Here is a 69,985-nt window from a genome sequence, read left to right as displayed (position 1 = left end):
TTTCATATTAATTAAAATGTATTTCAAGTTTACGAAAAATTTGAAATTCATTCTACGTGGGTATGTATTTGAAGCAACACTTCATATAAAAAATAAATTAATTCACTACAAGAAAAATGAGTTTCCGCAGCACGTCATCAACGACATGCATTAAAAGCACGCTGCGAATACTACTTTTAACGGCGTGCATCCAAATGTGCGTTGTTAATATTATTGCACTTGATAGAAATAACATGTTGCAGATAGTAATATCCGCAGCGTGCATTTATGTGTGCGCTGTTAATAACATATGTATTATTAACAGCGCAAAATAAAGACACGTCGTTAATAGTATTATTAACAGCGTGCATGTTTATGTGCGCTGTTAATAGTAAAATAATTTTTTAAAAAAACCGTGTCTAGACTAATAACGGCGTACATGAATTGCACGTTGGGGAAATTATTAGAAATTAATTAACGACGGTTTACACAAAAACCGTCGCTAACTAAACAGTCGGAACTTTTAAGTCGGCCACGGTTAACAAACAGTCGCTAGAAAAACAGTCGCTAAGAGCGGCGGTTTAAAATACCATCGGAAATATTAAATCAGCGACGGTTCAAAAACCGTCGCTCATTTTAGCGACGGTATAATTAGCGACGGCTTCTCAAAACCAATTAGCGACGGCTTTGTCTTTCTAATTTTGGATTTTGCATATGAATATTAACGTCGTACATGTGCACGCTACGGATAATTGTATTAACAGCGTACATATATGCATGCCGCAGATAATAACATTAACAACGTGCATATGTATGCCGCGGATAATCTTGAACTTTCAACAGCTTGCAACTTTGCAGCGTGCAATGTGCGCCGCGGAAAGTGATATGTTTTGTTTAAGGCCCTGATGCGGTGGGATATAATAACCGTTCTTTTGGCCTCGCCCCTTAGAGGAGTAACATATAGGAGACTGATCAGTAAACCATGAAAATGAGATGATTTTCAGTACTATATTTGTATCTTGTTCGTATTCTATTCAACATGCATATGATTGAGATTATGATAATGTATTCGTATAATTATAACTTTGATATTTGTTACGCCCGATCGACCCTCATTTACTGAGTATTTCCCAAATATTCACCCCTTACATTCTCACCCTAGATAAGAACGAGAAACAAATCGAAGATAAAGAACAAAAATACATTTGGGGATGGTGATGAAGTCAATCCAATTCAAGACCAGTCTTATCATTGTCTCTTAGTTATATTATTGTAGTAATTACGCTTCAACATTTCGTTTTATATCGGATTGTAAAGACGATTATTGATTTATGTAATAGACTGGCTTTTGGCTATTTGATGTACTACGTGGCTTGTTGTTACACGATGTTAAATTGTTAAACAACGCCGATGGCATGTCTCGATTTCGGGGCGTGACAGAACGACTATAAATTCTTGTGTTCTCTTACTTTACGTATATATATCTTCTCTGTTGCATTCTTGCTGATTCAAGGTTGATCATTCTTGGGTGCCTTCGCCTTCGAGAATTCTTGTGGTTGTGAAAGGATTAATATACATAACAGTTCTGTTCCTAAAAAATTTGGTGAACTAACCCACCTAGCTAAAATTTCTGTGTTTCTTTAAGTAAGAGTGAAACTCCCCGTACAATATTAAAATAGCTGCGAATATGTGGAAGTCTTCTTTTCGGAACTTTTATTATGATGTATTTTTTTTTTTTGGATCATTATTAGGGATATTATAGTTACAAGTATGAAATATTAATGTAACGTCCTGAAAAATTGAAGGTCCACGTGAACCACATGCATAAAAGTTATTAAATTTCTTTGGTATTTTATTAAATTGTTTTAAAGCATTAAATGCATGTTTATTTTATTAATTATGAGTTTAATTATTTTTATTTTTATGCATAATTCATGCATGTTAGTAATTATTTCATGAAATTTTAAAAGTTCATGCATTAGAGTTTCTAGATGCATTTCACGTTCGATCGAGAAACGAAGACCGAAGAATTTTCAGGAAAATTATTTTAATTACACGATTTATTTTTATAAATTAAGTTAAAGCATTTTTAAGTGTATTTTTCAAAAAAATGAGAATTTTTGGGTATTTTTACCACATGATTTTTAATTTTTACGGTACTCAAATTTTATCAAATCGGGGGACTTTTTAAGGGTTCGGCTAATAATTTCAAAATCTTTTCAACACAAAATATTTTTCGGGAGTGCGTTTGGATTTAATAGGCCTACTTTTAAGCTTGGTGGACTTAAAACCCTTTTCAAGCCCTTAATTAGTATATATTAAGACCCATTAACCATTGAATTAACCAACTAATTATTATGAATTAAATTGTCGACATCCAGTAACCCCCACCACGTCCCTCACGTTTCCCCTCCTTCCATAATGCCACGGTTTCAACGGGAACAGTCGGCTGAAGACCATTAGCTTGTTATTAAATACCTAATTATCTTCCTGAGTTTCCCTTAAACCAAAATTAAGGTAATCAGCCGCCCACCCTCCTCCACTCACAATCACCCTCGTGAAACTGCTTAAGGTTTTCGGTGACATCAATTCTTCCTTCAAGCAAGAGCATCTCCTTCGGCCATTTGTCCCTTGATTGTTTGTCCAAGTTTAACCATCAGGCACGTTTTGTAGCATTATTTCTGCATCCCTCACGTGTATATTACTAATGTATGTGTATCCATGCATGAAAACTCTCAATCCAATCATGAGCATGAAGGGTGACCGATTTTACATGGGTTTTGTTTGCATCCTTTATTTGTTGTTCATGAATTTCTGAGTTACGTGCAAGGGGCCGCTGTTCGTGATTGTTCAGGGGCTGCTTGTGGTGTCCAGGTACTGTCATGGGGTTAGGCGAGTTGCTGCCCTTTAAGCAAGAGTTGCGATCTGCTTGGTGGGGTGGGGAGCCGAAGGTTTATGGTTAGAGTTGGGGTGAGTTCTGTTAAGCAGAGACTGGACCACTCCAAGGTTAGATCCAAGAGAGTCCAACCGAGCTAGGTGAGGTTCACCACCTGCTGTTTTAACCCTTAGAACCACCTGGAGTCACGTGTGAGAGTTTGGGGGTGTTCCTTGGTTGTTAATCTCTTGTAGTGTGCATGGGGTTGTAGGCTCGGTTTCAGGGAGTCTAGAGGAGTCCTAGGATAGTCTAAGGTGGGAGAGTTAATGTCTAGTGCGTCGGCTGTAGAGTAGAGGCGTGAGTTTTGAAAAAGGTAATGCATGAGGTTGTTTAATGGGAAGGACAAAAAACTTTGTTCTTATTCTGAAATTTTGGACGAGAGTTTTTGATCTAATATTATAATATTAGGAGCTTCATAGTGTTTTTAAAGATATGATAATAAGTTGAGAAAAATTCGGTTAAGTTTCGAGTCGATTCGGGTTAAATCCGAGACCCCGACCCAAGTTTTAAAATTAATCGGTTAAGTTTGGTTTTAGGCTCGAATTTACGTTTAAGAATGTTTTTAAAAATATTTTGGGATATTTTAAAGAGTTTGGTAAGTTTCGGGTCAATTTTAGAGGTCCAGGGTTGAAACGATAATAGTTGGGCTTGTAGGGGTAAAATGATCATTTTGCACCGGGGGTGAGAGTTTTGTCACGGCAGCACCCTGAGCACAAATATATGATATTTTAAATATTTATGCATCATTTTTAAGATTTTACGTAATTATGATAAATACGGTGCATGCTTGGTTCAAAAGAAAAGTTACGCATATGCATGTTTTTATTAAGTGATGAAAGTGATAATATTTTTGAAGGATGTGATTTGGTTGTGACTGACGATGTATATGTATACGATGACATGAGATATGATGAGCTAAGGCCCGGGCTCAGTGGGCGAGTAATATTGTCGCTGATGTCCCCCGCCGCCGGGTACCACGGTTTTTATAGATGGATCCATCGATAGAGCTGATACGATAGAGCTGATACGAAAGTCACAACTAATGAACTGAATTCAATTAAAAGAAATGTTTAAGTTTATGATGACACGATGAGCTGTTTTGACACGTATATGATGATATGAGATTACATGGTTTGACATGATATGATTTTACTCGACACGTTTGTGTTCATGTTTTTTTAAGTTCATGAAAGTTATGTTGAATACGATATTTTTCACTACTGTGTGCCTGTATATGTACTTGTTACTCCTGGTACAGGCGTGTTGAGTCTTTAGACTCACTAGGTGTGTGTGATGCAGGTGAGCTTCATGATGAGGAGACTGGAGGTACCGAACTCTGAGTAGGCAGGCCTGGTGCGGAGACATGACCCGAGGACCGTATGTTTTCCGCATTGTGATTTATGAAATTGAAAGGAGATGAATGTTTTCATACGTTGATGATTTTAAAATTTTTTTTCGTTTACGTTTACGTTTGATTTTGGAGGAGTTTGGAAATTTTAAAACTGCGCTATTTTTATTATCAAATATTTAAGATCATTTTTAAATGTTATTTATAAAATGCGAAGCTTTTATTTAAAAAAAATGTCCAGTAGAATTTTAAAAATGAGCGAGATGTTTCAATTAATAAAATAAAATAAATAAAAATGAAATGAGTCTTAGAAAAATGACAAATCAAGATTAAGCAAGGGAAAAACGAAAAAAGAGAATGAGAGAGGAATGAAGAAAAAGAAAAAAAAAGTGCAAATGAGTTTTTTATATATATATATACAAAAGGCACATGTCAATTTATGAGATGGGGGAGTAAAGCTCCAGGAGGAGCATATATAGACTCCCCCGAATATTTTGCATTTCCGGAATATATGCATTTTCGATTTAAAAGGCAACATTTTCGGAGTGAATAAAAACACATGGTATAATTTAATATTTTTTTAAAAAAAACCTCGGCACTTTTGATGGAACCATTCTCCCTGGAAATTATGCTCGGAAATTATCGCTTCTCACTGTTAGTTTTGCTTTTAGAAATTTTGATTCTAATCTCGTTGTGCTATGACGAATGATAGGATAAATTATGGATATTTTGTCGATTTTCAATCTGTTAAATCGATGGAGAATGTTGGTTATATTACTAAGTTATCGTTTGTTGAAGCTGCAGGATTGAGACCTCTGTTGACAGCTGGAAAACATGTATACTTGGACTCGTTATCCGAGTTCTTCACAAATGCGAGAATTGAAGGTAATTCTATTGTATCATCGGTGAAAGGTTCGTCAATTTCTATAAGTGAAATTACATTTCAAGAAAATTTTAATCTGAATTCTAGTGGGTTAAGTAATATAATGGATGTATCAGACGAAACAAAAGAGAATGCTTGGAATATTCTTGCAGGGAATTTTTCTTATGTATCTGGTTCTTTTGAGAAGATGGTTCTTAAAAAAGAATTTCAAGTACTATGTGACATTATGGCAAAACACATAGAAAACAAATCTGGTGATTTTGGTCAAGTTACAAAAACCAAATATTGCTTTCTTGCAGCTATTGTAACTAATACAGTTGTGAATTGGAGTTCTATTTTATATCATAAACCGGAAGAAATGGTCACAAAGCGCAACTCTAATTGGGGATTTGGTTTAGTTCTATCTCGAATTTTAGATAAGTTTGGTCTGCAGTTAGAGAAACCAACTTTAATCCATGCATTTCGGATTTTAGATTCGCGAACTTTGATCAAACAACGTGGTGAAGGACAAGGACGGAGAAAAGGAAAAAGAATAGAGGATGGTGATACAATAGTAGTTGAAAAGATTGAAAGTAAATGTCAAAAAAGAAAGACTTCAGTAAATGTTGGAGAAAAGGTTTCTTATCGGACTGAAATTTGTGTTTCTTTTGATGCTGATCTAAGTGACCTAAAATTTGTTGATTTTAATGAAATTAAATCTGACAATGAACCATTGATATCACGTGTCCATAAGAAACATAAACCACAAGTGGATAGTCAGAAAGCAGGTCATGAATTAACAATGGACTCTTTTAGTTATCAATCATTATTGGAAAATAAAGAACAACAAGGTGATTTGAACATGGATGTAGACAAAACAATGATGTTATCTCCATCAATTTCAGCAAAATTAGATGTTAATCGGGAGGTAGAGAATTGTATGGAGGCTGTTAAAAAGCAAGAAATGTTGATTATGAGGAATGGAAGATAATGTAGAACTCACTCAATTACCATTATCAAGCATAATGAAAGATTTGATTTAGATTGAAGAATCATTGTTCTCAGTTTCTGGTAGTCAATCAATATCTACTCCTTTAGAAGAAGAAACGTACCACCACATGATCTGTAAAAACCGGAGCAACTTGGTAAGTGAACTTATTGAAAGTCAGCTAATGAACTCCATAGATCGCCATTCAGAAATTCTCGTTGTTGAGAAGTCACGAGAAATTTTAAGTGAAATGTCATTCAAAAAAATTGTGGATATTGCAATGAAGAAAACTAATGAGGACCAAGTTGAGAGATTTGTTGATATGAGAAGATTAAATACCTCTTTGTTGTTACAGATGGTATGATAATCGAAGCGAAGATTTCCTCAAAATCAAGAAATATCAGTAAAAGCACTTAATCGAAGCGAAGATTTCCTCAAAATCAAGAAATATCAGTAAAGCAGTTCCAAAATCTTAACAAAATAGAAACAATTTAATTTAACATCTTACCACCATTAAAATCAATTTAACAAAATCAAGAAGTATCAGTAAAAACAGTTCCAAAATCCTACCACCAATAAATTCAATTTAACTGTGATGACGTGTACCTGATTACCATTTAATTACCAAATAACCATGATTTATTAGCATCAGCAACGAAAACAAATTAAAAATTTTCCGTTTGGGCCTAAGAAATTTCGACATAATCTCCCCATAAATAAAACATCCCAAATGGTTGCATTCGCATCCCTTTATGTGGTTATATAGTTAAAAATGAGTGAACCCTTTTCTTCCTAGATTATAGTATTTTACGTGTCACGATGTCTATTTGAAACAATGTCATTCTTAATATTACAAATTTAGCATACATAGTTCTCCCAAACAGAAGGCCAATTTAATAGAGTAAGTAGCCAAAAATTAAAACAAAAAAAAAAGTTTATATGTTGGTTAAAAAGAACGAGCAATTATAATATTTTGATGCCAAAATAGTAAATGGGGACATGCAATCTAGGATGGATTCTCAGAGAAGACCCTGCTATATAACTTTTTATGTGGCATGTTACTGTCGAAGTGTACTGAGGAAGGATCCTTTTTCGAGTAAAAAGAACTAAATCAATATCAAATCTAAGTTCCATGCGGCTTTGTAAACAATTAAGAACCATGCAATTACCCCAATCCCATACACCCAGCTGACTCACACTCATGCTCAGAATGAAATCATTCTTCACTGAAATGAAATATGTTGGTCTGAAAGTAATATGCAAGTCTCAACACAATCATGTCATCGTTAGGTTGATCGTTTCCAGAACTTCGATAGAAATTAATGTGACAATGATATCTAGAATATTTTTGAAACTAAAAATGTGAAATTACAAAGGCCATTGAAATTAGTCCAGACAGGAGATAACAACATGTACTTAAAAATACATAAATGGATCATTTGACACACATCATAATCATCTACTGGAATACGGCACAGTGCAAGGAATGTGCTAAGGACACATTACCAACCAACTTCGCTCATTTGATTAAAAACGTTGTTTTTCAACTGATGTGTATGAAAAAATTTCTTGTAGTGAAAGCTCAACACAAACCTAAGTAAGAAATCATAACAAAACATTAATTAACATCTTCATTGTTCATTAATTAACATACAAGATAACAGAGGACACAATCACACAACAAGCTCGACGTTAATATAAAAGTTAGTGCATGGAGTTAGGAACAATTCTCAACCGGGTCACCACTTTCCGGGAAAAAAGCTCACCAACGCCGACACCAAACATGCAGTGTATTGTAAGATTATTTCATTTGCAGTTTCTCTCAACCAGGACATCACCCCAGGGAAAGAAATCCACATAGTGCATGGAATTAGGGTCAATTTTCAATTGGGTCATCACTCTCCAGGAAAAAAGTTCACCAACTCCAACACTATAATGAAAAAAACTTCAATTACCACTATGTATCACATCATGTCAATATACATCAATTACCATAGTACCAAAATAACATCAAAAATCCAGAAAGACATTCCCTGAACCATTTGCCTCATGCAAAGATGTGTCCACCGCAGGATGATTGCACTCTCACTGATGAACGTGTAGCTACAAGAGGAAAATGTCAGCTGATATTCTCTATTGTAATAAATGAAAAAGAAGAAAATACAGTTCAAGTGACAATAAATCTTGATTGTCCATAATGGATTTATTGAGAGTGCACAGTGCAAGGTATGTGCTAAGAACACATTATCAACCAACTTCGCTCTTTGATTAAAAACATTGTCTTTCAACTGATGTGCATGAAAAAATTTCTTGTAGTGAAAGCTCAACACAAACGCAAGTAAGAAATCATAACAAAACAGAAACAATTTAATTAACATCTTCATTGTTCATTAGTTAACAGACAAGATAACAGAGGACACAATCACACAACAAGCTCGACGTTAATATATAAGTTAGTGCATGGAGTTAGGAACATGTCGTGATCGTCTAATTACGGCTAATATCCTCGGAAAGGTGTATGATCCAGGCACGATTAAATCTTGGGGCATCAGTAGGGATTACATTTTCATAAAAAGAACCGTTCTTGCGCCTCAAGAGTGAAAACTTACTTGAAAAATACTACTTTTACTGTGAGGGAGAATAATGGGTCTGTCTATGATTTGGTTATGGAGGCTTACAATGGGTTGGCTTATTTTCCATCAAATTTCACTAGAGCAGCTAGAAAAGGCGTCACTTAAACTCAACAACCAACCACGATAACTAGGAGAAAATAGAACCAAAACTCACCTAAATCGATCAAGAAATCGAGCAAGAAACATCCCCGAACGGCAGCTTCAAGCAGCTGAAAACTCGGCTGGAAACTTCGATTCAGAGCTTAACCAAGGTCGTGAAGTTGATGGCTAGATCGCACAGTGGTCGGCCGGTCTTCCTTGGCGGTGAGAAGCAGCGGCATCGGCTGGAGACTTTGGAGGGAAGAGGGCGACGTACAGGGCTAGGGATTGGATTGGGTTTTCTTTCTTTTCTTTTCTCTTTTTTTATAAAAGTGTGTAATATGTATGTGTGTGTATATGACCTCCAAAATTTAATATTAACTACAAATTTTTTAAAAAAAAAAATCAAAGACAACAGTTTTACATCTTTTACCATATAAAACAATAAAATGAAAAAAACCGTTGTCGTAGTCCTAAAAATTAAAAAACCAGCTCAAACCGTTGTTTTTTACCCTTGACAAAAACACATATAGACAATGGTTTACGAAAATCGTTGTAGTCCAAAAAAACCTACTCATAGACAACAATTTTTAAAAAATCTTTGTCTATGAGCAGGGTTTTTTAGGCTACGACAACGGTTTTTGTTGAAACCGTTGTTAAAAGAAAAAACACAACAGTTTTAATAAAAAATCATTGTCTTTTGAGTGTTGTTGAATTCATATTTTCTTGTAGTGTGGAACAAAATTGTTTGGAATAATATTTGATTCTGATGATATCTTTCACGAAAGAGATTATTTGTTGATGTTAAATATTGATAAAGGTGCTGGGATTTGGACATTTGAATGCCTAATGTTCTCTTTCATAGAGTACAAATGGAAGAGGCTTAGGGATGTGTATTTCAGAGGAAGAAATATATATTCGTCTTGAATATTCAATCAAAGTAAAGGGTAATGTTTATTTCATTTCTGATAATGGGATGTATTTTGCACGAAATAGTTTATTCCTATTGGCTTTACATTGTTGTTTTTTTACATAAAAGAGAATATGTCAAAGTTTATTCAATTTCCGAAGAATTCTAGGAAAGGCATGTGTTACTCTAAATTTGTCATGTATTCAAATGAGAAGAAGAAGAAATGAATATTGAAAGAATTTGTTTAGTGAGATTCCAAGTACATAAGTTTTCCATTTGGGCAGGTGTGTAGATGGGAAGACAAAAACATATATTTGGAAGCGTATATTACATACATAAAAGGATTAAAGCAATGAGTGTCAACAATAGCGAGAAGAAAACCGTAACAGAATTTTCAGTTTTAAAAAGTAAAATTTTATTGTTCACTACCGGAAGATTTATCTACGAATACAATCTATATATCAAATGGAGGGATGGGAAAAGCATTAAAAACATGACTTTGGGCATGCAAACATACGATTCTTCCCAGCAAAAATTCACCTTCCGAGCCATCGATTAAAAGACATGTTTTTTTTTTTATGTATCATTGTTTATGATGTTTTTCGTTGTTGTATTGAATATTGTATGTTACTTTTGGTATGACAAAAGAACACATACATATGATTATTATTTATCATGCTACCCAAATTCTTTCCATAGTTTATCAATATTACAGAAAAAATCATCATATATCTTTCCTTATATAAAAAATTATATATCTAACTTCCAATTAAATTAAAGGAAATAATTTAATGTTTTTATTATTCACTGTTAGAATGAAGCATATGAATCACTGATCAGACTGGGCTTTGGTTAATTTATGTATAGTACGTTCATATTCTAAAATATAAATTTTACTCCTAATTTTTTTTTTAAATTTTTGGTTTCAGAAAATTGAAATTTTTAGTATTAGTTTTTAATTATATAAATTTTATAGGCAATGAGAAAAAATCGAATGTATCTATGTGAAGTTATAAACTAAGCATAAATACTTATTTATTTCTTTTGAATCTGGGAGAAAGTATTATACTGGTAACATTAATTTGATATTTTTAATGTTTTTTTTATCATAAATAAAAGAGAAAAATTTGATCACGTTATATATTCGTATGAATTTATGTAAGGGAATTTAAAATATTATATGATATATAATTTTTTTTAACTCTGTTGAATAAATTCTGAATTATGTAAATTTGTTATATTCAAATCATATTATTGAATATGATTCGTATATATCGAATTCATTGAAATATTATATATTTGTTTTTGAACCGATGTATATGTCAATCCATTTGAATATTTTGCATTTTCGGAATAGAGTAGGTCTCATGTGAGACCGTCTCACGGATCTTAATCTGTGAGACGGGTCAACTCTACTCATATTCACAATAAAAATTAATACTCTTAGCATAAAAAGTAATAATTTTTCATGGATGACCCAAATAAAAGATTCGTCTCACAAATATGACCCGTGAGACCGTCTCACACAAGTTTTTGTCTCTGGAATATATGCATTTCCGATTTAAAAGGCAACATTTTCGGAGTGAATAAAAACACCTGGTACAATTTAATATTTTTTTAAAAAAAAATACCTCGGTACTTTTGATGAAACCATTATCTCTGAAAGTTATGCTACGAAATTATCGATTATAATGACCTTTTAATGAACACATATACACTATAGAGGCTATTCATATGGTCAATGTGATAAATTTAATTATCCTTAATTTAATAGTTATTTTTTAAAAAAAATTAAAAAAATTCACTGTCATATCTCCCGTGATAATTATTTTTTATTTAACTTTCCACTTATCTAGAAAATTGTTTTATTTCAATACAATGCGATATATTCCAAACTTTATAATACTTCATATAATATTTAAAATCTATCACCAGATACGTAGTAAATTTTATTTATTCTAAAAACATAATCTAAAATTTATTCCAAGCTCCTTCAAATCTTTTTTTTTTAAATCACGATCCATCAAATATTTTAAATGCTATTTTGAAAAAAAAATTTCCACACCCGGAAAAGCTATTGAGTTAGCTTATGTTTTTTTTTTATTATTATTATTTTAATTAATTTGTAATTGAATATATATTGAGAAATATATAAATTTAATAAATAATGCAAAGGTTAGACGCAACTTTCCGAATATATATTGACAAAATATTATTAATTCTCTCGGGCTTGTGCTTTGATATTATTATTTTAATCTTTTCTGTTATGATACATGATTTGTTATCTTTGACTGAAGCTACCGTGACTTTATTTATCGACAAAAACTTGTGTGAGACGGTTTCACCGGTCGTATTTGTGAGACGGATCTCTTATTTGGGTCACCTATGAAAAAGTATTACTTTTTATGCTAAGAGTATTAATTTTATTGTGAATATATTTTTATTTTTTAATTTAATCATTTTTTTATGTGGTGTTAAAGTGGTGCCAACATGATGCTAAAAAATGATTAAAATTATCGAAAAAAATGAAAGATACAAGAATAAACAAATAAAAAAAAACATATGATCAAAATTTTAATTTTCCCAAAAATTTTATAGCATGAAATTCCCATAGAGGTAGTTGGAGGTACATTTTCAAATGCAATATAGTAAATTAAGTATGCATACATGCATGTGCTTGTGTATTGATTAATTGGACCTAACATAACATGTGTTGAGAACCCTTTTTTGCCTAGACTTGGCATCAACGCATTATCAACTCTTTATTTGTCTTCCAAACATCACATCATACAAGTAAAAATTTTGCATCAGTAGTCACCCAAAAAGTTGATCGATGCTGGACTTTATATAATCAGCAACCAAAATTTCAAGAAAGTTGATGAGAAATCTCAGTGATCTTGGATGAATTGAAAACGAGATCTTAAGCTATACAAATTTGTATAAAAGCTCTGAAGCATGTGATCGAGATATGAATATATATCTTAAAACGTTATGCTACATTGGCCTCTTCTTCATATTATTAACAGGCCTGAGCCATTTTTTCAGATGTATGATCCCGTTACACGCAAGGGTTCCCTCAAGATCACCAATGATCCGAGATATCTGTACCTCGAGTCCTCTTTCAACTTCTCGGAAAAGGGTTCGAATACTATAAGCGAACCTTTTCATGTCGAATGTTGCAGGCTTTTCGATATCTTCTGTATCTCATACGAAACCTGACGCGATCTTGGCTTGAACTTCCATTAGTTTTTGACCTGTTGCAACGATATATCTCTGTAGTTGAAAGGTTTCTTCAAGAAACTGCTCCAGTATTTTGGTTTCATTCTCTGTTTTAGCAATGTTGGAACCTCTAGTGTTCAAATTCAGGTTCTTCTCATGCTGCAATTTATACGGATAGAGGATAAGATTAGATGACTGACTCGTAAAGTCTAATGAAAATTAAAGTAGGTAAAATTAAGATAAACTTCTTATATGTTAAGAATTAGAGCTTACCATATTTCTCTTACAAAGATCATCATTTTTGGCCTGAAACGACTGATATCGATCAACCTGTTTGTTCAAGAGTGATATAAGAGGATAGAATCCCTTCAGTCCACAAACCCCATTTTTGTTTCCACCATTTTCATTACCCCCATTTTTGTTTCCACCATTTTCATTACTTTCTTTCTTTCCTGTCAGCCTCTCAAGCATGAGTAATTGCTGCTTAAGTCTCTTAATCTTGTACGTATGATACACCATGAGCGTGAATATCCATTTTCCAGTTACTTCTGTTGCTTAATGTTTCCGAACTTGCAACATCCTCAGACTCGATACTCTGTTGCTGGAAAATATTGGTCCCTGATTGAAGTGTCAATATTATATCATTGAATGGTTCGCTAGATGGGATTTGATCAGCCTTATCATTTTCCATTTCCTGAGAAATTTGATCTTCAGCTATTGCCTTCCTTTCTGGCTTTCTCTGTCTTGGTTTTCTTTTAATAACCTTTACATTCGACCAAACGGGGTCACGAGCTACGACTGCACTGTGTAGAGAGGGGTTTGACATTTATTTTATGGAGATTTGAAGGGTTGAACTGCAATTGCAATTGCTCTTTAAGTTTATTTAATTCAGCTTCCCGGTCCAATAGTGTGGCTTTCAACTTCATCTCTTCTTGCTTCAGTTGAGCAAGGTCATGATCTAGCCCTTCAATATGAGACTGTGACCTCTTTGATTCGAGTTCCATGCTTAGCATACGGCAACGAAAAGCTTCTAACTTTTCATCTTTGAGTCTCAGTTGTTCTGCAAAAGCTTCTAATTCAAGATAGTGCCTTTGTTCAATAGCAGGCTTATACTTTTCTGCCACAGAGTTGACCCAATTCTTTAAGGGCTCTACATCAGATGTTGTGATATGAATCATCGGTACGAGCGTGAAACGTCCGCTTATTCGTTTTCTTAAAAAGTACTAGAAATTTTTTTTAAAACCTCACATATCATCGGCCGAATTGCATACACAAGCATAAAATATTTTTCACATCATTTTAAAATAAATCAATCAACTAACATTTGAAAAGTATAGCACATACTATAATCTCTCAAAAACCACTCATAACATAAATAAAAGTCGTAAAAATATCTTTAACAACACTTAAAATCATGAATCGTAAACTAGTGCGGAAAACTAGCGTCGGTCCTCGGGTTATGTGCACCTTCAGTCCAGCAAAGTCAACCATCAAGACCTCCATTAACATTTTTATCATAATAACCTTCATCAATCACACCTAGTGATTCTAAAGACTCAACACACCATAATCTTGACAACAAGTAATACGTATACAGATCGCATACAACAGTGAAAAATACTTGTACTTAAAATATCGTTTTCATGAAGATGCATAAACTTAAAACATAACCATTTTCGTAAACATTTTCATGATGCATAAACCTTAAAAACATTTTCATGATCCTTTTTCATAAACATTTTCATAAACATATTCATATTCATATTCGTATTCATATTCGTATCAACATATTCATATTCATGTTCGTGTTTGTTGAATTCAGATCGTGATTGTGACTCGTATTCTTAAACGTATTGGGCCATGGATCCATCTAAAAAAACCACTGTACTGGGCGGCGGGGACACCAGCGACACTCTAACCCGTCAACTGGGCCTTGGCCAACGTATTAACATATTCGTATTCGTATCATATATTCGTATTCGTATTCGTATCCGTGTCCAAGGAAACACGATCGTCGGGCTCCCACTGGGACCATAACCCTCACGATATTTCCAACATGTAGTATTCACAATCCCTTCACGTCCTTCAACATGTTATCATCACTTAATAAAAATATGCATAATATCATTTTTATTTTGAAACCAAGCATGCAACATATCTTTTAAATATCTAATTTAACCCTTAATAATCCATGACATTTAAAAATCATATTTCAACATGTAAAAATTCATAAACATGTTATATAAACATATTAGCATATAAAATAGCAAATATGGCACTGCCATGATGTTTACTAATTTTTAGGTGTAAAAAGACCGTTCTACCCCTGGACGCAAAATTTCACGTTTTTGACATTTTCTTAATTTCATTGACTCTAACATGTCCCAAATAATTATTTAAGCCTACACGAATTTTCTCACATTTTTATTTAGCCTAAATCGAGGACTTTTAATTTAATATTTAAATGTGACGTATTACTGCGTTTTAGTCCCGAATTAAACCAAACCTTAATATAAAATTCTCAAATTGAAAACTTAGACTTTTAATAATTATTTAAGCTTAAATCTAATTTTTCATAATTTTATAAAGCTTAAAACTAGGCTTTTCGTTAAATTCATCGATTCGTTTTTAAACTTAGACGTACACCCTAGTTTTGACTCGTATGGACTCGAAACTTAACCAAAACTTACCAAACTTGGACCAAAGCTTAATAACACCTAACTAACCCATATACAACCAAATTCCAGCCCATTAAGTCCCTTGAACATGCCTAGGAAGCTACTGAATTTTTCTGCACAAGAGTCCTACTCCTAATATGATTCGAACCTAGGCTAGATTTGCCTCTAGCCCTTAACCACCATGTCCAGCCTCTACCCATCCCTCCTATGCAGCCCACTTAAGTATATTGGATCCTCCCTAACCGCAGCTAGCAGCCGTGACCCTCGAAGACTCCTAGTCGAAGAGTCCTTTCCCTTAAGGAGTCTATTTTCGTTTTTATTGCTTCCCTATTTTTTTCAGCCCTTAAACATACACCTAGGGACCCTTAAAAATGTGAAAAAACATCCATTCAAGTATCCCTACCATGGCAGCCCCTTTGTGCATCATTATGAGGAGTTTTACAAGATGAAAACACTAGTTTTGTGCATGTATAGCCATAAAAACGAAAATATAAAAGTTGTATCATGTTTTTTATGCAATCATGTATCAAACTAATAATATGGTGTGAAAGATGAGAAAAAGGAGATTAAGGCGTGCCTTTGCGTTTTAAACGCACGATTTCTCGTTGACGATTGCGAAGAACGACGACGACAACCTTGGCTTGAAGTCCTCTTTGAAACTCACGAAATTTTCTACCAAATTGTGGAGTGTGTGTGCCGTGTTTTTGGAGAGATTTTGGAGTGCAAAATTCTGAAAAGTGGCGTGTGAAAAGTGTAGGGTTATGGGGTCTAATTTACATATTAAATAGTTAATTAAGTACTAACCAAGCTTAGGCCCATTAAGCATACAAGTTAGGCCCATTAGTGCTTAATTAAATATTAAAAATATTTTGTTTAATAAAGTTTGTGAATTTATTAGGCGGATTGCCAAAATGTTCGCATTTTTGTTGAAAAATCAACACTAATAAAATTTACGTCCCGACGTATAAAACCACCTCAAAACCCCGTATTTTTTTAAAATAAGAAAAAACATCACCCTTAATTTAAATAATTAAAAACAATTGTTTAATAAAAACATTTTCTATTTTTCAGCCATCGGTCTCCGTTCCTCGATCGCAACTCGAATAACCTTTTAAAAATACATTTTAATGCAACAATGTAGAAAATATAATTTTAAATATGTCAACATGCACAACATAATTAATTTATGCAATTAAAACAATTAATTAAAATACACAAGGAATTTAATAATTGCATGCATGTGGTTCGCGTGGACCTTCGAATTCTCGGAGCGTTACAGAGCGTACATTTTTTTGCCACATAATTTATTGTTAAAAATGATTGTATTTTTTATTTGAGTCAGTAGGCTACATTATTGCAGAGCTCTGCGTTGTATATTTGCATGCACGTACTTACTTTCCTGAGTTTCTATGTGTCCTCATATCACACATGTAGTCGGGGATGTATGGCTTCGTCCACCGATGTGGGATAGGATTCTCCAGATTAGTGTGAAGAAGAAGAGGAGCTGCTCGGAGAATGGGAGGACGAGAGGGCCGAGCGTGGTGATGTTGATAATATTTGTTTGTTAAGAGACCAGTATATTTAAGATAAATGCTTATAGTCGCTCCATTTCTCTTTAAGTTGTGTAATATGCCTTGGCAAAATATAAGAAGACAAATGCATGAGAATAAGGACTAACAAAAGCGTCAAAAAGTTTATCGCACAATGAAGAATAGAAATGATCCATTGGAACAGTTGCACATTTTGATGCTGAGATCTGGGCAAGCCAAAAATAGTTTACACTATATCCAATATCCCTTCCTCCCCTATAAGCAGGTATTATATTCATCCTTGATTCAGCAATAGCAGCTCACTTGTGTATTTTTCAACATCTTTTCATGCTAAAGCACAAGTCGTCTTCAATCAGGATTAACATTCGGAAGCAGAGTTCAAAACAAGTGCATGACTTAGAGCAACTTCTTAGCACTTAACATATCCCCACCATACTCTTTAATAGATGATCAAAACGGCAAAAGATATAAAATCATATGCCACTCATTAAACTCCACGGACATGCATTTTCACCGAGCCAGCAATTTTCTACATAATGAGCACTGACGAGGTGTTGGATTTGATTCTTTCTTTAGAATGGCCTTTCTTTGCTGCTAGCTGATTGGCTATATTTAATTGATATTAAAATGTAATGACACGCTAAAAACACTCCATTCTTCCACAATCAATTCAGGCACGAAATTTTTATTAACCTAATCAGATGACAAAATCATAATAGATCGAATCAATAAATTCTAAATGAAAGTAAACTCCCTCTGCCACCACCTTCATTTAGATTGAGCAATCAAATTTCAACCAATAAACATGAAACATATTCTCTCCATCAGGTTCAACAGTTGTATATATGTGCTTTCCTTTCTCTTCAAAAGAGTAAATACAGAAAATTAAGTAATGTATTGTTCAAAACATGTCATGTGTGTGCGTGTAAAATTGGCATAAGGTGGAATTGTGTAAAACACATACACAAGAACTTCCACCGCAGAAATTCAATTTCTCACACAAACAGTTAGCAAGACACAATCAGGGACCTATTTTGCTCTTCATAACCAGAACTTGTTCTTTGAAGAGCTGGTTCTCCATCCTAACTTGCCAGAACTTGTTCTTTGAAGAGCTGGTTCTCCATCCTAACTTGCTGCTGCTGCCGGTGGTGGATGAACGCCGTTTCTACAATGAATGAAGAAATTAAACACAAAATACAATCATTACTATTGAATGTGTGTCTTCCAATTGCAAGGCTCCTGGATGCAACAACCAAGAAGCTGAAGAAGCGAGTGGCGGTTGCAACCGGTTAAACCAGCTAGTGGCAGTTAGGAAAGGAAGGCACGACGGAATAAGGAGGCGGAGATATATATCTTCTTATTGGCATTGTGGAACACAACAAGATACACACAAGAACAACAAGGGATACACCAAAAGAGTGTGAAAAGAAAGAACAGAGAGATCAAGGGATATAGGCTTGATTGTAGTTATTTTCTTTATTGCACTGATAGACTTGAAAGTCTTGTATGCTGTAATTCGAGAGGATACAGATATTGATCAATAAAGGTATTTGACTGTTCTCCCGTGGACGTAGGCTGCATTATAGCCGAACCACGTAAATGCTTCTTGTGTTCTTCATTCCTTTTGGTTTTCTGTCTTCTGTGATTCTTTAGAAAACAGAGTGTGATCGTGAATCAAATAACATACTCAACAAGTGGCGCCGTCTGTGAGAAACAAAACCACGAAACAAACCCACGGATCGAACAAACAATCAAGAAGATGGGATCTATGAAATTCGACATTGAAAAGTTCAATGGGAAGAATGAATTTGGTCTGTGGAGAATTAAAATGCGAGCTATACTGATACAACAAGTTTTGGTAGAAGCCTTGAAAGGAGAAGAAGCCATGGCAGGTGATCCGAAAGAAAAGATTCAGAATCTTGCAAAGGCACAAAGCGCAATTATATTGTGCCTTGGAGATAAACCTCTTCGCGAGGTTTCAAGTGAGGTATCAGCTGCTGCAATGTTGATCAAGCTGGAGTCACTTTACATGACCAAATCTCTGGCTAACAGGTTATATATGAAGCAGAAGTTATACTCATTCAAAATAATTCATGAAAAGAACATCTCTGAACAAATTGATGAGTTCATCAAAATCTTGGATGACTTGGAGAATATTGAAGTTAAATTGGAAGGAGAGGACAAGGCATTGATCTTATTAAACTCCCTCCCATGTTCATACGAAAACTTCAGAGATGCACTCCTCTACGGGAGAGAACAATCAATCTCACTAGATGAAGTGCAATGCGCAATAAGGGCAAAGGAGTTACAAAAGGGTATGAACTCACAAGGACAGATACAAGCTGAAAGCCTCTATACCAGAGGGAGACTTGCTCACCGACAGCAGAAAACCACCAAGTTCCGATCAAGATCCAAGAGTCAAACGAAATACAAATGCTTCTTATGTGCACAGAAGGGCATTTTAAAAGAAGTTGTCCAGAAAGAAGGAAGAAACATCAAGAAAGAACTAAGGATGATAGAGAAGCCTAGGTGGCATTAGATGGTTATGACATAGCATAGGCACTGACCATCACAGACCAAGGGATAGAAAATGAGTGGATCTTATACTCGGCTTGCACATTTCATATGTGCCCCACAAGGTCCGGGTTTGTAACCCTTCAAGACTCAGACCAAGGACTGGTAATCTTAGGTAATGACAAATCATGCAAAGTGAGAGGAATAGGCTCCATAAGACTAAAGATGGATGATGGATCTTACAAAGTCCTTCAACAGATTAGATCTGTGCCCGACCTTAAGAGAAATCTGATCTCTCTTGGCACTCTAGAGTCAAATGGCTACTCCTTCAATTCTGAGAATGGAAAATTAAAAGCACTAAAAGGAACATTGGTCATAATGAAGGCCGTGAGAAATAACTCCATGTATATACTACTCGCAAACACAGTGGTAGGAGGAGCTGCAATGGCAGAAAACAAAGCCAACAGGACATGGCTTTGGCATTTACGACTTGCCCATCTAAGTGAAAGGGGATTGATGGAGTTAGCCAAACAGAACTTACTTTTTGGTGATAGAATACAAACTTTGGACACTTACGAGTACTGCATATTGGCAAAATCAAAGAGAGTAAAATTTGGACTTAGTAAACACAACATTTCTAGGGTGTTTGAGTATGCTCACTCTGATATATGGGGTCCCTCAAGGACAACAACACATGGAGGTGGAAGGTATTTCATTACAATCATAGATGAATACTCGAGGAGACTTTGGGTTTATGTATTGAAAACAAAGGATGAAGACTCCAAGTTCAAGGAATGGCTGGTATTGTATGAAAACCAACTGGACTTAAAGCTCAAGCAGCTCCGCATAGATAATGGATTAGAATACTGCTCTGAAGAGTTCAAACAACTCTGTGCACAGAAGGGCATCACAAGGCATAGGACTGTTGCTGGAACTCCCCAACAAAATGGGGTAACAGAACGAATGAATCGAACATTGTTGGAAAGAATCACATCCATGTTGCTGAATGCGGAACTACAAAAAGTTTTTTGGGGGGAGGCAGTGGAAACAACATGCTATTTCATTAACAGAAGCCCCTCAAGTGCCATAAACTTCAAGACTCCAATGGAGCTGTGGAAGGGAACTCTAGTAGATTACTCAAACTTGAAAGCATTTGGCCGCTTGGCTTATGCTCACATCAAACAAGACAAATTAGAACCTCGAGCCTTGAGATGCATCTTCATAGGATACCCTACCGGAGTGAAAGGATATAAAGTGTGGAACCTTGAAAATAGAGGACCAAAGTGCTTCATATCCAGGGACATCATCTTTGAAGAAGACAAGCTGGGATATACTCAAAACAAGGTTACATCACATCAATCGAGACATATGGGTATACAAATTGAGGTGGGGAACCGTGAGGATAATCACCAGGGCAGTCAAGAGCCCACTGATACTGATAATGACATCAGAAAGGATGAGCATGAAACAACAAGTGAGAATGATGTTGGCTCCTATATGCTAACTCGAGACAGAGAAAGGAGGGAAATCAAACCACCTCAACGATATGGAAAAGCAGATATGGTCTCATATGCTCTAAACATAGCAGAACATATAGAGTCCTCATAACCAACCTTCTACAAAGAAGCCAGGAAGTGTGAACAGAAAAGGAAATGGCTTGAAGCCATGAATGAGGAAATGAGCTCTTTAAACAAGAACAATACATGGGAACTTGTTCCAAGACCAAAAGGGCAGAGAGTGGTGGGATGCAAGTCGGTATATAAATTAAAAGAATCAGGAACAACAGATAGAGATGTGAAATACAAAGCGAGACTAGTCGCTAAAGGATACTGAAAGGATCGGTTAAGCTAATAAAGAGTGTTTAGAAGGGGGGGTTGAATAAACACTTCTCGAATTTAAGTATTTTTTCGACAATATGAGTTCAGTTATGTTACAAACTGATACTAAATATCCCGTCGGTCAATGACAATCAGTTAAACTGAACAAAACAGTTGCGGAAAATGAACTGACTGAAAGATAGAGTATCTAACTGAAAAGTAACGACTAAAGTAAAGATAACACAATATGTTTCTGGATGTTCGGAGACTTGAATAACTCCTACGTCACCCCTTCTATCACAAAGATAGGATATCCACTAAAAGATTTTGATCAAATACACGATACTGTACTGACCCACTTCAGTTTGGACTTATCACTTAGCCACAACTGAAACTCTTAGTATATAACACTTTTACAGATGGTAACTGATCTTAGCACAACTTAGAAAAACTATCAAAGATTACAAAGTGCTATTTAAGCTCGAGAATGTAGCCTTGAATGCTACTGATAAAACTAGTAAACGAGAGCTTTTGGCTTCTGAGTATGAGTAGATATTTTAGCACCGTAACAGCAAGTAGAATGAGATAGCTAAGATCAGTTCTTGTGCTCCGGCTGCTTCCTTCGATTATTTATAGGATTCTCTCTTAACGGTAACATTAATAGATTTTGAATATTCTAACCGTTGATTGCCACGTAGATATACTCTGACAGTCGTACACTGCTTTTCTGAAACACGGCGATCCACTCCCAGTTGCAGGTAGTTGTACTATTTGTTGGTTGTCGCTTTCAACTGATGACATGTACAGCTGAGAGATCAGCTGGTAAAGAATCAGTTGACGAGAATGAACTTCAGTTGTATCGATCAGTTAACTGAATTCAGCTGATGACGTGTTCAGTTGACGATCAGTTCAGTTGCTTAGTTCAGCTGGTTCATCTTTTGTCAAAACACCGGAATTAAGTTTCCAACAATTTCCCCCTTTATGGTGTTTGACAAAACTAGAGTAAAATATAACTGAATAACTGAACTCATAGTAGATAAAATAAGAAGTAGATTCAACTGAACTCATATTCTTCACAAATACAAGAATTTAAGATTTCTTCTGCTGTTCTAAAATTTCTTTAAGCTCTTCCCCCTTTTTGTCAAACAGCTCCATCTTGACAGATAATTTCCGAACGTCAGTAGCTAGAAGCCGGACAGAGGTGGAAATGTTTTCAATAGCAGAGGTCATTGTGACTTGCAGCAAATCTATCTTCCTGGAGACGAGTGTCTCGACACTGTCAACTCGTTTGTTAATAGAATTTTGAGTTGTAGTGAGACTCAAGGCTATCCCCTTATTCTTCTGTATTTCTTCAACTGCAAATGAGAGAGAGGTAACAGCAGTTTGGATAGCTTTCAGCTTTTCGGAATTGAACTGTTGAGAGTCTTCCAATTTTAGAGTGTGAGACAGTTGCGTATTCAGAATCTTTAAGATGGCTGAGAGCATCTGATTCATACTATCCTGCATATTCTGAATTTCTTCGAGAACAAGATAAAAATCTGATGAGGATGGAGGAGGAGACTGATGAGAGGTTTCCGGTCCTCTTGTAGTTTGATAAAAAACAATCAACTCTTGATCAGTTGCTATTGTTTTAGCAACATTCTGAACTGACGTGACTACAACAACTTCTTCTGGAATTGGAGGTGGAGAAGGTGGATTCTGATCAGCAGATGAGCTTTCTAGATGAATAATAGAGTCTGATGAAGTCAAAACTGGTGCCTCTAACGGATGATTTGAGAATCAATCGGCACATCAGTTGAAAGGGTTTGATCAGCAGATGAAACTTGCTGAACTAGTGCTTCTGAAGAAATAAGAGCCTCTGGATTGTTTTGATCAACGGGATGATCAACTTTATTAGAAGTAGGTTCGCTCAATTGGGATTCTTGTACCACTGCTTGAATAATTTCCTCAATGTTTGCGAGATATAATTCGGCTTCAGTGTACATTTGATGCTCACCCATAGATGATTGAGGAAAATCCTGAACTGGCTCTTCAGTTGGAACAAGAACCTGTTCTGAGGATGGTTTATGCTGCTCAGAAGACGTTTCTTCAACTATTTCCTCTTCATCATCGTCTGAATCTCCTTGATGAAGAACTAACTCTTGATCTATTTCCCAAAATTTTATCTGAGATTGTAATCCAAACAGATCAGTGTCTAGCTGAGTAATTACTGCTTGATCAGCATAAGCAGTAGGATTTGTGGGTATGTAGTTGGTCTTCAATTTGCCAATAATTTGAGCCAACTTCTTGGCTCTCACCTGATCAAACAAATAATTTTTTCTTTCCATAGCCTGAGCAACTGTGGCAGCTTTCACCGTTCTTAGAACAAAAGCTTCCAGTTTGATAAAAGTGTTCAGCTGTGATTTCTTCTTCAGTTGCTTGGCAAAAATTTGAGTGCGGTAAGCTGTCCAAGCATCATAGGACTGAATTTTTGAAGCTGCAAAACTATTAACCTTTGCCCAAACAAGGTCAATATGGGTCTGAATGGCATTGGAAGGCCTAGGCTCTTCAATCAATTTGCCCTTGCCTTTATCAGAATTGAGAATGTGTGGAATTTCCAGTCCAGTGCGAGTATGGTCCACTAGTTCGATGATTTTTATACCTTTGGGTCGAGCAGGTGCCACACCAGTAGGAAGATTGATATGAATTAGCGGAGCTTTGGTTCTAACTGATTTCTTCTTTGCACCAGCTGAGACATCTGGTGGAATGACTGACAGAGGAAGTGCTTCAATAGGCTGCTGAGCAGCTGAGGACGTTATCTTCTCAGAGGTGATGGATTCCTCGGCAGACGTTGGTTTAACCCGTTGGGTTCTTGGTTTCTTGGCGATCTTTGGGGATGGAGTTGTCTCTGTATCGGACGCACCCAAAATGAGTTTCCTCTTTGCTACCTTCAGTTGAGCCAATGTCTTGGCCTTTTTCACTGATTTTGGGGCCGCTTGATGAGTCCCAATCTCCTGTTTGATCTTGACAAACTGAGCAGGAGAAATGTCCAATTTGGTCTTGAGTGGCAGAGTATTCTTCGCATTGAAGACTTTGAATTTTGATGATCTTTCTGAATCATCAGCCACTAACCCCTTTATTTTCAGCAGATAGCTCAGTTGCACTTCGAAGCCTTTGGACTGTTTGGAAGACAGAAACATATTCTTCAAAATATTGAATGTAAGATGCTTCCAGTTAAGTTTACGCTCAGCCATAATGATTGAAATGTCTTGAAATTTCTCCAACGTGAGTGCAGCAAAAGATCCAGCCTTCGCCAAAATCCCTTTGGCGACTACATCAGCAAGTAACTGAACCTCGTGCTTCAGCTCTTTCTTTGGATCAGAAACTTTGATTTTCCATCCATCAGCAGAAAGTGAGGTTTGCATTTCTTCAATATCAGAAGCTTTAACATCCAAGAGGTGTGCCAATCCATCAGAAGATAAAGAAAATATTTCTCCAAAGGAATCTTCAATGATGGTCAGCAATTGACCATTGATAGTAGAAGTGATGTTTCCATCAGAATCGATCATACCGCTAGAGTAGAATTCTTGAAGCTCTTTGGAGTAGATCTCTTGTGATGATTTTCCCAAGAATGTCCTTAATCCAGCAGTTTCAAGTTTCTTGACATCAGCATCACCGAAGGATAGAATTGATCCGAAATTGATAGCCATTGCATTCAGTATATAAGCGGGAGTTTGATTCGCCATTTGGAACTGAATGATTTCCTGGAAAAAGGATAGAAGGATGAAATTTGTTTTTGCGCTCAGGAGTTTGTAGATGAAAAGAAAACTGAAATGGAACGGGGAATGGTACATATGTACGTAAAGATTCAAATTCTGGACACGTGTTAGTCCATAGAAATTTTGAATGACAATGTGTGTACGTGTGCTCTATAAGCGTGTGAAAAATTTAAATGGTTAATATGTGTCCACGTTTTAAAATGAGATTCATCATGAGATATTAGTCAGTCACGTCACTAAATTTGGAATATAATATGATTAATTAGTTAACTTATATGAGAAGATAGTGAAATATTCAACTGAACGATCAGTTTGTAAAACTGTGTCCTTTCAGGTGAGAATTTACTAACAATTGTCTTCTCAGTTAACCTCTTAAAACCATTATTCCCCCTTAATTGGTGCATAAAATAATTAAAGCGAATAAATAAATATCAGAGATATTATTTGTTGCTGAAACGTTGACTACCCTTCAGCTTCCTTGATAGTCTGCTATAAATAGAAATAACATTGTTAGTTTTAGTCATATTGGTGAAAGAAAGAGAAAATATACAAGACAAAAAAAATGGCAGATGCGAGTTGCTCGAGTGTTTCGCCATTTTCTCTGGAAGCTAGGAAGGCTGCTATCGAAGATGAAGTCTTCTACACTAGTCTTCCCTACTGGGAAAAGTTACAGGAGCTTGCGTTCCTGTATAATTCTGGAGAGGCTACCACTCCCAGACTGGTGGCACAGTTGACAGAAGTGCGGGAGCACTTGAATATAGCTGTGTGGGTGGACGTCTTTAAAGATGGTCATATCTATCAGCTGATGCTTCAAAAGGAACTGGAGATTCTTAATCGCATAGCTTCTTCTCACAGCTTTTGCAAGACATCTTCCTCAGCTCTATCAGTTTGGTTGAGAATGTGGATAGACGATGTAGAGGAAAAATATGAAAATGTAATCCAAGCATATATTTATTGTTGAATGAAATATTTATTTTGATGTAACTTTGTTTTTCTTTCATCAGTTTAGAGTCATATGAATAAACAACTAACTGAAGAATCAGTAAATGACAGTAAAGCTGAAAGATGAATTAAGAACCAAGACAACAATAATAACTGATTAGGATAAATCAATTAATCCAAGTATATTGTGAAAATGAGAAAACTTAGTCTCAGCCAGTGGTTTGATGAAGATATCAGCTGCTTGCTGCTCAGTTGAGACATATTCCAGTCTGATGTCCTTCTTCAGGGCATAATCTCTGATGAAGTGATGTCTGACATCTATGTGCTTGGTTCTGGAGTGAAGAACTGGATTATAAGTGATAGCAATTGTACTTGTATTATCACAAAATATTGGCGATTCTTTAGCATCAATTCCATAATCTCTCAGTTGTTGCTGAATCCAGAGCAGTTGAGCACAGCAGCTTCCAGCAGCAAGATATTTCACTTCAGTTGTGGAAGTTGCTATGGATGTTTGCTTCTTGCTGAACCATGAGATCAGTCTGTCCCCTAGAAACTGACATGATCCACTAGTACTTTTACGATCAAACTTACATCCTGCATAATCTGCATCTGAATATCCAACTAAATTGAAAGATGAGTCTTTAGAATACCATAACCCAACACTTTGTGTGCCCTTAAGATATTTCAAAATACACTTGGCAGCTGTAAAATGTGATTGCATAGGATTTGCTTGAAATCTAGCACACATGCATACAGCAAATACAATATCAGGACGGCTAGCAGTTAGGTACAATAATGAACCTATTAAACCTCTGTAAAGTGTCGTCTCAACTGATATTCCCCCTTGATCAGTGTCCGGTTTTACTGATGAGCTCATGGGAGTACTTGCAGCTGAACATGATTCCATTCCAAACTTCTTCAGTAGTTCCTTCGTGTATTTAGTTTGACTAATGAAGGTACCCGACTCCAGTTGCTTTACTTGTAATCCAAGAAAGAATATCAGTTCACCCATCATGCTCATTTCAAATTTCTCCTGCATTAGCTTAGCAAATTTCTCGCATAATTTGGGGTTAGTTGACCCAAAAATAATGTCATCAACATAAATTTGAACGAGTAGAATATGATCATTCTTGGAGAATTTGAACAATGTCTTATCAACTGATCCAACAGAAGAATCGTGATCAGTTAGAAATTTCAAAAGGGTTTCATACCAAGCTCTTGGAGCTTGCTTAAGACCATATAAGGCTTTGTTCAAATGGTAGACATGATTAGGAAGGTGATGATTGATAAAACCTGGAGGTTGTTCAACGTAGACTTCTTCCTGCAACTGGCCATTCAGAAATGCACTCTTGACATCCATTTCATAGACTTTGAAGTTTTTGAATGAAGCATAGGCAAGGAATATCCTGATTGCCTCCAGTCTTGCAACTGGTGCATATGTTTCATCGTAATCAATTCCTTCTTCCTGCCTATATCCTTGTGCTACTAGCCTTGCTTTGTTACGCACAACTGAACCATCTTCGTTCAGTTTGTTCCTGTACACCCATTTTGTACCTATAACAGTTTTTGAAATTGGTCTTGGAACTAAGTTCCAGACATTGTTATGGATAAACTGATTTAGCTCCTCTTGCATTGCATTTATCCAGTTTGGATCAGCAAGAGCTTCATCAGTCTTCTTGGGTTCTAGTTGTGATACGAAAGCTGAATGAATGAATAGATTGAGCATTTGATTTCTTGTTCTTACTGGATCAGATGGATTACCTATTACCAACTCTGGAGGGTGTGATTTCTTCCATCTGAGTTCAGCATTTGTTGTTTCTATATCAGCAATTTCTTCAGTAGGTAACTGAGTGTCTTCAGTTTCTGTTGACGCTAATTCAGTTGGCAACTGATTCTCATTTGGTTGGTCTATTAACTGATCATTAGGAACAGCTTATGGTTCTTCTGGTTGATCTAATACTTCTGGTTCAGGTGTTTGGAGGTTGCGTTGATTGATATGGATGTCTTCATCATCATCATCATCCAAGCTTATATCTGTAAATCTATCAGCTAGCTCAACTTGATCAGTTGGCTTATCAGTTAGTACAGTTTCATCAAAAACAACATGGATAGATTCCTCAACATTTAAAGTATTTTTGTTGAAGACTCTATAAGCTTTACTCACTGAAGAATAACCAAGAAATATTCCTTCTGCAGATTTAGCATCAAAGGCTTTTAAATGAGTTTTACCATTGACAAGTATAAAACATCTGCAGCCGAATATTTTGAAGTAGGAAACCACACTTTTTCTTCCATGCATCTCATAAGGTGTTTTCATATGATTCTTATTAATCATTGATCTGTTTTGAGTGTAACATGCAGTGTTCACTGCCTCTGCCCAAAACCTTTGAGAGATACTAGAATCAGCAAGCATTGTTCTAGCAGCCTCTTTGAGGGTCCGATTTCTCCTTTCAGCTACACCATTTTGCTGAGGAGTTCTAGCTGCTGAAAGCTCATGCTTGATTCCGGTATTCTATAAATAATTTGAAAGAGTTTGATTGATGAATTCAGTTCCTTGATCGGATCTGATTCTGTCAATTCCAACTGATTTTTCATTTAATAATATTTTGAAAAGCTTAATCAGTTGAGCAGCAGTTTGGTCTTTGGACTTGAGAAATATAACCCAAGTGAATCTTGAAAAGTCATCTACAACCACCAAGGTGTATTTCATTTCCCCTAAGCTCATGACTGGTATTGGACCAAATAGATCCATATGTAACAGCTCTAAGCATCGGGAATAAGATTTACGACCCTTGTTCTTAAAAGAAGATTTGATTTGTTTACCAAACTGACATGCTGAGCAAATTTTGTCTTTAATAAAATCCATTTTTGGCAATCCAGTAACAAGATCGTGGTTACTCAAATATGCAATAGACTTGAAATTCAGGTGGTTTAATCTCTTATTCCAAAACCAGTTTTTAGAGAATTTTGAAACATTAAAACATACTGGTGCATAAAGTTGATCATTCCAGCTGACTTTATAAGTGTTTCCACACCTTTTTCCATTTAGGATGATCTCTTCAGTTGAGCTTTTGACTGAACAAGAATGTTTGTCAAACTGAACTGAGAATCCATTATCGCATAATTGACTGATGCTGATCAGATTATACTTGAGATTCTCAACTAATAATACGTCATTAATGGTGAAGTTACCATGGATAAGCTTACCCTTACCCACAGTTTTACCTTTAGAATTATCTCCAAAACTGATGTTTGGTCCAGTGTACTTAACCAGTTGAGATAATAATTTTGAATCTCCTGTCATGTGGCGTGAACATCCACTATCCAAGTACCATATAGATTCAATGCTTGTACCTGTTACCTGCAATCACACACAAGATAAGATTCTGGTACCCTTTTTCTATTTGGGTCCAAAGTTGATTAGTCCTTTAGGAATCCAGACTTGGACCAGTCTAACTGACCGTCCAGTTGTGTATTCCAGATGGTCTTTCCCGGTCTGTGTGTGCTTGGTGTATGGTGTGCAGGAGATACAACATGTGATTTGCCCTTTTTCAACTGATTGTTCAGCCAGTATCTTGTCTGAACTGGCTTACTGTTATAGTAATTTGAGTAGCCATTTGAGTAATTTTTGCTGAAAATTTTTGGTGGCTGACTTCATGAGTCAGTCACAACTTTTGGGCTATAACCAATACCACATCTTTTGCCCTTGTTCATACTTTGAGTTGACTGTTCAATCAGTTTACTTGGCTCAGCTTGTTCTTGTACCATAACTGATTTGAGAAGGTGAATGTATTTCCCTTTATCCATATTCAGTTTTGGTCGAGTATCTTTGAGAGACATTTCATCTTGGTTACTGAACCCTAAACCAGTTTTATCAGTAACTGATTTTTGTGAGTTCTATATATCAGTCAATGCAACAGATGATTTGTTCCAAGCCTGAATAAGCTCAGTTTGCTTTGAATTTTCAAGCATCAACTTTTGAATCATTAACTGATCCTTGCTTCTTTCAGTATTGAGTTCAGCAATTTCCTTTCTCAAACTCAACATGTCAACTGATTCATCAGTTGTAGTCTTATTTTCTATAGGATCAGTTTTCTTTGCTCTGACCTTTTCAAATGATAAGGCAAGCTTTTGATACTCACTAACCATATCATGCAATGTTGAAATAAGTTCTTCTCTGGTAAAATCAGTTGAGCTAAAGTCAAATACCTGTTGACTGCTGGACTCCAGTTCTGTATCACCAGCCATCAGACATTTCACTTCTTCTTCATTGTCACTAGAACTGCATGAAGTTTCTGGCTCTGACTCCTCGCTGTCAGTGTTTGCCCATTTTGATTTACTTTCTTCAGCCAAGAGCACTTCATGCTTCTTCCTGGAGAACTTCTTATCATCTTTGAATCTCTGTTTGTGCTCATATGGTTTCTTTCTTCTTTCAGTTGAGCCTTGACTGTCTTTTTTTGGTTTGGTACAGTCAGCAATGAAGTGACCTGGTTTGCCACAGTTGTAGCAAGCGTTTGATTCTTCCTTGGAATTGCTTCTTTGATATCTATTTTGAAAGTTTCCTTGATTTTTCCTCATAAATCTTCCAAACTTTTTGATGAACAATGACATGGCATCATTGTTTAGTTGATCAGCAGCTTTTTCAACTGAACCAGTTGGTTCTGTTCTAACAGCAGCTAAGGCAGTCGTGGCTGTTGGAGTAGACGATTCTCCTTCTCGAGTTTGCAGCTCAAACTCGTAGGCTTTCAAATCAGCAAATAGGTCATGAAGCTCAACTTTGTTCAGATCCTTGGATTCCCTCATTGCCATGGTCTTCACGTCCTACTCCTTGGGAAGACCTCTGATTATCTTCAATGCAACTTCTTTTTTTGAGTACACTTTTCCAAGTGCATTTAGTTCATTGATGATGCAGCTGGTTCTTTCATCATAATCATGCATCGTTTCACCAACTCTCATTTTGATATTGTCAAACTTCTGAACAGCAACAGAAAGTTTGTTTTCTTTGGTTTGTTCGTTCCCTTCGCAGAGCTGGATCAGCTTCTCCCAAATCTCTTTGGCTGTCTTGCACATTTTGATTTTGCTGAAAGTTACTTTATCCAGCGTCTTGTATAGTATATCATTTGCCACATTATCCAAGTTGACTTTTCTTTTATCCTCTGTGGTCCATTCTTCTCTGGGCTTTTTTATACGATGAGGTGCCCCATCAGTAATGGCAACAGCTGTGTTGGCTTTCAAAATTTTCATGGGTCCATCAGTTATAACGTACCACATATCATCATCTTGTGCAGCTAGGTGAGCCTGCATCCTGATCTTCCAATCATCGAAGTCTTCTCTAGAGAACATAGGAATCTTGTTGAATGAAGACATAATGAACAATTTGAGTATAGATATTCTGAGACGAGATATAACCGCTCTGATACCACTTGAAAGGATCGGTTAAGCTAATAAAGAGTGTTTAGAAGGGGGGGTTGAATAAACACTTCTCGAATTTAAGTATTTTTTCGACAATATGAGTTCAGTTATGTTACAAACTGATACTAAATATCCCGTCGGTCAATGACAATCAGTTAAACTGAACAAAACAGTTGCGGAAAATGAACTGATTGAAAGATAAAGTATCTAACTGAAAAGTAACGACTAAAGTAAAGATAACACAATATGTTTCTGGATGTTCGGAGACTTGAATAACTCCTACGTCACCCCTTCTATCACGAAGATAGGATATCCACTAAAAGACTTTGATCAAATACACGATATTGTACTGACCCACTTCAGTTTGGATTTATCACTTAGCCACAACTGAAACTCTTAGTATATAACACTTTTACAGATGGTAACTGATCTTAGCACAACTTAGAAAAACTATCAAAGATTACAAAGTGCTATTTAAGCTCGAGAATGTAGCCTTGAATGCTACTGATAAAACTAGTAAACGAGAGCTTTTGGCTTCTGAGTATGAGTAGATATTTTAGCACCGTAACAGCAAGTAGAATGAGATAGCTAAGATCAGTTCTTGTGCTTCGGCTGCTTCCTTCGATTATTTATAGGCTTCTCTCTTAACGGTAACATTAAAAGATATTTGAATATTCTAACCGTTGATTGCCACGTAGATATACTCTGACAGTCGTACACTACTTTTCTGAAATGCGGCGATCCACTACCTGTTGCAGGTAGTTGTACTATTTTTCGGTTGTCGCTTTCAACTGATGACGTGTACAGCTGAGAGATCAGCTGGTAAAGAATCAGTTGACGAGAATGAACTTCAGTTGTATCGATCAGTTAACTGAATTCAGCTGATGACGTGTTCAGTTGACGATCGGTTCAGTTGCTTAGTTCAGTTGGTTCATCTTTTGTCAAAACACCGGAATTAAGTTTCCAACAGATACACACAAGTAGAAGGTGTTGATTACAATGAAATATATTCTCCTGTTGTGAAATATGCATCAATCCGAATTCTACTTGCCTTAGTCACTCAATTGGACCTGGAATTGGAACAACTAGATGTTAAGACAGCATTCCTCCGTGGAAATTTGGAAGAAACTATATTCATGGATCAACCCGAGGGGTTCATAACCTCTGGAAACCAAAATAAAGTGTGCTCGTTGAAGAAATCACTATATGGCCTCAAGCAAAGTCCTAGAGAGTGGTACAAGAGGTTCGATGAGTTTGTGACCAACATCCACTTGTCGAGAAGAAATTTTGACAGATGTGTATACCTGAGGAATGGTAGCAATCAACCTAAGATCTTCTTACTTTTCTATGTTGATGATATGCTAGTTGCAAGTAAGAGCAAAACTGACCTGGAAGCTCTCAAAGGAAAACTAAGCTCTGAGTTTGAAATGAAGGAACTGGGAGAAGCAAGAAAGAAACTTGGGATGGATATCAAGAGGGACAGGAGGAAGGGACCTTGTTCCTTACTCAAGGCCAATACATCAGGAAGGTGCTTCAAAGAGCCAGAATGTATGACTCAAAACAAGTCAATACTCCAATAGGACAGCATTTTAAGCTATCAAATAAGCACTCCCCAACCAGTGACCTGGGAAAAGAAATTATGAAGAACCAACCATATGCAAATGGGGTGGGTAGCATCATGTATAACATGGTGTGCAGCAGACCAGACCTTGCATATGCCATGAGCGTGGAATCAAGGTTCATGGCAAATCCGGGAGAACTTCACTGGGAGGCACTAAAGTGGACAGTGAGATACTTAAAAGGGGCCTCAAACCTGGGACTAAAGTTCAGCAAACAGGAAGATGGGAATCAACCTTTGGTTGGCTTTGTAGATTCGGACTATGCTGGAAATGTAGACACAAGGAAATCCCTTACTGGCTTTAGCAATTCCAGCAGCAACTTAGATTTCAGAAGATGGTACTTTCCAACAAACAAAATCCACCATACAGAATCCAGCAACAGAAGAGTTCAGTAGCGAGATGCCAACAGATAGCTACTGGTTCTGCTCAAGACTTGTAACTGAAGCATTTAACATGGAATGAAGGCTGTTAATGGCATATTATGGTCATTAATTGGAAGGCTAACAGTCAGATTTTGGCCTATAAATAGCCCCCTCAATTCCTGAAATTGATGTTACCAAAATCTTGAGTTATCACTTGAAATTAGAGCTAAGAAAGTGCATTTTTCGAAGCTGTAAAATCCAGTAGCGAGGCAAGCAAATTTCCAGACTTCAACCGAAATTCTTTAAGCAAACTACTGTAAGTGGGCTTATGTATAAGTATCTTGAAATCAGTTTGTTAAATTTTGTTTTAAAGCACAGTTCTGAATGTGTAATTTCTGTTATATGATTTGAAGCACTGAAACTCTCTAGTGAACTAATAGTAGGAATATATATTCTGAACATTTCTGAATTTTGATTCTGATTTTGGCCTCACCCCTTAGAGGAGAGAACATATAGGGGACTGATATCGGTTTAGCCATGAAATTCACTAACATGCTCAGTGCTTATTAATTCTGATTTCTGTTCTGAAACCTGTGAATTCTGAATTCTGATTTCTGTTCTGAAAATAAGAAGTGTTCTATATATTCTTGTATTACTGTTTCTGTTGAAAACGATTTCGAAAACTGGGAGTTATTCCCGCCCCTGCTTACTGAGTGACAATCATATCACTCACCCACCAAACTCATCTCAGATAAGAACGAGGAAGAAATATTAGAAGAAGAAGAGCAGATCCAGTTTTGGGGCTGGTGAAGAAGATTTTTGTTCTCAGTTTACGTTTATGTTAATTCCGCTGTATCTGTTAAGACACTGTTATGTCTGGTTTTACATTTCCGCTGTAAAACATCAGTATTCGAGTTGTAACAGACAATTGATTTATTTCGTATTATGAATAAAAAGACTGGTTTCTGAATTTTGTACTTCTGAGGCTGGTTGTTTTCGAATGTAAATTGGAGAGCAACGCCGGTGTCAACCAACCCCCGTCCCGGGACGTGACATTGAAGTGGTATCAGAGCGAACCAGGTTTCATAATCTGGGGAGGAGGAACTAGAAATAATAAGTTCTGAATAGACTTCAAAAAATAAGATCTGATAAACTACTGTAATAAACTACTGTAATAGACTACTGAAATGATAGACTAACTACGTACAATTAGGAAAATCAGTAGGGAAACAAATCAGAATACAGTAGAGCTCCGAGTGTTTCAGCAGCATGTCTAAAAAAAATATTAGACCCAAAACCAGTAGCCTGAATCCAGAACCAGTAGATGGGAACCAGTAGATCTGAATGCAGAAGACTGGGTCAGTAGACTCGAAATGCAGCAAACTGGTTTCAACAGTGCTGGAAAGCAGCAAAAAGTGCTGGAAAAGAAGCAGACTGATTGCAGTAGACTGCGAATTTCAGTAGAAGCACATGCAGTAGACCTTGAAAATGGCATGGAAGTTGAAGTGTTTTTCGCGCAAACTTCAAACGGCCATAACTATTGATCCAGGTGGAATTTTTACTATTAAAAGTATGCGTTGGAAAGCTCTCGACGAGGAGAAACTAACTTAGAACATTTCAATGGTTTTAGCATCGCCGACGAACCCCAAAATCCTTCGTTAAGATAGTGATATCATCATTTCCGTAAAATTTTCCAATTTTTTGAAACTTTGAGAATTTTCATTTCCAAACGGCTCTGAGACCGAAGAATGTTTGAGTTATTTTCTCCTTCTAAATGTTATAGGCATACCGATTCTGTTCAATCCCGTAATTGTCTATAGTTCGACTTGTATTTTTGATATCGTTTCTGAACCTTCACTCTCATGTTTTTTGAGAGCAACGTCGGTGTCAACCAACCCCCGTCCCGGGGCGTGACAGTTACAGAAAAATCTTATTGAATTAAAATTTTAGCCCACATGCAAGTTTTATGTCACTAGATTTTTAAAACATGAATTACATTGGTAAAACATGATATTGTCTCAAAATTTTAAGCATATGATATTTTGTGCAGTTATGCAACCTGCGAGTTTTTCTGATATGAAATGTGACATTCCCGAACTAAAGGGCGACAACTATAAATATGAAAAGAAATAATTCTTCTTCAATTGGGGTGGATGGATATTGATTATGCTATACGAAAAGACGAACCATATACTATTACTGAAAACAGCATTCTGGATGATGTTGATCTTTATGAAAAATGGGAGCGATCAAATCGACTCTGCGTAATGTTCATAAAGACCAAAATATCTGCTGGTATGCATGGTTCTGTCGACCAGCATAATAATATCAAAGAATTACTGAACGCTATTGATGAACAGTTTCAGTTTTCAGATAAGGCACTTGCCAGTACCCTAATTATGGAATTCACTTCATTAAGGCTCACCAGTGTGAGAGGTGTGCGAGAGCACATAATGAAAATACGGGACATAGCGGTTCGGCTAAAGACACTTGAAGTGGAAATGTCTGAAACTTTTCTTGTGTACTACATTTTATGCACTCTTTCACAGCAATATGGACCCTTCAAAATTTCCTACAACACACATAAGGATAAATGGTCAATTAATGAATTAATGACCATGTGTGTTCAAGAGGAAGGAAGGCTGTCGATGGAAACAAGTGATAATGTCCTTATGACCACACAAGGAAAGTATAAAAAGCAAGACAAAGTCAAGGGAAAAGAGAAAGGAATAATTCCACCCCAACCTGACATCAAGAAAGAATCCAAGTTTTCTTCTGTAAAAAGACGGGACACATTAAGAATGATTGCAATAAATTTAAGGACTAGCTTGAAAAGAAAGGTATTCCTACTTCATTTGTCTGTTATGAATCTAATATGGTTGATATGATTTATAACACATGGTGGATTGATTCTGGTTCTACAATCCATGTTACAAATACATTGCAGGGTGTGCAAAACCTAAGGAAGCCAATAGAAAATGAGCGCATCATCTATTCAGGAAACAAGATGTCTTCGCATGTGGAGGCTATTGGGACTTGCTGCCTAGTGTTGAATAGTGGTTATATTTTAAAATTGAAAAAGACCTTTTATGTTCCTAGTTTTTCTAGGAATTTAATTTCAATTTCAAAACTTGTATCCCTTGGTTATTCATTTCAGTTTTTGGATAAATCAATAAATTTGTTTTATAAATCAAATCTTATTGGAAATGATACAATGGTTGATGGTATTTTCTCTATTTCTTTACAAAATAATAACACCATTATGCATGTTCAATGAGGTATTAAAAAATGTGTTATAAATGAAGATTCCTCTATTTTGTGGCACAGGAGATTGGGACACATCTCCATAGAGAGAATTAAAAGATTAGTAAATGATGGAGTACTCAGTACTTTAGATTTTATTGATTTTGAGACTTGTGTGGACTGCATAAAGGGAAAGCAGACCAATAAGTCTAAAAAGGGTGCCAAGATGAGTACAGAAATATTAGAAATCATACATTCATCTATTTGTTGTCCAGATATGGACATGCAAAGTCCGAAATACTTCATCTCTTTCATTGATGATTATTCACGATACATGTATATCTACATGCTTCATAATAAAAACGAAGCACTAGAAGCCTTTAAGGTTTTTAAGGCTGAAGTGGAGAAGCAATGTAGAAAACATATTAAGATTGTGAGAACAGATAGAGGTGGAGATTATTACAGTGGATACACTAAGAATGGACAAGCACCTGGTCCGTTTGCGAAGTTTCTCCAAGAACATGGGAATGTTGCCCAATATACTATGCCTGGTTCTCCGGACCAAAATGGTGTAGCTGAAAGGAGAAACCGAACATTATTGAACATGGTGATGAGCATGTTTAGTAGCTCCAAACTTCATAAATCCTTGTGGACTGAAGCTCTTAAGACAGCTGTGTATGTATTAAACCGAGTTTCAACTAAGGTTGTCCCAAAGACGCCATTTGAGCTATTTAAAGGTTGAAAACCGAGTTTGCAACATATACGCGTTTGGGGTTGTCCTTCTGAAATAAGAGTTTACAACCCACATTAAAAGAAATTGGACCCAAGAACTATAAGTGGATATTTCATTGGGTATGCCAAAAAATCCAAAGGGTACAGACTCTATTGTCCATCTCACAACACTAGAATTGTGGAATCAAGAAACGCAAAATTTCTTGAAAATGATTTGATTAGTGGGAGTGATCATTCGAAAGACATAGTTCTTGAGAATGATCACATTAATGAACAACCCTCTTATTCAAATGACATATTGGTCGTTATTCACACCCTTCAAGACCAAATGGGTGTTAGACAACCAATTACTGAAGTTCCACAAATTGCTGATAAAAATCCAGTAGATCAAGTTGCTAATGAAGAACAACAAGAAATTGTTGATCAACCAAACAACCTTAGGAGATCTACTAGAATAAGAAGATCAGCTATATCTAGTGATTATGTTGTGTATTTACAAGAATCAGATTTGAACATCGGAACCGAAAATGATCCTGAAACGTTTTAACAAGCCATGAGTTGTAATGAGTCAAAACTATGGTTTAATGCTATGAAAGAAGAGATGAATTCTATGGCAGTTAATGGAGTCTGGGATCTTGTTCAGTTCCCTGATGGTGTAAAAGATATTGGATGTAAATGGGTCTTCAAAAGAAAGAAAGACTCATTAGGCAACATTGAAAGGTATAAAGCAAGACTCGTTGCTAAAGGATTCACTCAGCAGGAAGGAATCGATTATAAGGAGACTTTTTCTCCGGTATCTAAGAAAGATTTCTCCGTATCATTCTAGCATTATTTGCACATTTGACTTAGATTTGCAACAAATGGATGTGAAAACAACTTTTCTCAATGAAGAACTAGAGGAAGATGTTTATATGAAACAACCTGAAAGATTCTTCTCTAGTAATGGTGAGAAATTGGTTTGTAAGCATAAGAAATCTATATATGGATTGAAACAAGCTTCCCGTCAATGATATTTGAAATTTCATGATGTTATCTCTTCATTCGGATTCTTTGAGAACCCCATGAATCAATGTATATACCAGAAGGTCAGTGGGAGCAAGATTTGTTTCCTTATTCTATATGTGGATGATATATTACTTGCAACTAATGATAAGGGTCTGTTATATGAGGTGAAACAATTCCTCTATAAAAACTTTGATATGAAAGAGATGTGTGATGCATTTTATGTCATTGGCATTAAGATACATAGAGACAGAATTAGAGGTATTCTAGGGCTGTCTCAAGAAACCTATATCAACAAAATTTTAGAGAGATATCGGATGAAAGATTGTTCACCAAGTATAGCTCTCGTTATGAAAGGCGATAAATTCAATTTGAGCCAATGCCCAAAGAATGATCTAGAGCGGGAACAAATGAAAAGCATTCCTTATGCTTCTGCTATCGGAAGCTTAATGTATGCTCAGGTTTGCACTAGATCTGACATTGCATTCGTTGTTGGGATTTTAAGAAGATATCAGAATAATCCAGGTTTAGATCACTGGAAAGCTGCAAAGAAAGTCATGAGGTACCATCAAAGGACCAAAGATTATATGCTTATGTTCAGACGAACTGAGAGTTTGGAAGTAATTGGCTACTCTGATTCAGACTACGCTGGCTGCATTGATTCAAGAAAATCCACTTCAAGATATATTTTCATGCTAGCTGGTGGAGCTGTATCTTGGAGAAGTGCAAAGCAGACACTGACTGTTATTTCCACTATGGAAGCTGAGTTCGTAGCTTGTTTTGAGGCAACCTCACATGGTGTACGGTTGAAGAGTTTCATTTCGAGGCTTAGAATCATGGATTCTATATCTAGGTCATTAAGAATATATTGTGACAATTCAGCTGCTGTTTTTATGGCTAAAAATAACAAAAGTGGTAGTTGAAGCAAGCACATTGACATTAAGTATTTAGCCATACAAGAACGTGTTAAAGATAAAAAGTTACTTATCGAGCACATTGCACTGAATTGATGATTGCAGATCCTTTGACTAAAGCATGCCACCATTGAAATTTAAAGATCATACAGAAAGAATGAGACTTGGTTCCTTTATGTAATTTTGTTATAAGAACAAATTTAATGAAAATATGATGTGATATTTTCTCATATTTGTTGTGTACACATTCATTGATTTGAGAAATATCAATAAAGTTGGACCTCGAATAAACATATGGTTTATTCATTAAGTTATTTGAGAGATATAATACATTGTAATACATGGAAGATAATAATCATTTTTAGATGACATATCGCCATGATTCATATATTTTATTTTCTCCTATAGTAAATGAGATCTATGTGTCAAGTGGGAGAATGTAAGAAAAATATGACACAGGTTAAAAGAAGTATCGTGTAGGAATTGACGACGGCCATTACCTACATATTTTGACGAAACTTGCGTACGCAACCTCAACTTTAGAAAATTGAGATGCGTACATGTTTCTTCTTTTGACATTCAGACTCTCGGTTTTTTTTCGTTGATGGTATGAGATGCCTATAAATAGAGAAGATTGAGGTCCCTTAGCACACACATCTCATAAGAAATGTACACCATCTACAGAGAACATGAAGTGCTTAGAAGGCTTCAACCGAAAGAAAATAAGAGAAATCAAAAATTTTCAATGGCCGGAGGTAATTCTAGATCCGCTTCCGCATATTATATCATGTTTATATATATGTGCAGAAACATGATTTTTGAGAAAAATTCTGACAGTTTAATGATGACTTGTCCGTATGGTTTGTTTATGATCTTCCTATTAGTTTTCTCCCGTTCTTCCAAGCGGTTTGGTCATCTTCCACAATCAAGATCGTGGGTAAACTTTCTCAGTCGCATGTGGTCTTCTCGAACCAACTGAAACTCTAATTGACATTAGTAGAATTTGGGTTTTTTCAAAATGACCTTTTCATTTGAATTCAAAACAGCGAATAACCCAATATTCTTATCGGGCAGTAATTTACACATATCACGTTAGTTATGTCAATTGCACTGGGTAAACTCTGTGTGACAAACTCATCTCATGGATAATTTTGATGGTTTGTTAATCTACATAATTTTGCATTTGAGTTAATAGATTTAAATAATGATTCAAATTATTTTTCGAAAACTCATAAATACGTTGAAAAGAAAAAAAGGATTATTTTTTCCTAAATAAATTTAACCAATCCTATTTCACATATTCAAATTTATCATTCCATTTTATATAATCAATTAAAATAAATTTATTCTATTTCCTAAACGTACTTAATTATTTGAGAAAATTGTAATTTTCAACATCTATATATTTTTTATTTTTTATTTTTTATTTTATATGTTGTCCAAATTGAGTGTATATCTTCCAACTTTTTATAATTTCAGTTATATTTCATCTTAATGTGATGCGACACTACACAAATGAGCATCGGTCAATTGCTATAATCGAAAAATGATCATGTTTGCAAAAGAAACAAAAATAACAACGTATAACTAACATTTAACAAAATAAAAAAAATATAAATTTCAAAAAAAATCAAATATATAAAACTAAAATTACAATTTTTTTCGACCATGTTAATGTTTTTCGAAATCTCTTAAATTTGATATATCCCAAAAATATATTGTTAAATATGAAATTATTTTACATCAAATTCACAGAAACCATCCATCAAGCCGTTGGCTCCAATCGAATCGACGGTCAAAAATTATATTTATTTTTTGAAACTCAAAAATTATATTTATAAAAATATATCGATACCAAACAAGCAAAATGGCGCGCCTCCTTCGGTATAAGCGAAATCTATTTCTTGTCAAATTCTTGGTGCATTTCTTTAATTATCTGTGAAGCCCAACGATCAACCGGATATCCAAGTATTGCTACTCTTCAAAATCATCTCTTGTCTACTTTTTTTTTACTTCAATCCAATTCCAATTCTCGGCACGTAATTTTACTCGTTCTTGATTCATGGTTCGATTAATCAATATGCCCGTCTTTCTTTCTTGGAAAATCAGCGATGTTTCCGTACATGCAGTCAGGGGCCAGCCGAAAAAGTATTGATATATTGTTTGAACGGACTGGTTCTTGAAAGGCGATTTAGTAGTTGAAATATTGCATTTTTAAAATGATTACATAGAGTTCTTTATAGACAGTTCATGTAGATATGTTATTGGGATTTATTTTGTTTTTATTTTTCTTGAATCCGGGAAAAGGGGACTTTGATGAGAGAAACGGAGGAAGAAAAGCCAGCGGATGGCTGCGACAAATACAAACATAGAAGTGATTATGAATCAGCCAAGGCTGCAGGTCTTCCTGAAATTGTGAGATCATAATATCAGATTATGTTCCAAGATTTTTATGAGTTTGTTATCTTTTGAGTTGTGGTGTTGTCGTTTTTTGTGCTGTCACATGCTTGTTGGGGTGAACACGAGTAAAGATAAATTATACGTGCATTCATGATTCCGAGTTGAAATCTATAATGACTGCTAGGAAAGTGATTTAGATTTTGAAATTGTTAAACATTTAATTCTTAGATAAATTTTCGGAACTATGCCAGCTGTTTGAGATTCAGGTTTGAAGACGAGTATAAACGCTTATATATGTACATTTGATGTATGAACCATCTTTGTTTCCTGGTTATCTTTATATGTTCGCATGTATGGGCCTTTTTATATGTAAGAACCAACTAATTTGAAGGGAGAGCTACAATTTAGCTTAGTTTTGGTAAAAAACGTGCAAATCTTTTTATTGTTTATTTTTCAGTTTTCTGGTCTTTAGTTTTTTGGGTGTGATATCCTGTGACACAAAGTGTCGAAGAGTTATTCCCACACTTAAGAAAAACAAGCTCTTGCGTTCTTCTAGAACCTATTGGAATTGGAGACACTCTCATCTTTAATCCATTTCATGACTCGGTCATTACAGATTCAGATTGATGATTCGCTGACGTATAAAATTGAAAAGAGGCTAGGTAAAGGAAGTTTTGGACAGGTGTATGTTGGTCGCGCGATAGCTGGTGGTAGCATTTCTAGAGGAACTGGTCGTGAAGCTGCAGAAGTAGGCATTCTAGGTTCATTTAATTCTGCTGGCTCTCAATGTACACATATATTCTCCATCATATTGAAATACCTCTGCTTGAACTTAACAGGTGGCTATAAAATTTGAACATCATTTGAGTGAAGGATGCAATTTTGGCCCGCCTTATGAATGGCAGGTTTATTAGTAAGAATCTTCAACCTATTCTGTTGTGAATTCGTCTCATTGATTTTGCAAGTAAATATGTTATGAATTGTGACGAGCACAGTAAGATGGAGGAAAGTCCTGGTATACCACGAGTGCACCATTTCGTTCGGAAGGGTGACTATTATATGATGGTATGTTGATTACAACATTTATCTGTTCTTCTTTTGTCTGGTAATATTGTTTTAGGTTTTCTTCCTATATTCTTCCTTTTGGTTTCTCAATTTGAAAGTTGAAGTTGGAGAATTAATTTGCAGATCATGGACAAGCTTGGACCAAGCTTGTGGGACATTTTTTGCAGTAATCCCCAAGTGTAAGTGTAACAATGCTGTGGTTTCTCTACCATTTCCAACAATGAACGTTCTTGGTTGTTTTTTTTAATTGCTCAACTAAACTTTTATCTTGCAAAATCCAGGATATCTTTTACAATGGTAGCTTGCATAGCTGTCGAAGCTATTTCTATACTGGAGGGGATGCATTCCAGAGAGTGAGTTTTCTTCACCATTTGTGCAAGTCCGGGCAAAACTTTGGGGGTTCTATGTTTATTTAGTTTTTATGTTATTATGATTCAGCCTGTGTGTTCAAATTGGAGTGTTTTTTATAGTTATTTTATGCCAGGTTGTTAGTTTGCAGATTGTATTTTCAGAATTTTAGTATGTCTTCTTTTCTATGTTGATGCAATGATTTTATTTTTATGTTTACTCCCTGCCTCTCCAGATCCACCAACAGCCCAAAAAAAACATGAAACTTCTAAGTGAAAACACAATGAGTTCATTCTTCAATGTCTAAAATTTGAGTTTTGTCCAGATAATCAACCCTTCAGAATCAATAAATACTGAGCCATAGTTTCAGATTTGTTTTATTATTGCTTGCATCTTCTCAATTACTCACAAGTCACAAAGAGTAGTGGATGCTTGTTGTTCAATTGCAGACTTTCAAGACTTAAGTTAAGGAGACTTTTGAAAATGCATCACATAACTTGATGTGTTCCACTTTGAGAAGTGAAGGGAAGTTTGAATTGCATTTGATCTACCTTATATTCTCTTTGAAACTCTTAGGTGCGGTGAACTGGTAAATTATACAAGCTTTGATCTTCTTTTTATGCGTCTTTCTCACGGATGATGATGTGTAGATACTTGCATGATGAAACATAATTGATCTTTTCATTAATTACTTGAAAAAAACTGACAGGTTTGTCCATGGAGACGTGAAGCCTGCAAATATATTGCTTGGTCCTCCAGGGACCCCAGATGAGAAAAAACTATACCTTTTAGATCTTGGTTTAGGTACCTGATTTTGTTTCTTGTCGATTCATTTGTATCTCTTGCAATACCTAAGAATCTATTGCAAGTACTTTTTGCATCACCAGCCTCTAGATGGAAGGATGCCAATTTCCAACTCTAATTTGCATGTGCAATATGACCAACGACCAGGTTTGTTCAGGTATAGGCATCCAAATAACTTGAAACTTGTAGGGAAACCTCATTGTTTCTATCCATGGTTTTCATCCCTTTTGTTCGGGACACTGTTGTTGAAATGTGTTTTTTATTGGCTGTTAGGGGAACTCTCCGTTATGCTAGTGTTCATACTCATTTAGGTCGAACTGCTAGCAGGAGAGATGATTTAGAATCTCTTGCTTACACACTCATATTCCTTTTGCTGGGGGGATTACCTTGGCAAGTATTCGAGGTCAGTGTCCCGAACTACCCGCGCTGTTACTTTTTTGTGCCTATCTTCTCATTGTTCTAATCACATAATCTGTTTCAAACATTTTTCTGCTGTAAAATAGGGTGATAAGAGTGGGTTTCTTGTTTGCAAGCAGAAGATGGAAATTTCACCCGAGGAACTTTGCTCTTACTGTCCACAACCTTTTATGCTGTTTATGGAATATGCGGTAAATTTGAAATTTGACGAGGACCCTGATTATGCTAAATGTATCTTCTTGTTTGATGGAATCGTTGGGTCAGAGCCAGATTACAGACCAATCAACATCGAGGGTGCACAAAAAGTGCTTACTCCTAAGTAATGACTAAAAAGTTTTCTTTTTATGTTTATTGGATGATAAAATGTACGAGTGACATGTAGTTTGGCTTACCTGTTTGTTTTTTAAATGAAGCTTATAAATAAGGTTGGTTACAAGAGAGATTGGCTTGAAGATGAAGGTGATGAATAACCTAAAAATTATCCACTGTATTGGCTTGAAGATGAAGGTGATGAACAACCTGAAAAGAAAGTTTGCTTCGGAATACCTGCAGTACAGTGGATAAGCGTTTATAATGGTTGTAAACCCATGCACCAAAGGTATTTGACCCCTTCATTCTCAGTTCAATTTCTTCAAAAGTTTATTTTGAGTTTCAGAACATCTTGTTTCTGTTTGTTGTTTTCTAGACAATATTTTCTAAAAATTTATTGAGAATGAGAAGTATTTATGTATTATTTTTGAACTGAGATATATTTTCAGATGGATATCAAATGATATATATTGAATTCTGATTTGAGAATTATGTAAAATAATGGATATATAATTTTTTCAATAGTATGTTTGATATTTAAAGTTTTTAAATATAGAATCTTTGATAAAACATAAATAATATTAGAATATTTATTGGAGTGGTGAAGAGGATGGAAAATCAGTTTTGGGGAGGAAAATGAAAATGTGAATACAAGGTTTTCTTTTATTTTAACAAATGGAGAACTAATCCTGGAGCAAATATTACTTATATAGTTAACATTATACTTCTGGTGACTTTCTATAGGTGATTTGTTTAAACATTGAGTTTACCTTTCAGTTTTTATTTATTTCCTTTTTTTACTTTTCTAATGTCGACTTCACGCTTGATTGGCTACATTGAAGATACCATTATGATGTGATGGATTCAAGGCTTGTCCACCACATTGTAGAGGGAAGAAACCAATGCTTATTCATCAGAGCCGTAGCATCCTGCGAAAATCTGTGGGCACTTGTAATGGATGACAGTACTGGCTTCACCGAACAAGTTTGCAGGCTATCTCCTCTCTTTCTTGACAGGGTACACACTACCTTTTGGTTTTTTCCCAACCCTTCCAATGTGTTTTATAATGCATTGATGTAGAAAACTATACTGCTTTTACTCACTTCTGTTTGAAATTTTAGAGCATACTAAAGTTTTCTACAAGATAACATTCTGTAATCAAATTCGATATTGTCAAGATTATTATACATATTTGATATGGTTATATGGTTTTGGATATATTTCCTTTTATCTATTAAAATATGTGTTTTAACCTATGAGAATAAGTTTTACTCTCTAAACATTGATCAAGCTAAGTAAATTATGTGTTATGTTCTCTATTTAGTGTACATCTCTCTATCCTTTAGAATTCAACACTGCTAATTTTTGGGTTATGGTAGGAATGGATATACGAACAATGGGACGAGAATTTTCACATCAGTGCAGTTGCTGGAGCCAAGGATGGTAGTTCGTTGGTTGTATTGTCGAAAGGTAACTTAGTGTTCGTCTCTGAATATATTATTTTTCCAAACGGATCTCCTAAATTTTTCGAACTTGACTCAAGGACGCTTTACACGGAACAGAGTTACAAAATATATGATTCATTTCCATATAGGTGGGTAAGCAAAAAGTGGAGTGAAGGTTACAAAGTTACGTCCATGGCCACTTCAGGCACTAGATGGGCAGTTGTTATGTCTCTTGGTGCCGAATTTTCAAACCAGGTTTCCCCATGAGCAATGGTTTAACATCCTGATTATTAATTTCGTGCAACCTAGACTGATTATCCCTTTCATTCTGTAGGTTCTAGTGCTAGATTTCCGGTATCCTAGAGAAGAAATTCGTCACCGCTGGGATAATGGCTACAGCATAACTGCGGCTGCAGCAACCACTGATCAGGCGGCGTTCATTTTAACTAGATCAATTTTTAATCCTATGGATGAAATACAAGAAACAACATGTACATCTACCTTTCCATGTTCCAATATCGCGGTTAGTTAGCCTTAATCTAGAAATCCCTTTTTTTCAGCAATCATATTTTTATATGTTGGAACTCTCATGACATTAGGATTGATTGCTTTCTTCCTTTTTTCTTTTTTTTTTTTCCGGGGCTTGTTAAAGGATATGTGGAACTCCCAATAACGTACCGTACTTTTAGCATTCAAAATTTGCGGAAAAATTTAAAATTTTCTTAAACATAAAATAACCTTCAAAGGTTGCCATAAAATATCTCAACCAAGTCCCCCATAAGAAATGGTTGTTCAAAATAACCACAATAAAATTTGCTCACAAAAGGTTTGCTCAAAGTATTTCCATCAAAATATGAAATCAAAGTAATTTAACTTTTGCATAAAATTTAAACATGGCGGTCCTCGGGTTTAGCCTCCCGCTCAGTCTAAGCCTCCTCCTTGGTCCCCACCCCTTGTCTCAACATGATCATCCTCACCTGCATCGATCAAGTCTAGTGAGTCTAAAGACTCAACACGTATAAACTGGAAGTAACGAATAATACGTAATAAAACCACATGCAATTTCAAAATAAAGCGTACATACTTAAACTTGAACTTGCATAACGTAACTTGAACATACGTACATACATAGACGTGCCATAACTTGAAAGCTTTCATAAACATACTTGCATAACTGAACGTACTTAAACATACATGACTTTATTTTGCGTAGAGGCATGTTTCAAAGCAAGTGACCCATAACATAATAAATGCCTGATCAGACAAACCACAGTACTGGGCTGACAGGGACGTATCCACTGCCACATACATGAGATCCCCGTTCATAATTTAACGGGCTGGTTGGTCCCCGTTCATAATTTAACGCTTTCCAACCTCGATCTAACCCGTTCATAATTTAACGGGTGGATTGGTCCCCGTTCATAATTTAACGATCTCCAATCCTAACATAATTTGGTCACAAGACATTTAGCATACCTGAAAAACTTAAAATATTTTCTTGCACGTCAACATACTTACTTGGTGTTGAGGGCTTCGTTGGACTTCGATCGGGGCCGTTGCTGCACGTACTACCATGAATTCACATACTTAAGTTGCATAACTTAGACGTAGGTAATCCTGCTTACTTACGAGTTCATTCAATTCCTTAGGACGTTCTAGAATTCCCATGGCTCGACCTTGTAAATCATTGTACTAAACCATGACATCAAACCTCAAACATGTTATAATATTTTTCGCAAATATGAAGGACACGGACCCCGTGCCTACCTCCGTGTAGGGGTCCGTGTAGACTCGGGTGAGAAGGCTCGAAAGGAAGGGTGGACACGGACCCCGTGTCAGGGTCCGTGTGGGGGTCCGTGCAGACTCTGGAAAAATGCACTCCGGAAGGAACAAAGGCACGGACCCCGTGCCTGGGTCCGTGTAGGGGTCCGGCTAGCCTCGGATGAAATGAAGCCTGCGAGAAATTCTTAATTTGCTTATTACTCCCAAGCTTGATTGTACGGACTATGAACGGACACCTCGAGACCCATCCTAGTATACCATAACACTGACCCAAGCTTATACTATTGCCCCAAAACACCCACATATCACAAGCAACCCAATAACCCATGAATGCGACTTTTGACAACAACACGATTTATACGCCCATCCAATCTCTCAAGTGCCTAACGACACGAAACGACACCACAATAACCATCTTAACAACATGCTAAACATACCTAAACACAGCAACGATCACCCGTCGATTCCCAACGAAGCCTGCAACAATAATATCTCAAAACACAATTTACGTAAAAGTCGCAGTTTGAGCAGTCCCACAAAAAACGACATAAATCACTCAATTTTTATCCAAATAACTCGAATTATATATCAAATCGAAGGTATCAAAAATTTCTACATTTTTCTTATTGAAAGTTTTCTCAAAATCTCGACCGAAAATTTGCAGTTTTAACAAGAACAGTAAAAACGTGATTTAGATCTAAAAATTTTCTTTCAAAATCGATCCAAACAATTAACCGCTCAAACTATGAATATCATACATGAATTTTACGCATAAAACAACGCAACACATAATATGACATGATCGACGCAGAAAGAACAGAATATACGTGCCTTTTGATATCAAACTTTACCGAAACGACGTCACCGGAGCGGAGATAGAACCGAGGTTGATCCGGAGCGATTGTGGCGCTAAAATTCTTGAAGAAACACACGAAAATATTGCTGGAAAGTATGAGGGGATGGGGCGGCTGCCGTTGGGAGGAGAACCCTAGGTTTTCTTTTCTCAAAGTGATAAAATTCTGAATTAAAACCTGTGTGTGTGTGTTGCCGTGACTAAGTGTGTGTAAAAGTGTGTGAGTGCGTGAGTTAAGGGGTAAAACGTGTATGTGTGTGTTTAGGTAGTAAGTTAGGGAAATAAATTATGCTTAGTAATAATTTAATCACTAATTAAAAGTTAATCAAACACTAACTCAAAATTTTCTTGGAAACAATATACACACAAATTTTTAAATAAACTTCTTAATCAAAATAAGACACACAAAAAAAATGCTAATTTCAAGAGTTTTAAACCCTTAAAATTACTAACTAAATGATTTAGGTTTAAAATGCTGAAACTTAATAAATTAATTTAAAACACCCCAAACTCAACTTAAAAATAATATACCACATTTTAAATTGCCAAAATCGTCGCCGGTCTTTTTCTCAATCCCGCCTCGAATGATCGCCTGAGACATGAAACTCGACGGACATTTTAACGTGCATCACAATAAACATGAATAATTTAAAATAATGCATTCAAGTAAATCATGCATGGCTTAAAACTCATTTTAAAATTAATTAAATGATTTACTAATTAAATGAATGCATGGTTTAAACGTGTACTAAATTTGGGCACTACAGTTCCTCCCACACTTATAAAAATTTCGTCCTCGAAATTAAGTCTTACCGAACAACTCCGGGTAGCGAAGTCTCATATCTGCCTCTGACTCCCACGTGGCTTCTTCCACTGATTGGTTTAGCCACCGAACTTTGACTAGCTTAGTCACTTTGTTCCGGAGCCTACGCTCTTGCCTGTCTAGGATTTGGACTGGTCTCTCCTCATAGGACAGGTCTGGAGCCAACTGTAACGGCTCATAACTCAGAACATGCGAAGGATTAGCCAAATATTTCCTCAGCATCGAGACATGGAACACATTGTGCACCCCGGCCAGGTTCGGCGGAAGGGCAACACGATAGGCTAGTGTCCCAACTCTGTCCAAAATCTCAAACGGTCCAATGAACCTCGGACTCAGTTTGCCTCTTTTCCCAAATCTCATCACACCCTTCATGGGTGCTATCTTGACGAATACGTGATCACCGACGGCAAACTCGAGATCTCTCCTTCTCTTATCAGCATAGCTCCTCTGACGGCTTTGGGCAGTCTTCATTCTGTCACGAATCTTGACCACCACGTCTGCAGTCTGCTGGACTATCTCTGGACCAAGTTCTGCTCTCTCACCAACTTCATCCCAATGAACTGGCGATCTGCACTTCCTCCCATACAACGCCTCATAGGGGGCCATACCAATTGATGATTGGAAGCTGTTGTTGTATGTGAACTCCACTAGAGGTAGTCTAGACTCTCAAGTTCCTTGAAAATCAATCATGCAGGCTCTCAGCAAATCCTCTAAAATCTGAATCACTCGTTCAGACTGACCATCTGTCTGCGGGTGAAAAGCTGTACTGTAAAGCAACTTCGTTCCCATGGCTGCATGTAAGCTCTTCCAGAAGGACGATGTAAACCTCGGGTCCCTGTCGGACACAATCGAAACTGGGAACCCATGCAAACGGACTATCTCCCAGATATAAAGCTCTGCATACTGCGTCATGGAGAAGGTCGTCTTCACTGGTAGAAAATGCGCTGACTTGGTGAGTCGGTCCACTATAACCCAAATGGCATTAAAGCCCCTGACTGATCTAGGCAGTCCAATGAGGAAGTCCATCGTGATGTTCTCCCATTTCCACTCTGGGATGGGGAGTGGCTTAACCAATCCCGCTGGCCTCTGATGTTCTGCCTTCACTTGCTGACAAGTGAGGCATTCAGACACAAACCTGCGGATGTCTCTCTTCATCCCTGGCCACTAATACAGAATCTGTAGGTCCTTATACATCTTGGTACCTCCTGGGTGGATAGAATACGGAGATGCGTGTGCCTCTGCCAAAATATCCTGTCTGATCGATTCACCGCTAGGCACCCACATTCTACCTCTGTATCTCACAATCCCATCTGACACTGTATAAAGAACACTGCCCTTGGCCTCATCTTTCAGTCTCCATTTCTGTAGCTGCTCATCTGAAGACTGTCCTGCCCGGATACGGTCTAGCAAATCAGATTTGACTGTCAGATTAGACAGCCTAGGAGCTCTGCCCTCACGATAAATCTCTAGACCAAACTTCTGAATCTCAGACTGAAGAGGTCTCTGCCCTGACAACTGCGCTACAACAGCCACCTTCCTGCTCAATGCGTCTGCGACAACATTAGCCTTTCCCGGATGGTAGCTAATTTCGCAGTCATAATCCTTCACCAGCTCTAACCACCGTCTCTGTCTCATATTCAGCTCTTTCTGCGTGAAGAAATATTTCAAACTTTTGTGGTCAGTGAAAATCTGACATTTCTCGCCGTATAGATAGTGTCTCCAAATCTTTAATGCAAACACCACGGTGGCTAACTCCAGATCGTGAGTCGGGTAGTTTTTCTCGTGCACCTTCAATTGTCTGGAAGCATAAGCTATGACCCGACCTTGCTGCATCAATACTGCGCCTAACCCGAGCTTAGATGCATCGGTATAAAGCACAAATTCACCTTGCCCTGTCGGCATGGCTAGCACTGGCGCCGAAATAAGAGCTTGCTTCAAAGTGTCGAAGCTCTTCTGGCATTCATCACTCCATACAAATTTGGCATTTTTCTTGGTTAGTGAAGTGAGCGGCACTGCTATGGATGAAAATCCCCGAATGAACTTACGGTAGTAACCGGCTAAACCCAGAAAACTGCGGATTTCTGATGCATTCTTTGGCTCAACCCAATCCTTAACAGCTGCTACTTTCGCTGGATCCACCTCGATTCCACTGCTAGATACTATATGCCCCAAAAACGCTACTTTCTGCAACCAAAACTCGCACTTACTAAACTTTGCAAACAACTTACGGCTCTGTAAGGTCTGTAAAACTGTCCTCAAGTGCTGGCTGTGCTCCTCATGGCTCTTCGAGTATATGAGGATATCGTCAATGAATACTATGACGAACTGGTCGAGGAACGGCTGAAATACTCGGTTCATGAGGTCCATGAAAATAGCTGGAGCATTTGTCAATCCAAACGGCATCACCAAGAATTCGTAATGCCCGTATCTGGTCCTGAAAGCTGTCTTGTGGACATCTGCATCCTTCACTTTCAGCTGATGGTACCCTGATCGAAGATCTATCTTAGAGAACACGGTAGCTCCCTGCAATTGATCGAACAAGTCTTCGATTCTAGGCAACGGGTACTTATTCTTTATCGTTACCTTGTTTAACTCACGGTAATCGATGCACAGCCTCATACTCCCGTCCTTCTTCTTCACAAACAGCACCGGTGCGCCCCACGGTGAGAAACTGGGACGGATGAATTCCTTGTCGAGAAGCTCCTGGATCTGCTGCTTGAGTTCTAACATTTCAGCTGGAGCTAATCTGTACGGTGCCTTAGAGATTGGCACTGTGCCTGGCATGAGGTCGATTGCAAACTCCACCTCTCTCTCTGGTGGAAAACCTGTGACATCGTCAGGAAAGACGTCTGGGAAGTCTTTGACTACTGGCACATCTGATAGTGACGGAGTGGGCATGTCAGGTGTTGAGATGATGCTGGCCAAGAACGACTGACACCCCTTGGAAATGAGTCTTCGTGCCTGCATGCAAGAGATCATGCGCGGGAAACTCCTCCATCTGGCTGGCTCAAAAAGAAACTGCTCCATGCCCGGCGGTCTAACCAATACTGACCTCTTCTGAAAATCAATCAGAACTCTGTTCTTTGTCAGCCAATCCATTCCCAAAATAATGTCGAACTCTGGCATCGGCAAGACAATCAAATCAGCATACACCAGGTGGCCGTGCAATTCTAGATCAATATCTCTAACCACGCTAGTAGCTGGCAGCTCTTCCCCTGATAGGACGGTTACTGAATAATTCACGTCTAGGCCAATGGACTTGAGGTCCAGATGATTAGCAAACGTCTCGGATATGAAGGAGTGAGTGGCTCCTGAGTCTATCAGTGCAGTTGTGGATAATCTCTTAATAAAAATGTTTCCTGAGATGCGTTAGCACACACAAAACTTATGTCCCCAAAATTACTAACATACCTCAAGCATAATAGAGCTCAATATCCTAAGCCACACAAAATATTACTAGCACGCTAATAATCCCAAGCAAATTTCCACATGTATGGCAAAATAATACTGAGATTAGCTAGAAAAGGTTACCGGTCAGTAGTGTATTGTCTGGGTTCGCCTCCTGAGCATGCATGGCGAAAATTCTCCCTTGAGTCGGTTGCTTCCACTGCGGGCACTCCTTCAGCATGTGGTCGCTAGCTCCACACTTGAAGCACTTTCCTGATCCATATAAGCACTGCCCCGGGTGCTGGCGGTTGCATTTAGGACACACTGGGTAAGCAACGGGCTTCTGAGGTGCCCCCTGCTGCTGAATTGGACCCTTGCCCTTTGGTGGTCCAGGATACGGCTTCTTTCCTGGCGACCCCTGATACGGTTTCTTGAACTGGGGCATCTGATGCTGCTGCTGCTGGTGTTGCGGCGCTTGATAGGGCCTCTTACCCTGTCTGTCCGCCTCTATATCCCTCAGATCCTGTTCTGCCGCCAATGCTCTAGATACGACGACCGCATAGCTAGTAGGGCCAGCTACTCTCACATCGCGGCGCAGGATCGGCCGCAACCCATTCAGAAAATGCCTCAACTTTGCCTGTACATCATTTGCAATGAGGAGCACGAAGTGACACCCTCTCTCAAACTTCCTAACAAATTCTGCCACGCTACTGTCTCCCTGTCGCAGCGTCATAAACTCGCTGGTGAGTTTGGATCGTACCTCCTCAGTGAAGTACTTGGAGTAAAGACCTCCTTGAAACCATTCCATGGCAGTACCTGCAAGTTAACTGCCACTGACGCACTCTCCACCATAATCTGGCGTCCCCTGTCAGAAGGAACGTGGCACATCTGACCCTATCTGCGTCGGTCAGTTCCATAAAGTTAAAGATTACCTCTATGGACTTAATCCATCCCTCGGCTACCATCGGGTCAGTGGTACCCGAAAACTCCTTAGGACTCATCCTCCTAAACCTTTCGTACACTGCTTCCGGTTGAGGTCTCGCTCCTGCACCTGCTGCTGTAGCCTGGTTCCCCGCAAACTGCGCGAAGAACTGTGTCATGCCTGCAAGCATCTGTGCCTGCATGTCTGGCGGTGGAGGTGGAGGTGGAGGAGCGTCCCTTCTCTCCTCTCGAGGCTCTCTGTCCTCATCTCTTGTTTCACAGTCGATCACACGTCTAGGAGGCATACTGTTCCAATAATTTACCCAACACGTAAACCCAATATGCATGAACATATATCAATGACATAAGATGCACGTATTATATCTTTAAAATATACACATGTTGAAATCAGAATTTAATGCTTACTACATAACATAAATTCGAAACTTTAAAACTAACAGAATTGAGGTGTGACCTCCTGAGCTTCTTGCGACTGGCAGTAGGCATAACCCTTTACAAGAACACCGCTCTGATACCAACTGTAACGTACCGTACTTTTACCCTTAGAAATTTGCGGAAAAATTTAAAATTTTCTTAAACATAAAATAACCTTCAAAGGTTGCCATAAAATATCTCAACCAAGTCCCCCATAAGAAATGGTTCAAAATAACCACAATAAAATTTGCTCACAAAAGGTTTGCTCAAAGTATTTCCATCAAAATATGAAATCAGAGTAATTTAACTTTTGCATAAAACTTAAACATGGCGGTCCTCGGGTTTAGCCTCCCGCTCAGTCCAAGCCTGCTCCTTGGTCCCCACCCCTTGTCTCAACATGATCATCCTCACCTGTATCGATCAAGTCTAGTGAGTCTAAAGACTCAACACGTATAAACTGGAAGTAACGAATAATACGTAATAAAACCACATGCAATTTCAAAATAAAGCGTACATACTTAAACTTGAACTTGCATAACGTAACTTGAACATACGTACATACATAGACGTGCCATAACTTGAAAGCTTTCATAAACATACTTGCATAACTGAACGTACTTAAACATACATGACTTTATTTTGCGTAGAGGCATGTTTCAAAGCAAGTGACCCATAACATAATAAATGCCTGATCAGACAAACCACAGTACTGGGCTGACAGGGACGTATCCACTGCCACATACATGAGATCCCCGTTCATAATTTAACGGGCTGGTTGGTCCCCGTTCATAATTTAACGCTTTCCAACCTCGATCTAACCCGTTCATAATTTAACGGGCGGATTGGTCCCCGTTCATAATTTAACGCTTTCCAATCCTAACATAATTTGGTCACAAGACATTTAGCATACCTCAAAAACTTAAAATATTTTCTTGCACGTCAACATACTTACTTGGTGTTGAGGGCTTCGTTGGACTTCGATCGGGGCCGTTGCTGCACGTACTACCATGAATTCACATACTTAAGTTGCATAACTTAGACGTAGGTAATCCTGCTTACTTACGAGTTCGTTCAATTCCTTAGGACGTTCTAGAATTCCCATGGCTCGACCTTGTAAATCATTGTACTAAACCATGACATCAAACCTCAAACATGTTATAATATTTTTCCCAAATATGAAGGACACGGACCCCGTGCCTACCTCCGTGTAGGGGTCCGTGTAGACTCGGGTGAGAAGGCTCGAAAGGAAGGGTGGACACGGACCCCGTGTCAGGGTCCGTGTGGGGGTCCGTGCAGACTCTGGAAAAATGCACTCCGGAAGGAACAAAGGCACGGACCCCGTGCCTGGGTCCGTGTAGGGGTCCGGCTAGCCTCGGATGAAATGAAGCCTGCGAGAAATTCTTAATTTGCTTATTACTCCCAAGCTTGATTGTACGGACTATGAACGGACACCTCGAGACCCATCCTAGTATACCATAACACTGACCCAAGCTTATACTATTGCCCCAAAACACCCACATATCACAAGCAACCCAATAACCCATGAATGCGACTTTTGACAACAACACGATTTATACGCCCATCCAATCTCTCAAGTGCCTAACGACACAAAACGACACCACAATAACCATCTTAACAACATGCTAAACATACCTAAACGCAGCAACGATCACCCGTCGATTCCCAACGAAGCCTGCAACAATAAAATCTCAAAACACAATTTACGTAAAAGTCGCAGTTTGAGCAGTCCCACAAAAACGACATAAATCACTCAATTTTTATCCAAATAACTCGAATTTTATATCAAATCGAAGGTATCAAAAATTTCTACATTTTTCTTATTGAAAGTTTTCTCAAAATCTCGACCGAAAATTTGAAGTTTTAACAAGAACAGTAAAAACGTGATTTAGATCTAAAAATTTTCTTTCACAATCGATCCAAACAATTAACCGCTCAAACTATGAACATCATACATGAATTTTACGCATAAAACAACGCAACACATAATATGACATGATCGACGCAGAAAGAACAGAATATACGTGCCTTTTGATATCAAACTTTACCGAAACGACGTCACCGAAGCGGAGATAGAACCGAGGTTGATCCGGAGCGATTGTGGCGCTAAAATTCTTGAAGAAACACACGAAAATATTGCTGGAAATTATGAGGGGATGGGGCGGCTGCCGTTGGGAGGAGAACCCTAGGTTTTCTTTTCTCAAAGTGATAAAATTCTGAATTAAAACCTGTGTGTGTGTGTTGCCGTGACTAAGTGTGTGTAAAAGTGTGTGAGTGCGTGAGTTAAGGGGTAAAACGTGTATGTGTGTGTTTAGGTAGTAAGTTAGGGAAATAAATTATGCTTAGTAATAATTTAATCACTAATTAAAAGTTAATCAAACACTAACTCAAAATTTTCTTGGAGACAATATACACACAAATTTTTAAATAAACTTCTTAATCAAAATAAGACACACAAAAAAAATGCTAATTTCAAGAGTTTTAAACCCTTAAAATTACTAACTAAATGATTTAGGTTTAAAATGCTGAAACTTAATAAATTAATTTAAAACGCCCCAAACTCAACTTAAAAATAAAATACCACATTTTAAATTGCCAAAATCGTCGTCGGTCTTTTTCTCAATCCCGCCTCGAATGATCGCCTGAGACATGAAACTCGACGGACATTTTAACGTGCATCACAATAAACATGAATAATTTAAAATAATGCATTCAAGTAAATCATGCATGGCTTAAAACTCATTTTAAAATTAATTAAATGATTTACTAATTAAATGAATGCATGGTTTAAACGTGTACTGAATTTGGGCACTACAGTTTCTATCCATGGTTTTCATCCCTTTTGTTCGGGATACTGTTGTTGAAATGCATTTTTTATTGGCTGTTAGGGGAACTCTCCGTTATGCTAGTGTTCATACTCATTTAGGTCGAACTGCTAGCAGGAGAGATGATTTGGAATCTCTTGCTTACACACTCATATTCCTTTTGCTGGGGGGATTACCTTGGCAAGTATTCGAGGTCAGTGTCCCGAACTACCCGCGCTGTTACTTTTTTGTGCCTATCTTCTCATTGTTCTAATCACATAATCTGTTTCAAACATTTTTCTGCTGTAAAATAGGGTGATAAGAGTGGGTTTCTTGTTTGCAAGCAGAAGATGGAAATTTCACCCGAGGAACTTTGCTCTTACTGTCCACAACCTTTTATGCTGTTTATGGAATATGCGGTAAATTTGAAATTTGACGAGGACCCTGATTATGCTAAATGTATCTTCTTGTTTGATGGAATCTTTGGGGCAGATCCAGATAGCAGACCAATCAACTTCGAGGGTGCACAAAAGGTGCTTACTGCTTAATAATGGACTAAAAGTTTTCTTTTATGTTTTTTGGATGATACAATGTGCGAGCGACATGTAGTGTGGGGCCCTTCGCTCCTAATCGTTATTACAATGCACTCTGATTAGGGCTAACTAATTACAGCGGAAAACGAGTTTAAAATTTCTTTACAATGAGCCCAAATCTTTTTATTTGAATACTAAAAATAGTATCTCATCTCACGTCATAAACATGCCCACACGTAATCAAAACCAATCACATACAAACATCTCATATCCTCGGGACATGCCCCGGTATATAGATACATATACATATATACTGGGAACAAGACATAAACATAAAACATCAGCCCAAGCTGTGGCTCCCTCCAGAAGTACTCTCTCCGGTCTCCTGATATCCTGGAGTACCTGCCATTGTCCACACACAAAAACAACAACAGCTCCCCTTGGGGGTGAGCAAAGCTCCGTATGGAACAACCACCATATATACCACAAGTATCTAAACAATGCTATATGGTATGCAATGCATGTATGTCGTGGAGGTATCAGGTAATATGCCCATCCACTGAGCACATGTCAGAATCAAACGAATCGCTATCAAATCAATGCTCGAGCTAGCACACCGGCCTCAATAAGGGATACTCGTACGATAGCGTCGGCAAAGCGCCATCAAATCCCAAATCTCATATCCAATCATCGGGGCCACAAATGTCTATGCTTTACGGGTCATATAATACCAGCATAGCAATTGTGTTCACAAACCCCAGAATCCAATCAAATCATATCAGGGTATCCAAGGATCATAGCTCAACGTGCATGTCATGTATCGATGTATGTATCAAATGATGTGTGTTAACAAAACATTTATTTTATACATCGATATCTCAATCTCAATGTCGTGTATGCCACATCAATCAACAAATAAGGCATATAGACATGTATTATCATTCAATCAATCAAATCAATCCAACATGTATCATATAATACAGATATATGTCGTATGTTACCCGGTCGCAACATACCTCAATTCTTCGTTCCGGTTGATGTAGCTTGAAGATATCGATATAATACTTTATCTACATCAATAACATACTCATTCCAATTAATAACATACTCCAAAATCATTAATATGAGTTTCAAATATCATTTGAAACTTCAAAAATTCATATCAAATCATAATCATATCATAATTCAATTCCGACTTCGAATATAAGTTTCTTGTCGGTTATTCTACTACATATAGGAAATTCAACTTCAAATACATGCTATTCCAGCACTTTGATATTTAGAGCTGCTGGAACTAGAAGAAAATTACCTCAGTCAGAAGCCCTCGACGCGACGATCACAAATATATAATTTGTTTCGCGTTTAGACAGCGTTTCGAAGTAGATTCGGACGAAAGAAAATCGAATCCTCTCGTATTCTCTCGAAGCTATGGTGAAGAAATGAAGAAAGAATAAAGCAGAAGCCTCGTTCTTATCACCACCGTTCTCGCGCTCGGGCGGTAGAATTCTCGCGCCCGAGCGCGAGAGGTTCTGCCCCCGAGTTTCAAATGCACCGCGCTCGGACGGTCAAAAACTACCGCTCGGGCGTGGCATGTTCTGTCCGAGTACTCTTGCATCACGCTCGGGCGGCCACAAAGTACCGCTCGGGCGCGAGGTGTTCTGCCTGAACACCAACTTTACATACCTTGGCGCTCGGGCAGTCACTTTCTACTGCCCGGGCGCCACATCTTCTGTACAATTATTTTTGATATTGTACTTATTGGCGTCCGGCTTCTCCACTCAAGCTTCTACAACGTCAATTCGTATACAATATTCATTTTCTCAATTTCATTGTCATAATATACATCAAATGTATAATCACATATCAAATTCACGAATTATCGATAATCATATAAGATTTACGATAATACGATACACGGTCCTTACATTTCTCCCTCACTTAAAAGATTTCGTCCTCGAAATCTCAAAAATTTCTATATACATAACATTGGTAAACATACATATGTCACCAGTTATAGTACATATCAAAACTAAAATCAGAACAAGGATCAGAATACATCGAATACAATGGAACAGATGGACTAGCATCAAATAAATGCGGATACGATTCTCGCATCTTGCTTTCCAATTCCCACGTCGACTCTTCTACACCATGTCGTATCCATTGCACTCGAACTAAGGGGATCGATTTGTTTCTCAATATCTTTTCCTTTCGATCCATAATGCGAACAGGTTGTTCAACATAGGAAAGAGAAGGATCCAGTTCAACCTCATCAGGTGCAAGCACATGTGATGGATCTGGTTCATATTTCCTCAACATAGAAACATGAAACACATCGTGAATGACAGATAGAGCTGGTGGCAATGCCAATCGATAAGCAAGATCGCCAACTCGATCAAGAATCTCGTATGGACCAACATATCGAGGAGATAATTTCCCTCGCATGCCAAATCGGACAGTGCCTCTAACGGGAGATATTTTCAAAAACACTCTATCACCTTTCTGGAATTCCAGGGGTCGTCTTCGTTTGTTCGCATAACTCGTTTGACGATCCTGAGCAGCTTTCATCTGCTGCCGAATTAACTGAACCTTATCATTCATTTCTTGTATCAATTCAGGTCCAGTCAATTGTTTCTCACCAATCTCATCCCAGAATAACGGTGATCTACATCGTCTCCCATATAGAGCTTCAAACGGTGTCATACCGATACTCGTCTGAAAGCTATTATTATAAGAAAATCCAACCAATGGTAAGGCATCTTGCCATCCCATTCTGAAATCCATCACAATCGCACGTAACATATCCTCTAACGTTTGAATCGTACGCTCAGTCTGGCCATCAGTTTGAGGATGATAAGCAGTACTCAAAGCCAAACGCGTACCCATCGCTTCTTGAAAATTATCCCAGAATTTAGAAGCAAATCTGGGATCACGATCAGATACAATCGAGACTGGCACACCGTGCAGTCTCACAACATTCTCAATGTATAAACGGGCCATTCTTTTATAAAGATAAGTCCGCTCATATGGAATGAAATGCGCAGATTTCGAAAGCCGATCAATAATGACCCAAATAGCATCACAGTCATTGGGCGAACGAGGTAAATGAGTCACAAAATCCATAGCAATATGTTCCCGATTCCATTTCGGGATTTCAAGACTATGGAGCAATCCCCCCGGTTTCATTCTCTCGGCTTTCACTTGCTGGCAGACAAGACATTTAGAAATAAACTCAGCAATGTCCTTCTTCATACGTTTCCACCAGAATTGAGGTCTCAATGTCAAATACATCTTCCGACCTCCAGGGTGAATACTGTATTTGCTACAATGTGCTTCTCGAAGAAGGACAGATTTCAAATCAGAATCATCAGGAACTACCAGCCGACCATTAAGTCGTAAAGAACCATCAGAAGAAATCTGAAACCCAGACTGATGTCCTGCAGATACAAGTTCTTTCGACTTTTGGATCTGAGCATCACTTCGTTGGGCCTTTCGAATTTTCGATATCAAATTCGGCTCAATTTGCAATGCTGAGACTGTGACAGAATTCCAATTCGAGTGAAAAGTCCAACCAGAAGTACATATATCCTCATGTACTTTGGCGACATTGACAGATGCTAGAACAGAATCATGAACTTTACGGCTCAGGGCATCCGCAGTAACATTCACCGATCCAGGGTGATATTGAATCTCACAATCAAAATTCTTCAAGAGATCCATCCACATGCGTTGCCTCATATTCAAATCAGATTGAGAAAAGAGATATTTCAGATTTTTATGGTCCGAATAAATAACAAACTTTTCTCCGTACAAATAATGGCGCCAAATCTTCAAAGCAAACACAATGGCAGCCAATTCGAGATCATGAACAGGATAACGTGTTTCATGATATTTCAATTGACGAGACGCATAAGCAACCACTTTGCCGTGTTGCATCAGCACACAGCCCAAACCTTTACCAGACGCATCTGTACACACCACAAATCCTCCGGTACCTGAAGGAATAGTAAGCACAGGTGTTGTGGTTAATCTCGTCTTCAATTCAAGAAAACTAGCTTCACATTCATCTGACCAAATGAATCGCTGATTCTTCTGTGTCAGTTGAGTGATAGGTTTAGCTATCTTCGAAAATCCATCAATAAAACGACGATAATAACCAGCTAAACCCATGAAGCTACGGATCTCAGGAACATTCGTAGGTCTCGGCCAATTCAATACAGCTTCGACCTTCGCAGGATCAACAGATATGCCATGTCTCGAAATGACGTGGCCCAAAAATACCACTTTGTCCATCCAGAATTCACATTTGGACAATTTGGCATATAAATGACTAGTACGAAGAGTTTGAAGTACCAGTCTCAGATGTTCAGCATGCTCCTTCTTCGATTTCGAATAGACAAGAATATCATCAATAAAAACAATAACGAATCGGTCTAGATAATCTCGGAAGACACGATTCATTAAATCCATAAAGATAGCAGGAGCATTCGTGAGACCAAAAGGCATAACCAAAAATTCATAGTGGCCATACCTCGTACGAAAAGCAGTTTTGGGCACATCTTCGTCTCGAACACGTACTTGATGATACCCAGAACGAAGATCAATCTTCGAGTAAACAGAAGTACCCTGAAGCTGATCAAACAAATCATAAATACGCGGAAGTGGGTATTTGTTTTTCACAGTAGCCCGATTCAGTTGCCTATAATCAATACACATTCGCATCGTACCATCTTTCTTTCGAACAAATAAAACTGGAGCTCCCCAAGGTGATACACTCGGTCGAATATATCCCTTATCGAGAAGATCCTGTAATTGTTCTTTCAATTCTTTCAATTCCAATGGTGCCATGCGATAAGGAGCTTTAGAAATAGGCGCAGTCCCCGGCACAAGATTAATACTAAACTCAACTTCTCGATGAGGAGGAAAATCAGGAATCTCATCGGGAAATACATCCGGGAATTCTTTCGCAACTGGAATCTCAGATAAAGAAGACTCCTTCTTCGAAATATCAATAGCGTAGATAAGATAACCTTCATCTCCGCTAGTCAACAATCGGGACATTTCCAAGGAAGATACCAATGGAATTTTGGCTTGGGAACCCTTGCCATAAAAATTCCACTTGGGTCCATCAATCAGTCGAAATCGAACCACTCCATGACAACAATCAACAGTAGCTCGATTTGTCGTCAAGATATCCATGCCAACAATACAATCAAAGTCGTGCATTGGGAGGACAATCAAATTCAAAAATACCACATTATCCTCATATATCAATACACAATTATGCACAACTTTTTCAGACAAAATAATCTTCCCTGCTGGCGTGGCTATCGACAAAGTATCATACAACGGGGTACACTCGATATCGTGAGATGCAACAAATGCATGAGATATGAATGAATGAGATGCTCCTGTATCAAATAAAACACGTGCAGGATAATCGCAAAGCGTGCAAATACCTGCAATTACGCCACCAGGAGCTTCTCTCGCCTGATCCTCAGTCATGGCGTACACTCTCACTTGAGGAGGAACTTGGGCACTCTGACCACCCGGTCCTCGATATCGTGGGACATTCGACTGCTGAAAAGAAGGAACAGGAACAGCAGGTCTCATCATAGTACTAGGGCCACCTCTAAATCCTGGCTGGGGTTGAGCAGAAGTCGTACCCCTGTTCGGACATACTCGAGAGAAATGGCCTTCCTGCCCACACTGATAACAAGTAGCAAACATACCTCGACACTGCTCGATAGTATGTTTACCTCCACAATGGCTACAATAGGGAGCAATCACAGGACTCCCTCTCTGTGATCCACTAGAACTCGAAGAAGACGAAGAAGCAGAGTCAGTCTTCTTGAACTTCTTACCCCTCGGTCGCAAAGTAGGCTGCTGAGCTGACACCGGAGGTGGAGGAGTATACTGTGGACCTCCCCGCCTGAGTCCAGCCTCGGCTCTGCGTAGCTGGTAGGCAATCCAGAAACAACATATGTATACAAAGCAGGATGTAAGCCATTTACAAACCTGTTATATTTTGCCCTCGCATTCCCAGCTACGTGAGGTGCATACTTCAGTAAAGTAGAAAACTTCGAAGCATACTCTGCAACAGACATCGTTCCCTGCTGCAGATTATTGAATTCATTCTCCTGAGCAGTATAATAAGAAGGAGGGGAATACTGCTCCAAAAACTGGGCCTTGAAGACATCCCAAGTGACTTCAATCCCGGTCTCTTTCAATCCAATCTCAGCGGCTTCCCACCAAGATTTCGCTCGGTCTTTCAACTGGTACAAAGCAAGTTTCAGTCTCCGAGCCTTGGAGTACTCAACAATATTAAACAAGTGCTCGATATCCTTCAGCCAGGCCTCAGCTCTTTCAGCACTCTCAGTGCCAAAGAACCTCGGTGGTTTCAGATCCTGAAATCGAGCCATCACAACATCCATGGACAACCCTTCAAATTGCCCAACAATCCTCTCAGTACTGCTACTCGCAGTTTCATTTGTGTGATCTATCTACAAATCAAAAGATGAATATCACAATTTCATATAAATTCATAATGTCATCATCTCATAGCATCAATCTCATCAGATACTTACTCAAATCAAATCACATAAGAACAAGTAATACAAATAAGTCAAACACATACGCACAATTCATTTGTGCCTATTCAAGTGTACACAAGACTCAATCGAGCATTCCCAGTTATGCTCTGATACCATCTAGTGTGGGGCCCTTCGCTCCTAATCTTTATTACAATGCACTCTGATTAGGGCTAACTAATTACAGCGGAAAACGAGTTTAAAATTTCTTTACAATGAGCCCAAATCTTTTTATTTGAATACTAAAAATAGTATCTCATCTCACGTCATAAACATGCCCACACGTAATCAAAACCAATCACATACAAACATCTCATATCCTCGGGACATGCCCCGGTATATAGATACATATACATATATACTGGGAACAAGACATAAACATAAAACCTCAGCCCAAGCTGTGGCTCCCTCCAGAAGTACCCTTTCCGATCTCCTGATATCCTGGAGTACCTGCCATTGTCCACACACAAAGACAACAACAGCCCCCCTTGGGGGTGAGCAAAGCTCCGTATGGAACAACCACCATATATACCACAAGTATCTAAACAATGATATATGGTATGCAATGCATGTATGTCGTGGAGGTATCAGGTAATATGCCCATCCACTGAGCACATGTCAGAATCAAACGAATCGCTATCAAATCAATGCTCGAGCTAGCACACCAGCCTCAATAAGGGATACTCGTATGATAGCGTATGCAAAGCGCCATCAAATCCCAAATCTCATATCCAATCATCGGGGCCACAAATGTCTATGCTTTACGGGTCATATAATACCAGCATAGCAATTGTGTTCACAAACCCCAGAATCCAATCAAATCATATCAGGGTATCCAAGGATCATAGCTCAACGTGCATGTCATGTATCGATGTATGCATCAAATGATGTGTGTTAACAAAACAATGTCGTGTATGCCACATCAATCTCAATGTCGTGTATGCCACATCAATCAACAAATAAGGCATATAGACATGTATTATCATTCCAATCAATCAAATCAATCCAACATATATCATATAATACAGATATCTGTCGTATGTTACCCGGTCGCAACATACCTCAATTCTTCGTTCCGGTTGATGTAGCTTGAAGATATCGGTATAATACTTTATCTACATCAATAACATACTCATTCCAATTAATAACATACTCCAAAATCATTAATATGAGTTTCAAATATCATTTGAAACTTCAAAAATTCATATCAAATCATAATCATATCATAATTCAATTCCGACTTCGAATATAAGTTTCTTGTCGGTTATTCTACTACATATAGGAAATTCAACTTCAAATACATGCTATTCCAGCACTTTGATATTTATAGCTGCTGGAACTAGAAGAAAATTACCTCAGTCAGAAGCCCTCGACGCGACGATCACAAATATATAATTTGTTTCGCATTTAGACAGCGTTTCGAAGTAGATTCGGACGAAAGAAAATCGAATCCTCTCGTATTCTCTCGAAGCTACGGTGAAGAAATGAAGAAAGAATAAAGCAGAAGCCTCGTTCTTATCACCACCGTTCTCGCGCTCGGGCGGTAGAATTCTCGCGCCCGAGCGCGAGAGGTTCTGCCCCCGAGTTTCAAATGCACCGCGCTCGGGCGGTCAAAAACTACCGCTCGGGCGCGGCATGTTCTGTCCGAGTACTCTTGCATCACGCTCGGGCGGCCACAAACTACCGCTCGGGCGCGAGGTGTTCTGCCCGAACACCAACTTTACATACCTTGGCGCTCGGGCAGTCACTTTTCACCGCCCGGGCGCCACGTCTTCTGTACAATTATTTTTGATATTGTACTTATTGGCGTCCGGCTTCTCCACTCAAGCTTCTACAACGTCAATTCGTATACAATATTCATTTTCTCAATTTCATTGTCATAATATACATCAAATGTATAATCACATATCAAATTCACGAATTATCGATAATCATATAAGATTTACGATAATACGATACACGGTCCTTACATGTAGTTTGGCTTACCTGTTTGTTTTGTCGATGAAGCTTATAAATAAGGTTGGTTACAAGAGAGATCAGCTTGAAGATGAAGGTGATGAACAACCTAAAAAGAAGTTTCGCTTCAGAATACCTGCGACACAGTGGATAAGCGTTTATAATGGTTGTAAACCCATGCACCAAATGTATTTGACCCCTTCATTCTAAGTTCAATTTCTTCAAAAGTTTATTTTGAGTTTCAGCACATCTTGTTTCTGTTTGTTGTTTTCTCGGCAATATTTTCTAAAAATTTATTGAGAACGAGAAGTATTTATGTATTCTTTTTGAACTGAGATATATTTTCGGATAGATATCAAATTATATATATTGAAGTCTGATTTGAGAATGATATATAGTAATGGATATATAATTTTTTCAATAGTATGTTTGATATTTAACATTTTTAAATATAGAATCTTTGATAAACCATAAATAATATTTATTTCTTTTATTTTAACAAATGGAGAACTAATCCTGGAAAATGAGAGCAAACATTACCTATATAGTTAACATTATACTTCTTGTGACTTTCTATAGGTGATTTGATTAAACATTGTTTCTATCTTTCAGTTTTTATTTATTTCCTTTTTTACTTTTCTAACATCGAGTTCACCCTTGGTTGGCTACATTAAAGATACTATTATGATGTGATGGATTCAAGGCTTGTCGACCACATTGTAGAGGGAAGAAACCAAGGCTTATTCATCAGAGACGTAGCATCCTGCGAAAATCTGTGGGCACTTGTAATGGATGCCAGTACTGGCTTCACCGAACAAGTTTGCAGGCTATCTCCTCTCTTTCTTGACAGGGTACACACTAACTTTTGGTTTTTTCCCAACCCTACAAATGTGGTTTATAATGCATTGATGTAGAAAACTATACTGCTTTTACTCTCTTCTGTTTGAAATTTTAGGTCATACTAAAGTTTTCTACAGGATAACATTCTGTAATCAAATTTGATATTGTCAAGATTATGGTACAATATATATTTCCTTTTATCTATTAAAATATGTGTTTTAACCTATGAGAATAAGTTTTACTCTCTAAACATTGATCAAGCTAAGTAAATTGTGTTATGTTCTCTATTCAGTGTACATCTCTCTATCCTTTAGAATTCGGCACTGCTAATTTTTGGGTTATGGTAGGAATGGATATACGAACAATGGGACGAGAATTTTCAAATCAGTGCAGTTGCTGGAGCCAAGGATGGTAGTTCGTTGGTTGTAATGTCGAAAGGTAACTTAGTGTTCGTCTCTGAATATATTATTTTTCCAAACGGATCTCCTAAATTTTTCGAACTTGACTCAGGCACGCTGTACACGGAACAGAGTTACAAAATATATGATTCATTTCCATATAGGTTGGTACGCAAAAAGTGGAGTGAAGGTTACAAAGTTACGTCCATGGCCACTTCAGGCACTAGATGGGCAGTTGTTATGTCTCTTGGTGCCGAATTTTCAGACCAGGTTTCCCCATGAGCAATGGTCTAAGATCCTGATGATTAATTTCGCGCGTGCAACCTAGACTGATTGTCCCTTTCATTTTGTAGGTTCTAGAGCTAGATTTCCGGTATCCTAGAGAAGAAATTCGTCACCGCTGGGATAATGGCTACTGCATAACTGCGCTGCAGCAACCACTGATCAGGCGACGTTCATTTTAACTAGATCAATTTTTAATCCTATGGATGAAATACAAGAAACAGCATGTACATCTACCTTTCCATGTTCCAATATCGCGGTTAGTTAGCCTTAATCTAGAAATCCCTTTTTTTCAGCAATCATATTTTTATATGTTGGAACTCTCATGACATTAGGATTGATTGCTTTCTTCCTTTTTTCTTTTTTTTTCCTGGGCTTGTTAAAGGATATGTGGTCGAGAAACCTGTATGTTACGTTGATTTGTTATGGTCGTACATTTTCTAATAATCGCCATGGTTAAGATCCTTGCTTGATTGGAAAGATCGGAGCTTTAAAGTGGAATGCATGGTCTATATATGCAACGAAAAAGATGAAAAAAGTTCGTTAGTCTTGGACTACATATGTAGATGTGCAGATATAGGTGATATTGGATCTTGTATATTCTTTTTGTGCGTCTTGCTAAACAAATGCGTACATAGTTCTTTTGGTAGCAACTTTGTTTCTTTTAAAAATCCTAATTTGGTAAATTGAATGCCAATCGCAAGCTTTTCATAATAATAAATCATAAAAAAAAAACTTTACTAAAAACTATTCCTCGTTCCATGGATTTGTGAAAGAGTTTTATGGGTTTATATATATATATATATATATATATATATATATATATAATCTAATCTAACCTAATCTAATCTATCTAATACTATTATAAATATATGAGTTTGAATTGTGAGTTTTTTATTTTACCCTTTCATTTACTTTACAATTTGTTATGTTAATGAGGTTTTTTAAGTCATTTTCAATGTTAATTTAATATGCTCATTAATAAGATTATTAATAGAGTACTTAATTAAGATATTTATTATTTTAATTTTACTTTTAAATTTAAATTTAAATTTAATTAACATTGACATCAAATTCATAGAAAATTACTATAATAATGTTATAAATCAAAGAATTGTTAATATTTAGAATATAAAGGTAATATTGGGAATACGAATAGAGATGAGTGAGATTGAATAAAATTAAATTATTAATAAATATTAAGATCACATAAAACATCTTTTTCACATTTAAAATGAAGATATTTTTATACTACTTATGTATCAACATAGATACATGATTGAGAGAAAAGGTTTGAATGTAAGTGATTTCAATGCAAATATTTAAGCACTTGGTCAATTTCGATATTTATGCTAAAAAATATCCCTAAATAATATATTATATATTAATAATATCTATTAAATATATGACTTTCATCTGTGAGCTTACTATTTTATCATTTTTTTTTTACAATTCTTCATATTCATGATGTTATTTAAATCATTTTTTATGTTAGTTTAAAAATGTCATTAATAATGTACTTAACTCAATCAAACTACTTATTATATAATAATGTTATAAATCAAATAATTGTTAATATTTAGATTATAAAGGTAATATTGGGAATACGAATAGAGATGAGTGAGATTGAATAAAATATAATTATTAGTAAATATTAAGATCATATAAAACATCTTTTTCACATTTAAAATGAAGATATTTTTACACTACTTATGTATCAACATAGATACATGATTGAGAGAAAATGTTTGAATGTAAGTGATTTCAATGCAAATATTTAAGCACTTGGTCAATTTCGATATTTATGCTAAAAAATCCCTAAATAATATATTATATATTAATAATATCTATTAAATATGACTTTCATTTGTGAGCTTACTATTTTACCATTTTTTTTTTACAATTCTTCATATTCATGATGTTATTTAAGTCATTTTTTATGTTAGTTTAAAAATGTCATTAATAGTGTACTTAACTCAATCAAACTACTTATTATTTTAATTTAATTTTAATTACTTAAATTTATACATTGCAGTCAATTTCTAAAAAATCTCTACCATATTAATGATAGATAATAACG

General features: G+C 37.1%; 2 protein-coding genes, 1 long non-coding RNA gene and 2 pseudogenes across 3 annotated transcripts; 3 read left to right on the top strand and 2 right to left on the bottom strand.

Moving 5' to 3' along the window:
• Positions 1 to 4,816: 4,816 nt before the first annotated feature.
• On the top strand, positions 4,817 to 6,094 carry LOC142531386 (uncharacterized). The gene is made up of 2 exons (XM_075637491.1): positions 4,817 to 5,761; positions 6,030 to 6,094. Exons 1-2 carry the CDS (start codon positions 4,961 to 4,963, stop codon positions 6,036 to 6,038), a joined length of 810 nt encoding a protein of 269 aa, XP_075493606.1. The 5' UTR covers positions 4,817 to 4,960; the 3' UTR covers positions 6,039 to 6,094.
• A 1,626-nt stretch (positions 6,095 to 7,720) lies between these two features.
• LOC142531318 (uncharacterized) lies at positions 7,721 to 9,148 on the bottom strand. The gene is made up of 2 exons (XR_012816259.1): positions 8,900 to 9,148; positions 7,721 to 8,215 (listed from the first exon to the last, which is right to left on the bottom strand). It is a non-coding gene; the product is annotated as an uncharacterized LOC142531318 (long non-coding RNA).
• A 3,789-nt stretch (positions 9,149 to 12,937) lies between these two features.
• On the bottom strand, positions 12,938 to 14,130 carry LOC142530541 (uncharacterized). The gene is made up of 4 exons (XM_075636374.1): positions 13,808 to 14,130; positions 13,499 to 13,755; positions 13,226 to 13,404; positions 12,938 to 13,111 (listed from the first exon to the last, which is right to left on the bottom strand). Exons 1-4 carry the CDS (start codon positions 14,128 to 14,130, stop codon positions 12,938 to 12,940), a joined length of 933 nt encoding a protein of 310 aa, XP_075492489.1.
• A 27,436-nt stretch (positions 14,131 to 41,566) lies between these two features.
• Positions 41,567 to 46,903, top strand: LOC142531159 (casein kinase 1-like protein HD16; annotated as a pseudogene).
• Positions 46,904 to 57,328: 10,425 nt separating this feature from the next.
• Positions 57,329 to 68,221, top strand: LOC142530540 (casein kinase 1-like protein HD16; annotated as a pseudogene).
• The last annotated feature ends 1,764 nt before the right edge of the window (positions 68,222 to 69,985 follow it).

The sequence above is a fragment of the Primulina tabacum genome, chromosome 17 (genome assembly GCF_025594145.1).
Source record: "Primulina tabacum isolate GXHZ01 chromosome 17, ASM2559414v2, whole genome shotgun sequence".
Lineage (NCBI taxonomy): Eukaryota > Viridiplantae > Streptophyta > Magnoliopsida > Lamiales > Gesneriaceae > Primulina > Primulina tabacum.
Note: the sequence above shows the minus strand (reverse complement) of the source record. Positions and strands in the feature narration are given on the sequence as shown.

Coding starts and splice junctions, on each gene's coding strand:
- LOC142531386 (XM_075637491.1), top strand. CDS start 4,961: ATGACGAATGATAGGATAAATTATGGATATTTTGTCGATTTTCAATCT.
- LOC142530541 (XM_075636374.1), bottom strand. CDS start 14,130: ATGATTCATATCACAACATCTGATGTAGAGCCCTTAAAGAATTGGGTC. Junction 13,405..13,498: donor GGAAACATTAAGCAACAGAA/GTAACTGGAAAA, acceptor AGAGGCTGACAG/GAAAGAAAGAAAGTAATGAA. Junction 13,112..13,225: donor ATCTTTGTAAGAGAAATATG/GTAAGCTCTAAT, acceptor TATAAATTGCAG/CATGAGAAGAACCTGAATTT.